Source organism: Myotis myotis, unplaced genomic scaffold (assembly GCF_014108235.1).
Source record: "Myotis myotis isolate mMyoMyo1 unplaced genomic scaffold, mMyoMyo1.p scaffold_m19_p_3, whole genome shotgun sequence".
Classification (NCBI taxonomy): Eukaryota; Metazoa; Chordata; class Mammalia; order Chiroptera; family Vespertilionidae; genus Myotis; species Myotis myotis.
This window is the reverse complement of record NW_023416335.1, coordinates 100,117,902-100,189,685: the sequence shown is the minus strand read 5'-3', so window position 1 is coordinate 100,189,685 and position 71,784 is coordinate 100,117,902. Positions and strand designations below refer to the sequence as shown.

The window sequence follows — 71,784 nt, the reverse complement described above, 5'->3', positions numbered from 1 at the left end:
ACCTGGATTCCTGGCTGTGAACTGTGCTTCCCCTCAACCTCAGGAGAAAGTGCACTCCTGTTTATCTGACCCATAGAGAACATCTCCAATTTGACTCCTACAATGCAGATGCTCCTAGAAGGCAAGAAAAATGAAGCTTTAGGCGTAATTTCTTCTTGTGAATGGGGCAAGGGAAGTAAGTAAAAGCACTCAAGGAAAACATACCAGAAGGAAGGGAGGGACTGACCCTCTGAACACAATGTGCTTGCATCAAATATTTGGAAGAGGATAGCTAGGGGGGGTGTGGGGGGTGGGGGGGCAGACAAATCTACCAGAATTGGCCCAATTGCTATCAGTTTTATTTTTTTAACTTTCTTTTTTATTTTTTCTTTATTGATTAAGGTATTACATATGTGTCCTTATCCCCCCATCTATCAGTTTCTTGATGTATCTAGGGAAGTGGCAGCTCATGGGAACCTAACACAGCCTCTCACCAGAAAACCCAATAGCACTCAGATTTTTACAGTCAGTCATTCAGTGGGGAGAATACCATCCGAACAGTAAAAAGGGGGTGGGGTAGGGGACCAGCCAGGGGCTCGCACATGGTTCAGATGCGAAGCCCTTTCACAGTCACTGAGATTAGGTAGCAGGAAGCAACAAAGCTGGAGGGAGAATGCAGAAACAGAGGGAGTAGCTATTGGGGCCCACCCAGGGTCTGGGCCCCAGAACTCTGAGCACATGAAATTCAAAGAGAAAGAAGAGGAGTCAATACGGAAAGGAGAAAAGACAGAGGAAAAACCAATTAGCTGCAAAATTCCACCAGTTTATGTTGGACCTGGTAGGGTGAGGGGTTGGAAGCATGATAGTGCATTGAGTGTAAACATTTTTTCTCCATTGTTCCCCACTGTGAGAGTATCTGGTTAATCCATGAGCCCCTCTTGTGTCTCTGTCCACATGGGTGTTTTCTGTCACCAAGCCCCCAAGAAGTTGGGAAAAAGTGATCTCATGTAAAAAAAACTGAGGCCCAGAAAGCAAAAGTGACAGTCAAAACTAAAATCCATGATTTTTCTGATCCTTTGTCCCGGGTTTACTACACCACACAGAACTTCCCGAGCATAAGAAAGTGAAAGTGAAACAAAAATTCTTACAATTTCACCCCTCTATCCTATTGTGGGGTGGAGGAGAGTATTTCCTGGTCTTGCTTCCAATTGCACGCTTACCTCCCCTAAAAATACTTATTCTTACTTATTCTACCTCCAAGATTCCAAGAGTGATGCCCACATTAAGACTATTAGTGGGAAACCCCTGAATGTCCCTTCTCATCAACCTCAACAAGAGGAATACCAGAGAGAAAGACTGGGCAGTGGTGGGTTTGCCTACCCTATTCCATGAAGCCTGCATTTTCCCTGGAGATTCTCTTAACAGAGCAAAGGACAAAAATGACCACCACCATTTCTGGTCTTCACAAAACTTCCTACAGGGAGGACAGGTGGGCCTATGAGAGACCCAACTTCATATCTATCCAGGAACCCCACAAAGGGTGCTGTTCTGAGCCAAGATCTGACTGAGCCAATAACAAACCTTGGGAAAAGAGATATGGATGCATAGGGAGAGAGACAGCCAAGCCAATGGCTGATACTCCACAGACCTTGTAACAACCTTGACATCAAAATCCCACCTGGATCCAGTGACCATGTTGAATGCAACTGCCAAGTATTTTGTCTTTATTTTTTGCAAGCAGCATCAGTGCATGATGCAACAAAAGTCAAAAGCATGGAGGTAGAAATGCCATTCTCCCAAGAAAGGGTGCAGTTTGGTCCTTAGAATATGAATCGTCTGACACTCTCTTTTCCATAAGCTGAGAAGAGAGGAAGATCCTGGGTGAGCTTCTCTCTTGAAGAAGAGAAACTGGGCAGCTCCCAGGAGCCCAGCTCTTTCTGGGAATTTATTGCCACAAGTTTAGGTAGGAACAAGGAGGGTGGTGGTATGTATAGTGGGCTGGGCCCCCCCCCCCAGTTCTCCTACTGATTGCAACCGGCCACAAGGTAGACATAAGAAAATAATACTACACGTACATAGAGACATAGACTTTGCATCTACCATTTGGAAGAAATCCAATAAACACATGAGGGGACAGTGGATTCTGAGTCAATTTCAAGGCATGGGAAATGGTCATTAACCACAGCCTAAGAGAAGCTGGCACTTCTAAGTAAGACAGAAGGCCTAAGGCCCAGCACCCTGTGCCTGGGCACCTCCTTTCCTCCATTCCTCCCTCCTCCACACAATGGCTAGGAATTAGGTTAGAGGTGGCAAAAGCAAGAAGAAGAGGTATCCAGACTCTTAGAAGTGAGAATTAGGGTCAGGCATGGAGAAGGGAGAATAGAGTGAGTGGACCCTCCTCCCTCACTATTAGCTGCTGGTCTTCCTCCAAGCAGTCTTGACCCAAGGAGTGCAAAAGGACACACTAGCCCTTAACTCTATTAACAGTTACCTGTTCTTTTTAAAATATATATATTGATTTTAGAGAGGAAGGAAGAGGGAGAGAGAGATAGAAACATCAATGATGAGAGAGAATCATTGATCAGCTGCCTTCTGCACACCCCCCTACTGGGTATTGAATCTTCAACCTGGACATGTGCCCCGATGGGGGATCGAACCATGACTCCCTGGTTCATAGGTCCACGCTCAACCACTAGAGCCACTTGGGCTGGACAACAGTTACCTCTTCTAAACAAATCTTGATGTAACCTGGGTGAGAGAAGGTTAGAGGACAAGGGAGCTGAGGTCTCTCAACTGAAAAGCAAGCCCTACCTCCTTTATTCCCCTTAATTCTGTGAGGCCACATCTAGGGTGTTGACATAGCCATGGGCCCCTGCCTCATTGTTCTCTGTGATACAGAGACTCAGCTGAGAGTCTCCCTGAGGTGGTGGTGGAGGTGGCAGTGGAGGCGGGGCAGAGGGTGGAGCGCCGTAGCACCCTCGGGCCCGATTGGAAGAAGCCCGACTGGAAGAAGCTGGACTTCCAGGGTCCCAACAGCCTTCTAGGGCCTCCAGGCCACGGCATCCAAGGAAGAAGAGATTCTTGAGCATGAAAATGGAGAGGGGCTGCTGGTAGCTCACCACCAGGAGGCAGCGCAGCGCCAGCAAGGGCACGTCCACCAGGCAGCCGCCCAGTAGGCGCAGAAGGCGGCTGCAGCTGCCAGGTCCAGGAGTTTGGTCCCAGGACAAAGCTGCGGCTGCGGCTGCGGCTGCGGCTGCTGCCGCGTTGAGTTCATACAGCCAAAGCACGGGCGAGGAGAGGGTGAGGAAGTAAACTATGATGAGCAGGTAACGAAGGTGTGTGGGGAGTGGCACGCGGCCTTCCAACATCAGCTCCACTAGGGTGAAGCTGTCAAGCAGATCCAGACACGTGCCTAGGAAACATCCCGAGGCGCGGTGTTGCTGGGGCTGCAGGATCAAGGGGCCTGTTGAACTCAGGGGAGTGCCCACCTCGCTGATGGCCCGCACCAAGCTGTAGAGCAGAGGCACCGACAGCGCCATAGTAAGGCGGAAGCCTGTGGTGCCCAGGGGTGCGTGCAGCTCAATGAGGTCCAGGATGGACGTGCCCAAGATGAGCACCACCTTCGGCGTGAAGGCGATGGAGTAGATGAGCCAGGCCAGGTAGGCGAAGGCGAACTCGCCCACCGCCTCAGCCGCCCCTAAACCACCCCCTGGACCTCCGGAGCCCCTGCAGCCACCGTGAGCCTTGGTCCCTGCTGCAGCCCCAATGGAAGCAGCGGGCAGGTGCAGAGGCGGCGAGGCATGATTGTGGTGCTGGTGATGGCTCCCAGCACTGCCCCGACGGCCCTGGCTGTTCTTGGCGAAGAAGATGGCCCAGCCCACCACCACCACCAGGTCGGTGGCAATCCAGGAACACCAGTACAGGTCGGTGACTGCGATGAGGTACAGGTCTAGTAGCCCTCCCTGTGCCAAAAGCAGCACCACGGACAGTACCTGGTAGCCCCAACGACACCCCGAACTAGGGGCGCAGCCGCCACTGTGATGCTGACCTCTGTAGTCTGGCGGTGCCAGGGCCTTGTGGCTACACCAGCAGCAGCACGAACAGCAGGAGGCGCCGCTGCTGGTCCCTGCGCCACCGGTGGTAACCCCAGCCAAGCGGGCCCCGGGGCCCCCAACACTCCCGGCAGCACCCCCACTGAAGATGCCCCTGGCAGCACTCCCACTGACGTCCGCTGCTGTCATGCTGCAGGAGTAGGTGGGCGTGGAGGAGGGGGTGGCGGCCGAGGAGGAGAAAGCCACACGCGCTGCTGGGTCAGCGTTTGGGGCTAGGGGTCCCGCGATCCCGGCAGTGGCGGCAGTGGGAACCAGTGGTTTGCGTATACTGACGCTCTGGTTGTGGTTGTCCTCCCGCTCTGCGCCGGTGCTGCTGCTGGGGGAACCGCTGCTCCCGCCGCGGCTTTCCCCCAGGCTGGTACTGGCGCTGGTGCTGGTGTTGCTGTCGCTGGAGCCTCTCCCGCCACGAGGGAAACCCCCCTGGAGGAAAAAGGGCTGCGACCCGGTGGCGGCTGGGAGCGGCAGGACAGAGCTGGACCAGGACAAGACAGAGACCGAGCGGGGATGGCCAAGAGCTGGGTGCATTGTCCTCCGGGAGGCTGCCAGCTGTACCCTGCCCGCCTCCCCAGCTTCTGGAGTCCTACCTGGGTCGGGCAGCAGCGAGATCTGGAGTCGCCCGGACTGGGCCAGCTTGGGTTGATGACCAGCTGACACCACCCCCCCAAGTTGCCACCTGCAGGGCGGAGGGGGGAGGGGCAAAGAGGAAAGGGAGCCTGGCTTCTGGGAAACCAGGACTGGATTTAAGCGGGGAGGGAGTAGGAGGAGAGACCGGAGAAAGCATGGCTGGCTGCATCAGCTGGAAGTAAAGGGGGAGGGAGAGTTGTTGGGGTGGGAAGCACTGTGGACCAGGAGGATGAGAGGGGAGGAGGAGGTAGCTGTCACAAGGAGGAGGGACAAGGAAGTGAGGGATCAGTGCTGGGGGAACCTAAAGGAAGCATAGGATTTCTGGAGAAGATTCTTCAAGGCCCACCAGCAGAACTCCTGGAGCATTAGTGGTTAGTGACCACATAGCCTTGGTCTCAGTACAGACCATGCCTTCCAGCACCAGGCTGAGGTGACAGGTTCAGGCCTCTATTCCCAGTCAGCAGTTTCTTTTGCAGGAATTAGGGCAGCTTTGGCCTCTATGCTGTCTAGTGCCCTTTCCACCACACCAGCCTACCTCTCTTTAAGGCACTTAAAAACTAATAGAGCAGTCAGGTCTTTCTGACTAAAAGGACCAGGAACAGCAGCCACAGACATGTATTTCTACATATTCATGTGTCCTGCATTGGATTCAGAAATTGGGGAGGTCCCAATTTCCAGAGAATGGAGTAGTTCTCTGAATATAACTGCTTGGGAAGAGAGAGCAGGTAAAATAATTATTGAATTGGAAACAATAGGAAGATGTATCTAGCAGAGAGGAAAACAAAGAGGCATTTATAGGTAGGGGTACCTTGATAAAAAAACAAAGTCTCAAAGTGGGTGATGGTAAATGTTACAACCTGCCAGGGTGGACAGAAGGTACAGTGGTTCTGCACCTACAAGCATGGAACTCATACTGACTCACCCCCATGGACTCAGTCAATGACTGAGCTGGAAGGCAGCAGATAGAGTTATACCTTCAGGGAGTTAGGGGAGAAAAAAATGACTAGAGCAGTTGGGGCTTGAAAAAAAAAATAAGAGAGAGAGAGAAAAAAAAAGATGAGGCTCATGTGTAATACAAACATCCCAGCCACATCAAAGCAAGGCTGGAAATTTGCCTACTCCCTCATCTTCCACATACCTCAGACTGCATGTTTCCTGACTTCTTTAAACCTTCTGCTGCTAGGTTCATCTTCCTAGACAACACCATGGAGTCTGAGGGAAGGGATCAGTGGAACCATAGTAGTTGGTTGCGCAGGGCTTGCTACTAAACCTGCCTCTTGAATAAGGGTCAGTTTGAGCCAAACCTTCTTTCTCCAGTCTCTTAGAGGTCAGTCTGTATAACTAATCCATGGGGGTATGGAATTTAGAACTCACAACCTTCATTATTCCCCCCTGCTTCTGGCACATGCAACCTTTGGAAAGTTCTTTGTCCAATCGTCATGTAAGGCAGAACAGATACTAGCATAGTGAGTGGTAAGAGCTTGAGCTCTGGGGTCAGTAGTCTTAGCTCTGCCACTGAGCTTGTGTAATCTTGGACTGGTTACTTCATCTTTTAAGCTTCCAACTATCCAACTGTAAAAAGGTATTAATATCTATCTTAACAGGCTGTTGTATAAAGACAGGACATGAATTCAAAGGGTTTTTAGCCCAGTGCCTGGAGCAGAGTATGTACTCAGTCAAAGGTAGTTGATTATGGTGGTATTATCATCATAATTTCATTTAGCTCATGTCTTAACTTCCCAGGGAACATTTACTCATAGTACAGGCCACTAATGACTGCTTTCTGGGCTGGATCCCTGCCTAAGGCCACATTCAGAGTTCTGCTCCCCCATAGCTTTGCACTTCAGTAACTGCTAGAGAGCAGAGCTGCTTTCATTAGGAGCAGTGGTACTTGGGGCTGGTCTTCACAGGCTTCAGTGTGAGATATTCAACTATGCCAGCTGGTGCCAAAGCCCACCCACATGGGGCAAGGATACAATCTGCACTCATTTGTGAGCATTGCCTCAGGTTCTGCAAATGTTAAGACTGAGCCAGTCCAAGCCAGAAAGCAGATTGGGGAGATGCCAACTGCTAACTGGAGTGATTATAGGCAGTCTCCTAGCTCTCTCCCAGAGAAAACACCAGCCAACAGCTACCCTGAACGACTTCTGCTCAAGTTAATGAAGCAGTTGAAGAAGCAGAAGCAGCTAATGAAAGCTAAGAACTGGGCTCCTGAGAAAACACTGATGAATCTGTCCCCACTCTTTCACCCCTATGCCCCCTTGTTCTGGGGTCACTCACAGATACTTCCTTTCTGCTCTCACCTGTCAGGTGCCTCCATCAGGACAGGTTTCCTCCCTGATGACTTGTAACAGCCCTTTGATGTTATCCTTTGCATTTCTGGGAAATGTAATCAGTCAGATTAACTTCCTATAAGAGATTCTTTAGCCCACTTTTTTTTTTCAGGTCTGAGGCCTTGAATAAAAAGACCACAGATAAAAATGATGAGAAAACAGGGTACACCATAGAATAAGCTGGTAGTCTGAGTATTAGACGGATTTCCTCTTTCATTGGATTTTTTCTAATCGTCTGTGTATACACACACACACACACACACACACACACACACACACACACACACAGGGTTGGGGGAGGTGGGGTGGGGGGAGAGGCTTTGTTTCAGCCAGGAAAGGGGTTGACAAAGATGTGACGATGATGAGAAGGAGGACAAAAAGATATTCTGATATATAAAGTGAGTACATACATTCCAGAAGGGTCTAGAAAAGGGAAGACATAGTCACTGAGTACCTCATAAGCACCTTGGGTCCATGTTAGATATCTTATATACAATAACTGAAAATTGAGAGACAGAGAGGTAAAGCAACTTACTCCAAGTCACACAGCTACTTAAGGGTAGAGTTAGGGTTACAGCTAGACTTCTGACTCTCAATCCAGTACTCTTACCCACCTATTCCTTCTCATATATCTAGGATGGCAGCAGCTCACAGGCATCCTGGGTTAAAGAGACAAATCAAGCCGGTTTCACCCCCCCCCCCAAATATTTCCCTAAACACCAGTTAAGTGCTAGGCACTGGATAAGGCTCATTTGGAAACCTAATATTCTTCTTCTTTTTTTTTAATCCTCACTGAGGTTATGTTGAGAGAGAGAGAGAGAGAGAGAGAGAGAGAGAGAGAGAGAGAGAGAGATCGGTATGAGAGAAGTAGCAGGGATTGCAACTGAGTTAGACTGAAGGCTCTTGGAGACCAAGGCATCCATCCTCTTGAGGGGTCTGAGCACAGACTTACTCACTCACAAACTCACTCATTCTGGGCTCCACCACAGGGGCAGCAGCTCGAAAACCACCAGTGACATCTGGGGAGGAGCTGAATTGCCAAGCTTCAGGGTGAGGGCTGGAAGGTCAGGGGTCAGGACAGCTCTCTGTTGGAATGGAAGTGCTGGCAAACACCATTGTTCCCCCCAAAAGCCAGCAGGCACTTGTTAACTTGGTTAACATCATTCACCCTATCCTGGTGATTCCCTGAGACCCCACCCTACCCAACTCGAGTGCACAGACCAAACCTCGTTTGAAGGCTTTCCCACACAAATAACCTGTCTGACCTCATGCTGTGGACTTTCCTGAAACATCTCAAAGGCCCAGTAATCCCAAACAGTCAGCAGCTGTACTTGGTATATCCTTTACCTCTTGCTAAACAGCTCCAAGCCTGGCACTAGTGGCAGCCAGCCTCAGTTCAGAGCTTACCTTTTTCCAGCACCCTCCAAGCCCAGCACAGGTGACAGTCAACTACAGATCACTTTGCAGCTCCTACCAGGTGGCCCTGAATCAGGCACAGGCAGTGGCTGAACTTGGCCTATGCCAAAGTTCCTCCCCAGAGGTCCCAGAACCAACACACCTGGTGCCTGGCTTTAGAACATACCAGAGCACCACCCAATCAGCTCCACAAATGACATACCCAAAAGGATGGACTTAGTAGGCACCAGGGCCCAGCTGAAGCAAATCCCACTCAGTGGGGTCAGACCCCCAACAAATAGGTCATTTGCTACAGTCATACTCACTTCTCATAGCCAGTCAGCTTAAGAATCAATTCCTCCCAGTGATGTCACAGCAGCAATCAAGGCTCCACTATAACAGGAGGACACATACAATCCACAAAAAGGATACCAATGGAGTACCCAGCTCAGATGACCAAGGAAAAGGACACATACTACCTACAGCCACTCTACCAAGACTGAGAGATACAGCAGTTCTACCTATAAACAAACACAGGGAGGCAGTCAAAATGAGGAGACAAAGAAACATGAAAAACAGGATAAAATTTCAGAAAAAGAACTAAACAAAATGGAGACAAGCAATCTATCTGATGCAGAGTTCAAACACTGGTTTTAAGGATGTTCAATGACCTTAGGGCAATAGTAGATGAACTCAGTGAGAACTTTAACAAAGAGATAGGAAACAAAAAATAACCAGTCAGAAATGAATACAATAATTGAAGGATACATTAGAGGAAATCAATAGTTTATTAGATGATGCAGAGGATAAAATTAGTGATTTAGAAGAGAAGATAGAGGAAAACACCCTATCAGAACAGCAAAAAACAAAAACAGAAACTGAGGAGAGTTTAAAGACTTCTAGCTCACATCAACCATACCAACATTCACATCATAGGGATGCCAGAAGGAGAAGAGAATTCATTTTTCAGTGCCAATAGTTTTTTCTTTTTATTGTTTAAAGTATTACAAATAGTACTACATATGTCTCCTTTTTCACCCATTGACCTTCCCCTGGCCTCCTCTATCCCCCGACACATGCCCTCACCCCCCAGTGTCTGTGTCCATTGGCTATACTTATATGCATGCATACAAGTCCTTTGGTTGATCTCTTATCACCTGACCCCAACCTTCCTCTGCCTTCCCGCTGCAGTTTGACAGTCTGTTCCATGTTTCTCTGTCTCTGTATCTATTTTTGTTCATCAGTTTATGATGTTCTTTATATTCCACAAATGAGTGAGATCATGTGATATTTATCTCTCTCTGACTGGTTTATTTCACTTAGGATAATGCTCCCCAGTTCCATCCATACTGTTGCAAATGGTAAGAATTCCTTCTTCTTTTTTTTTACAGAAGCATAGTATTCCAGTGTGTAAATGGACCACAGTTATCTAATACACTTATCTGCTGATGGGCACTTAGGCTGTTTCCAAATTTTAGCTATTGTAAATTGTGCTGCTATGAACACAGGGGTGCAAATATCCTTTCTGTTTGGTGTTTCTGTTTTCTTGGGATATATTCCTAGAAGTGGGATTACTGGGTCAAATGGAGGTTCCATTTTTAATTTTTTGAGGAACTCCATACTGTTTTCAACAGTGGCTGCACCAGTCTGCATTCCCACCAGCAGTGCAAGAGGGTTCCTTTTTCTCTGCAACATCTCCTGCACTTGTCGTATGTTGATTTGTTGACAATAGCCATTCTGACAGGTGTGAGATGGTACCTCATTGTTGTTTTGATTTGCATCTCTCAGATGATCAGTGACTTTGAGCATGTTTTCATATGTCTCTTCACCTTCCTTATGTCCTCTTTCTAAAAGTATCTATTTAGGTCTGTTGCCCATTTTTTGATTGGATTGTTTATCTTCCTTTTGTTAAGTTGTATGAGTTCCCTATAAATGTTGGAGATTAAACCCTTATTGGTGATAACATTGGCAAATATGTTTTCCCACGCAGTGGTCTTTCTTGTTGTTTTGTTGATGGTTTCTTTTTCTGTGCAAAAGCTTTTTATTTTGATGTAGTCCCATTTGTTTATTTTCTCTTTAGTTTCCATTGCCCTAGGAGTGGTATCTGTAAAGATATTGTTGCGACAAATGTCTGTTATTTTGCTGACTATAGCTTCTTCTAAGACTTTTATGGTTTCCCATCTTATGTTTAAGTCCTTTATCCATTTTGAGTTTATTTTTGTGTATGGTATAAGTTGGTGGTGTAGTTTCATTTTATTGCATGTATCTGTCCAATTTTTCCAACACCATTTATTGAAGAGACTGTCTTGACTCCATTGTATGGTCTTGCCTCCTTTGTCAAATATTTTTCGTTTGTTTGTTTTCTTTATTTTTTAAATATATTTCTTTATTGGTTTTAGAGAGAAAGGGAGAAGGAGAGAGAGATAGAAACATCAATGATGAGAGAGAATCATCGATCGGCTGCCTCCTTCACACCCCCCACTGGGTATTGAGCCCGCAACCCAGGCATGTGCTCTTGGCCGGAATCGAACCTGGGACCCCTCAGTCCACAGGCTGATGCTCTATCCACTGAGCCAAGCCAGCCAGGGCTTGTTTTCTTTATTGATTAAGGTATTACGTATGTGTTTTCATTGCCCCTATTGCCCCCAACCCCCCCCCCCCAACTCATGCCCTCACCCCCCCCTGGTGTCTGTGTCCATTGTTTAGGCTTATGTGCATGCATACAAGTCCTTTGGTTGATCTCTCCTCTTTACCCCCACCCTACCCTACCTTCCCTCTAAGTTATGACAGTCTGATCAATGCTTCTCTGTCTCTGGATCTGTTTTTGTTCATCAGTTTATGTTGTTCATTACATTCCAAAAATGAATGTGATCATGTGATATTTATCTTTCTCTGACTGGTTTATTTTGCTTAGCATAATGCTCTTCAGTTACATCCATGCTGTTGCAAATGGTAAGAATTCCTTCTTTTTCACTGCAGTGTAGTATTCCATTGTGTAGATGTACCACCGTTTTTTAATCCACTCATCTGCTGATGGGCACTTAGGCTGTTTCCAAATCTTAGCTATTGTAAATTGCTCTGCTATGAACATAGGGGTGCATATATCCTTTCTGATTGGTGTTTCTAGTTTCTTGGGATATATTCTTAGAAGTGGGATCACTGGGTCAAATCGGAGTTCCATTTTTAGTTTTTTGAGGAAACTGCATACTGTTCTCCACAGTGGCTGCACCAGTCTGAATTCCCACCAGCAGTGCACGAGGGTTCCTTTTTTTCTGCATCTTCACCAGCACTTTTCGTTTGTTGATTTGTTGATGATAGCCATTCTGATAGGTGTGAGATGGTACCTCATTGTTATTTTGATTTGCCTCTCTCAGTTGATCAGTGACTTTGAGCATGTTTTCATATGTCTCTTCACCTTCCTTATGTCCTCTTTCTAAAAGTATCTATTTAGGTCTGTTGCCCATTTTTTGATTGGATTGTTTATCTTCCTTTTGTTAAGTTGTATGAGTTCCCTATAAATGTTGGAGATTAAACCCTTATTGGTGATAACATTGGCAAATATGTTCTCCCATGAAGTGGGCTTTCTTGTTGTTTTGTGGATGGTTTCTTTTTCTGTGCAGAAGATTTTTATTTTGATGTAGTCCCATTTGTTTATTTTCTCTTTAGTTTCCATTGCCCTAGGAGCTGTATTGGTGAAGATATTGCCTCATCATATGTCTGAGATTTTGCTGCCTGTGGATTCCTCTAATATTTTTATGGTTTCCCATCTTATGTTTAAGTCCTTTATCCATTTTGAGTTTATTTTTTGTGTATGGTGTAAGTTTGTGGTCTAGTTTCATTTTATTGCATGTATCTGTCCAATTTTCCCAACACCATTTATTGAAGAGACTGTCTTGACTCCATTATATGTTTTTGCCTCCTTTGTCAAATATTAATTGAGTATAGTGGTTTGTGTTGATTTCTGTGTTCTCTCTTCTATTCCATTGGTCTATATGTCTGTTCTTGTGCCAGTAGCAGGCAGTTTTGAGAAACGTGGCTTTGTAGTATAGCTTGATACCCAGTGTTTTGATCCCTCCAACTTTGTTCTTCTTTCTCAAGATTGCTGCAGCTGTTTGGGGTCTTTTTTTAATTCCAGATGAATTTTTGGAGAGTTTGTTCTAGGTCTTTGAAGTATGCCATTGGTATTTTATTGAGAATTGCATTGAATTTATAGATTGCTTTGGGAAGTATGGACATTTTAATGATGTTGATTTTACCAATCCAAGAGCATGGTATTATTCTTCCATTTGTTTATATCTTCCTCTCTGTTCTCAGTGTCCTATAATTTTCTGAGTACAAGTGCTTTAAGTCCATGGTTAAATTTATTTGTAGGTATCTTAAAATTTTTTGTTATAATGGTAAATGGGATTGTTTTTATAGTTTCTCTTTCTGTGAGTTCATTGTTGGTGTGTACTGGTAAAAAAAGCCATAGACTTCTGAGTGTTAATTTTGTATCCTGCTACATTGCTGAATTCATTTATTAAGTCTGGTAGTTTTTTTTGGAGTCTTTAGGGTTTTCTATGTACAATATCATGTCATCTACAAATAATGACAATTTTACTTCTTCTTCTTATTTTTCAATTTGGATGCCTTTTATTTCTTCTTGTCTGATCGCCATGGCTAGTACTTCCAAAATTATGTGGAATGGGATTGTGAGAGTGGGTATCCTGTCTTGTTCCTGTTCTTAGGGGAAATGGTTTTAGTGTTTGCCCATTGAGTATGATGTTGGCTGTAGGTTTGTCATATATGGCTTTTATTATGTTGAGGTATGATCCTTCTATTTCCACCTTGCTGAGAGTTTTTATCAAGAAAGGGTGTTGGATTTTGTCAAATGCTTTTTCTGCATCAATGGATTTGATTAAATGGTTTTTATGTCTCAATTTGTTTATGTGGTGTATCACATTTATTGATTTGTGGATATTGTACCATCCTTGTATGATCTTTTTAATGTAATGCTGGATTTAATTTCCTAGAATTTTGGCATCTATGTTCAAGCAGGACATTGGCCTGTAATTTTCTTGGTATCATCTTTTTCTGGTTTTGCGATTAGGGTAATGCTGGCTTCATAAAAAGAGCTTGGAAGTGTTCCTTCCTCTTGAGTTTTTTGGAATAGTCTGAGGAGGATAGGTTTAATTCTTCTTTGGATGTTTGATAAAACTCCCCTGTGAAGCCATCTGATCCAGGGTTTCTGGTTCATGGAAGTTTTTTTTTTTTTTTTAATTACTGCTTCAATTTCCTTCATAGTTTTCAGCCTATTCAGATTTTTTATTGTTTCTGGTTGAGTTTGGAATGTCGTATTTTTCTAGAAATATGTCCATTTCTTCTAGGTTGTCCAGTTTGTTGGAATAGATTTGCTCATAGTATTTTTTTATGATTCTTTGTATTCCTGTGGGTTCTGTTGGTATTTTGCCTCTTTCATTTCTGATTTGTTTATTTGTGTCTTCTCTCTTTGCTTCTTGGTGAGCCTGGCTAGAGGTTCATCAATCTTGTTTGCCCTTTCAAAGAACCAGCTCTTGGTTTCATTTATCTTCATATTTTTTTTGTCTCTATGTCATTTATTTCTGTTCTGATCTTTATTATTTCCTCCCTTCTGCTCACTCTGGGCTTTTCTTGTTGCTCTCTTTCTAATTCTTCAAGTTGCAGTGTTAGATAATTTATTACCAGTTTTCCTTGTTTTTTTTGTTTTGTTTATTTTTGGGGGGTTTTTGTTTGTTTGTTTGTTTGTTTTTTTAGAGGTAGGCCTGTAATGCTATGAACTTCCCTCTCAGGTCTGCTTTAACTGTGTCCCATAGATTTTGGATTGGAGTGTTTTTATGGTCATTTTTTTCCCAGAAAGTTTTCTATTTCTTCTTTGATCTCTTTGGTAACCCAATCATTGTTTAATAGCATGCTAATCAGCCTCAAAGTGTTTGAATTTTTTTGGATTTTTTTTATTGTAGTTTATTTCTAATATTATGCCATTGTGATCATAGAAGATGCTTGATATGATTTCCATCTTCTTGAATTTGGAGAGACTTTGCCTGTGTCCCAATATGTGGTATATGTTTGAAAATGTCCTATTGCGCTTGAGAAGAATGTATATTCTGTAGCTTTAGGGTAGAATGTTCTGAAGATGTCAATTAAGTTCAACTGATCTAGTGATTCATTTAGGATTGCTATGTCTTTGCTTTTTTTTTTTTCTAGAGGATTTATCCAGTGATGTTAATGGGGTATTAAAGTCTCCTAGTATGATTTTATTGCTGTCAATCTCTCCCCTGATATCTTCCAGAAGTTTTTTTTATGTATTTGGGTGCTCCTTCATTGGGTGCATGTATGTTTACCAGAGTTATAACCTCTTGTTGTATTGATACCTTTAGAATTATGAAGTGGCCTTCCTTGTCTCTTGTGATTGTTTTCACATTGAGTTCTATTTTGTCAGATATAAGTATTGCTACCCCAGCTTTTTTTTTCATTTCCATCTACCTGAAAGATATTTTTCCTTCCCTTCCCTCTCACTCTGTGTGAGTCCCTTGTTCTGAGGTTGGTCTCTCATAGATAGCATATATATGGGTCATGTTTTCTTATCCATTCAGTCACTCAATGTCTTTTAATTGGAGCATTTAATCCATTTATATTTAATGGATTATTGATAGGTACTTGTTTGTAGCCATTTCTATTCTTTATGCCTCTGTTCCTTCCTCCATTTCTATTTCTTCTTTTTACAGCATTTCCTTTAACATTTCTTGCATTGCTGGCTTGGTAGTGATAAACTCCCTTAGCCTTTTTTTTTTCTCTGTGAAGCTCCTTATTTCCCCTTCAATTTTTATTGATAGGCTTGCTGGGTAGAGTATTATTGGATTCAGTCCTTTGCTTTGCATCACTTTGTATACTTCATTCCATTCCCTTCTCACCTGATGTGTTTCTGTTGAGAAATCATTTGATAATATGATGGGGGATCCTTTGTAGGTAACTTTCTGTCTGTCTCTTGCAGTCTTTAAGATTCTCTCTTTATCATTAATATTTGCCAATGTAATTATGATGTGGTATGGGTCTGTTGGGATTCATCTTGCTTGGGACTCTCTTGTACTTGTTTGAATTTTTTCTTCCCCACATCAGGGAAGTTTTCTGTCATTATTTCTTCAAATAGATTCTCTAATCCTTCCTTCTTTTCTTGTCCTTCTTGCACCCCTATTATAACATACTAGAGGCCTAGTGCACAAAATTTGTGCATGGTGGTGGGGGTGGTCCCTCAGCCTGTCCTGCACCTCTCCAATCTGGGACTCCTTGGACATCCTCTCGCAATCTGGGACTGCTGGCTCCTAACCACTCACCAACCTGCCTGCCTGACTGCCCATAACCATTCTTCCTGCCTTTCTGATGTCCCTAACTGCTCCCCTGCCTGCCTGATCGTCCCTAGCCACCTCTGCCTGTCTGTCTGATCGCCCCTAGCCACCTCTGCCTGCCTGTCTGATTGCCCCTAACTGCCTCTGCCTCAGCTCCGCCACCGTGGCTTTGTCTGGAAGGATGCCCAGAGGGTCGTCTGGAAGATGTCCAGTCTATTTAGCATATTTCCCTTTTATTAGTATAGATGTTAGTTTGTTTCATGTTGTCTCAAACCTCCCTTAGGCTCTCCTCCTGCTTTTTTTTTTTTTTTCTACAATTGCTCTTTTGATTGGGCTTTTTTCTCTACATCATCTTCTAACTCACTAATTCTGTCCTTAACTTCTCCTAGTCTACTGTTGAAACCTTCCATCTCATTTTAATTTTTTATTTATTTATTTATTTTTTAATATATTTTATTGATTTTTTACAGAGAGGAAGGGAGAGAGATAGAGAGTTAGAAACATCGATCAGCTGCCTCCTGCACATCTACTGGGGATGTGCCCGCAACCCAGGCACATGCCCTTGACCGGAATCGAACCTGGGACCCTTCAGTCCACAGGCCGACGCTCTATCCACTGAGCCAAACCGGTTTCGGCTCCATCTCATTTTTAATTGTAGCTATATCACTTGTGATTTCTTCCTGATTTTTGCATAGGTTGTTGATTTTCTTGTACATCCAATTTATGAACTGTACAACCATTACTGTGAATTCTTTTCCTGACATATTGCATGTCTCTGTTTCATTTACTTCCTTTCTTGGTGATTTCTCTTTTTCTTTCCTTTGGGGGCTGTTTCGTTGTCTCCCCATTCTTGCTATCACCAGAAGGTCCAAGTGCCAAGTTGCAGGTGCCTGAGCCATGCACAGCAGGAGCATCTCATCATCAGAGCATCACTGAAGAGCTCAGACACTGCAATGTGTGCCTGCTGTGGGTCAGTGGGAGCCTCATGTGTCAAGAATCAGAGTCATGGGCACTCAGTGCAGCCTTGCGCATGCACCAAGAATCAGGGTCCCCATGTGTGTGCCAAGAATTGGAGTCACTGGCACTCTGTGCAGCTTCATGCACGCACCTAGAATCAGGTTCCCCGCATGCGTGCACTGAGAAACAGAGTCCCTACATGCGTGTGCTGAAAATCAGAGTCTCCAAGAGTGTGCCAGGAATCAGAGTCTCCATGTGTGCGTGCCAAGAATCGAGACTCAAAGTCTTTGGTGCTCGGTGCAGCCTTGCATGTGCACCAATAATCGGAGTCCCCCTACATACACACGACAAGAAACAGTGTTCCTGCATGCATGCGGGGAGAATCAAAGTCAGTGTTGCTTAGTGCGGCCTCTTGCTCATGCCGAGATTCAGTCCATGCACATGTGCATTGATAACCAGAGTTTCCATGTGTTGGTGGGAGGCCCGCTCATGTGCCATGGGTCACACAGGCCCTATCTTACTGTGGAGGGACAGCAGGGAGGGGGATGCACTCTGTGACTCACAGAAATCTGCGACCAGGATGTCTGGAGTCTTGGTGTCCCTGGATCTGAAGCTGTGGCAGCAGGTCTTTGTCCAGAGTGGCCGTAGTATCCCAGTTTGCATCCGAGGCCAGTTTGGGTGGTGGTTAGGCTAGAATCCTAGTCACAGCAGTTCTGTCCTTCAAGATGGCAGTGGTTTATGTGCCAGCACCAGCCACTTGGGGGTGTTTGCAGTAGCAGCAGAAGCAGGGTCTTGCAGTCTAAGACTGCCTGGTCCACCAGCCCCTGAAAGTCCTGCAGGATCTAACTGTCCCTAGCTCACACACACACTCACTACACACATGCACACACTCCCCTTTCACTCACTCACTCACTCTCGCTCTCCCTGCCATCTTTCCAGTCACTATCTTCCTTCCACTTGCCAATAATTTTTTTTTGTGTGTGTGTATTCTTTAGGGTTCTCCACAGTATCATGTCATCTGAAAATAACAGCAGTTTTTCTTTTTTCTTTCCAATTTGGATGCCTTTTATTTACTTATTTTTTCTGTCTGGTTGCTGTGGCTAGGACTCCAAGTACTGTGTTGAATAAGAGTGATGAAAGCAGAAAGCAGATGTCCCTGTCTTGTTCCTGATCTTAAGAGAAACACTTTGTTTTTCCCTATTGAGTATGATGTTGGCTGTCGTTTTTCATATATAGCTGTTGAGGTATGACCCCTCTATTCCCATTTTTCTGAGAGTTTTCATCATAAATGGATGCGGGATTTTGTCCAATGCTTTCTCTGCATCTATTGATAAGATCATATGATTTTTAATCCTTCATTTTATTTATGTGGCTTATCACATTAATAGATTTGCAGATATAGACTCAACCTGGAATACCAGGAATACATTCCTCTGATCATGGTGTATAATCTTTTAATGTCTTGCTGCATTTGGTTTGCTGATATTTTATTGTGGATGTTTGCATATGTGTTAGTAGATATTGGCCTATAATCTTCTTCTTTTGAAATGTTTTTGTCTGGTTTTAGAATCAGAGTAATGTTTGCTTCATAAAATGAGCTTTGAAGCCTTCTTTTCTTGTCTACTTTTTAGAATAGTGTGAGAAAAATAGTCATTTTTCCTTTGAATGTGTGATAAAATTCACCTGTGAAGTCATCTGGTCCAAGACTTGGTTTGTTGTAAATTTCTGGATTATAGATTCAATATCATTAGTAGTTATCATTCTGTCCAGATCTTTGCTTTCTTCTTGTCTCATCTTGGAAAATAGTTTCTTTCCAGGAATTTAAACATTTCTTCTTTGTCATACAACTTTTTGGCATATAATTGTTTATAGTATTTTCTTATACTCCTTTGTATTTCTGTGGTGTAAGTTGTTACTTCTTTTTCATTTCTGATTTTATTTATTTGGGTACTCTCTTTTTTATTGTTTCCCCCATCAACCCCTATGTCTTTTGATAGGAGCATTTAATCCATTTACTTTTAAGTACTTGTTTGTTGCCATTTTTATTCTTTATGCCTTTGTTTCCATTTCCTTTTCTATTCCTTCTTTTTACAGCAGTCTCTTTAGCATTTCTTGCATTGCTGTCTCGGTGGTAATAAACTCCTTAGCCCTTTTTTTGTCTGTGAAGCTCCTGATTTCCCCTTCAAATATGAATGATAGCCTTGCTGGATAGAGTATTCTTAGATTCAGTCCCTTGCTTTGCATCACTTTGTATATTTCATTCCATTTCCTCTGGCCTAATGTGTTTCTGTTGAAAAATCAGTTGATATTCTAATGGGATATTCCTTCTAGGTAAGTTTCTGTTTTTCTCTGGCAGCTTTTAAGATTCTTAATTTGTCGTTGATATTTGCCAATTTAATTATGATGTGTCTTGGTGTGGGTCATTTTAGGTTCATCTTGTTTAGGACTCTATGTGCTTTTTGGACTTATGTGGCTTTTTTCTTCCCCAAATCAAGGAAGTTTTCTGACATTATTTCTTCAAACAGGTTTTCTATTCCTTGCTCCACCTCCTCTCCTTCTGGCACCCCTATTATGCAGATGTTGTTTTGTTTCATGTTGTCCCAAAGCTCCCTTAGGCTCTCCTCCTGCTTTTTAAGTTTTTTTTTCCAATTGCTGCAGTGTGCGGGTGGTTTTTTTTCTACCTTGTCTTTTAACTCACTGATGTGGTCTCAGGTTCTTCTAGTGTACTGCTGAAACTGTCCTTTGTGTTCTTAAGTATGCTATGCCATTCTTTTTTTCCTTTTGATTCTTCTTGATTTCCTCTTGATTCTTACACATGTTGAATTTGACTTCCATCCTTTTCAGTGTCCTTATAACCATTACTCTGAATTCTTTCTCTGACAAATTGCTTGCCTCCATTTTGTTTATTTTCTTTTCTGGTGATTTCTCCTTTTCTTTCAACTGGGGGTTGTTTCTTTGTCTCCCCATATTTGCTGTTCCTTTGTGATTGTTTCTACATATTTGATCAAACTGCTATGCCACCATATTTTTTGAGTTTGTATTATACAGTAGATGTTTTTGGGACCCAGTGGTGCAATCTCTCCAGTGTTCTTGGCTGGGCAATCTAGGGATGCCTCTTATTTGGGTATTTGTGTTCTCTTGGTGTATTTGGGTCTTGAGTGTTATTGTCCCGTTCGTGGATGGAGTCTCCTCTCAATGTGTCTGGTTATGTGCCTCACTCTCTACCACATTGACCAAACATCACAAAATACAACTTGACATGACACAACACAAAGGGAACAAAACACGAATGTATTCACAACACTGATAACCCCAATATAAGTGACCACCACAGAAATTAGTGGACAGAAAAAAGAGCAAAAATGATATTGAGGAGGTAAAAAATGGTAAAAGAGAAAAGAAAAAGAAGAAAAAGAAAAAAAAATATATGTATATATGGGGAGAAAATACCATAGAACAAACAGATAAACAAAAAAAATGCAAACAACAAACACCCATAAAAGAGGGTGGGGCAGAATCTGTAGAGGCAGAGCTTATATACAGAAAATAAGGTTAAGGAATTGAATGAATATAGGGAGGACCTCAGTTCAGTATAGAGGAGGTAGAAAGAGGATGAGTGGATGAGAAGAAAAGAAAGAAAAAGAAAAAAGTTTTTAATAAAAAATAAAAATAAGATAATATAACAATTAAAAAATTAAAAATAGAATGAATAAAAATATTACAAAAAATAAAAAACAAGAAAATCAAAGTTAATAAAGAAAAAATTTAAATAAAAGATTAAAAACAAAATAAAATAAAAGTAAAAATAAAAAATTAAAGATTAAAAAAAATAAATAAAGTAAAAATAAAAAAGTGAAGTGTCATTCATTTCAGTTGAGTGTTAATGCCCCATACAGGCTGGTTTAAGATCCCACTCTTCTGTACTGCCTGTCACTTTTGTTTCCTATTAGATAGCCAGTACTTTGTTGAAGTTCCAAGCTCCTCTGTTTGTGTCTGTCTCTACCACCTTGACTGTCAGCAGGCAGGACCAACCTGACCAGTTAGCCTGTCTGCCTGCTTTCAATATTAATCTCTTAAGCGGCTGTTTCTGACAGGGCTATAGTTAGGGAGGCTGCTGTAGTGCTCTCTGGGACTGAACAACCTCTCTTCAATCCAGTCCCTGAGGGCTCTTAAGGGCTATTCAGATTTTTTTTTTTTAGTCCTTTGTACCCTTCAGGATGTAGTCTGGGCGTGGCTGTATTGGTTGCCTGGAGACTGAAGAGAGGGGCTAGCTCTACAGGAAAAAATGGCTGCTTCGGTCCGGAGTATGAGGAATGTCCCAGTGCCGGTTGCCCGGTCACCTTTTCCTGACCTGCTCTTCTCCACAGCCTCTCCCTGAACTCTACAAGTCCGCACTTCCACCTGCACCTCAGCCACGGGTGAGTGTTTGTATTTGAAAGGTCCTATGTACTGGGTTTAGCAAATAAAATCAAAGACCAAAAAGAAGGGAAACAATCGCATGACTGAATTCCTCTCCCCAGCCTTCCCCTCCCCCTGGTACCATGCCGTTTGGGCAGTTATTCAGGCCCAAACCTGAATGGGGGTCTGGGCTCAGCCTTTAACGGCTGTGGACTTAGATCTAGAATGCCCTGCCACCAGCAGCCCTGTGAACTTCCTTTCCACAGTCAGATGTTATGCTTGTTTCCAAGGGGCGCGGACTTGGTGCCGTGCAGCTTCCTTCCAATCCTCTTGGCTCAGAGGTCTCGCAACTCTCTCCAGCCCAGATCCCCGATCCTACCATTCTCCAGGTGTCCTCTGCCCTTCCTGGCTGCGAATTGTCTCACCAGCTGTGTCCACTTTGCTAATTCTGGGTGGATGTTATTCGATTTAGATGCTCTTTCTATCTGGTCTGGGATAAGGCTCAGGACATGTCTGCCTATTCGGCTGCCATTTTGTCATATTCTGAGTTCTTAGTGTCCAGCACTAAGCATGACCAAGGTAGACATCCAGGAAATGGCAAGTCTGGCTAAGCCCCATGAGCTCTTCAGGTCTGACTTGGGCACCTCCTTGAGAAGTCTTCTTCCCTGGCACACTGTTGTTTCCATGCCATCCACCATGAATCCCCACAGCTCTGAACTGTAGACTTAAAAATATTTGCGGAGTCTGGCCAGTGTGTCTCAGTTGGCTAAGCATGGTTCTGTGCACCAAAAAATTGCTGGTTTGATTCCCAGTCAGGGCACATACCCAAGGTTGTGGGGCCAATCCCTTGTTGAGGAGCATACATCTTTATGATCTTCCCCTTTAGGTGCTCCTCCTCTCCATGGTTACTGCACCTAGGTGGACCTCTTAGGCCCTAGACCAAATGGTTCCTGTACCACAGGAACCAGTCTTGATCCATCTCACTGTGGAATCACCTGGCAGTGCTTGCCATTAGAGTAGGAACAGGCAACATCTATAGAAGGCATCATAGCTAAGAGATGTACCCCTGGAGAAGACAAATCCTGCTTGGGATCCCAGCTCTGCTACTTGAGAGTACACTTGAGACCTTGGGTAAATTTCTTTCTATTAGTTTGCTGGTCAGAAAAATGCTGGCTGAGAAGTCCAGAAATGAGGTTTGAAGTACCTGGTTGAGTTGTCAGGATAGCCATTTATACACTCAACCCAAGGGGAGGAGCAGAACAGGCCATTTAATACAAGGTATCTGGTACCTGAGCTCTGTAAGGAGAAGGTGAAGTTACAGTGGGTTTGTCCTTCTCTGCCCCATTCTAATGTCCTCCACCCCTAAGTCACCTAGAAAACAGAGCCTAACACAAGAATGACATACCAATATTATATTTGGTGGTGTAAACCCAAGGCAGTGAGAGGGAGAAAAGAAAAGCAAGGCAGGGAGAATGGGAGGCAATGCAAGGTAATATCAGGTGGGATCCTGCTTCATGACAAATCTTGAAGCACAGCAGGTGTGTTCACTGGCTACTTGGGACATCTCCCCATTGGGTGTATTATTTGGAGAAACAGTGTCTTGCAGCAATTCAAGGAAGGGAGGAAAGAAGAGGGAATTTATATGCCCTGGTCTTTCCCAACTCTCATTAGTCAAATGTTGCCCAAGAGGATTAACTCCCCCATGCTTCTGTGTTGCTAGTGCCTACTCAAAATGCCAGATCCCATGCCCTGCAGTGGGCCATTCCATCCAAGTCTGAAAGTGGTGGGAGGAGACAAACTTTGGGCATGTGGCTGGTGACTTCTGGACAGAATCTGATTCAATACATAAGATGTGTCCCAAACAGTCTAATAGTATTTTTTTCACTTACCAGAAGACCTTTGCCAAGGTCTTATGGCCAGTAAGTGGTATGTTCAGGATTTGAACATAGCCTGGCTCTGGAAACTGTGGAAGACCAAAATAAAGATCTTGGATTTTTTGTAGCAGGCAAGGAGAGTCACTGAAGAGTTTCAAGTTGGAGAGTGACATAAAGAGCTTTTTAATAAAGCTCACAATCTTTACTTTGCTTCATCTTTCCATGTAGATAAACTCAGCAACAGTAAGTGGCCCCAAAGAGGTGATGACATCTATTTTTTGAAGAGTTCCTGATGGGGTCCAGCTAATATGGGCTTCATTCAACACTGCCTCATAATCTTTCTCAGTCTGCAAATAAGCTTATACCTACTAAAGAAACTAGCTGGTCAGAGTCAAGCAGGATCTGGGTAGAGAAGCCAAAATGAAGGGAAGAATAGACTGACTAAAGACCAGGAGCAGGAAGACCAGACATCTTTTCATCATTGGCCTGTGGATTGGGAGATCCTGGAATCCACAGATGAGTCTTTTGGTGTTGCCTGAGATGGTCAGATCTCATGAATTCTTGGCCGCATTGATCACATCTATGTGGCCTGTATCTGGCGTGTATCCACATATGTTGTCCAAGCTCATCAGAATGGAAGAAAGACCACGTAAAACCTTCCCACTCACATTTATAGGGCCTCTCAACTGTGTGTTTGCGTTGGTGACTCAGGAGGTGGGAGCGCTTGGTGTAAGCTTTTCTAAAGTTCTCATACTGGCAGCAGTAAGGCCTTGCAACTGGAGATCTGCTCCTGTGAGCCTTTCTGGGACCCTGCAATTCTGCTCTGCTCTTTGTGGAGAAGATATGGGCTGCTCAGATAGGAACGGGTCTTCCTGGGAGGCTGGCTGGCTAACAAGAGTTCAGGGATTTTAAAGTCAGCAATGATGAGGACCCATCTGAGGGCATTCCACAGTTGTGGGGATCTCTAGGTGGCAACATCTGAGCCAAAGAGGAGAGCCCTGCCTGGACCCCAGCAGATGGCAATAACATTTTAGGTGTCAAAGGGTTTCTATTAGAATAGCCAGAATAATGCATTGTTGGTGTCCTAATGTGGAACGCTGTGACTGGTGGCCCATGGGGGGCATGCTTAGATTCCCACTGAAGGTCATGACCACCCTTGGAATATTGGGCTCTCCAAAGGACATCATTTGGGACCCCTTGAAAATCATCATTCCTGTTTGAGAGGGTGACATTCTCTGACAGTAAATCATTTGGGAAGTGTTACAGGGTGTGGGACTGAGCCATGGAAGGGTTACAGAATGTTACAGAATGTGCTAAGGGGAGGAAATGAAACATGAGAAACTGAATGTGCTGGGAGGGGGGACTGACGTATGTAGAGGGATTGTGTCAGGATATGGAGAAGGATTGTGTCAGGGTTAGGAATCATGAAAGAAAAATTGCTAGATTGTCTTAGAAAAACAATATGTTATGATATGCTCCAGCCAGGTGTGACTCCATTTACCTCCCCTTTGTGCTTATGAACTTTCTGTGAACTTCTAAGGTAACACTGTTTTGCTATAAAGGATCATACTGCACCCTTGATCTCTGCCACATGCTCCGAAGCTCCCAGATGGGGAGATAGGTGCTGTGGTCAGCTGGCCAGCTTAATAAAGGCTCTTAAACTTAAATTCTGAGTCGGTGGTCTATCTCGCTGAGCCAACCCATAACAGAAGGAGGGAAAGTCACTTGGGATCAAAAGTTCACATTATGCTCAAGGCAGTAACACACTAAACTGTGGCCCCATTTCATTTGCGTTCTGCCTGGGCTCCTGAGCAGAAACCTAGGGGATCTTCTCCAACTGTGGACCCTGAAGGATGTGTTGAATGCCTGATGTACCATGGTTCTAAGAGGTGTGCACTCCACTGCTTTTGGGAGATGGAGACATGTCCAAGATGCACATTGACTTCTCAATATTCCCTGCCATCTGGTGTGGAGCTGCCTGCCACTGGTTCAGCACCTCCTCCTCTTGCTCCATCTCAGCCTGGGATCCATGCACCATGGAACTATGTGCGAGTCCAGACCACGTCCGGACAGAGCTGAGCCCCGCTGCCTCAGCATCACAGGTTGAATGTTGATCTGTTTATTTATTCCTTTTTTTTAAAAAAAAAGATTATGTTTTTATTGATTGTAGAGAGAGAGGAAGGGAGAGGGAGAAACACATAGATGAGAGAAACATCAGTTGACTGTCTCCTGCATGCCCCCTACTGGGAATTGAGCCCACAACCCAGGTATGTGCCCTGACCAGGAATTGAACCAGCATCCTCTTGGTGCATGAGATAATGCTCAACCAACTGAGCCACACTGGCTAGGGCTCTTCTGTTTCTTGAGGTAGACCTGTATTTCTATGAATTTCCCTCTTAGAACTGCTTTGGCTGTGTCCCATAGATTTTTGGGGTGTTGTATTTTCATTATTTGTCTAAATGTATCTTTTGGTTTCTTTCTTGATTTCATTGTTAACACATTATTTTTTAGTAGCAATTTATTTAGCCTCATGTATTTTCTTGTATTTTTCATTTTTCTTCTTGTAATTGATTTCTAGCTTCATACCATTGTGGTCAGAGTAGATACTTGATAGGATTTCAGTCTTTTTAAGTTTGTTGAGAATTACCTCCTTGGTTATGCTTATTCCTAGGTATTGTATCTTATTTATTTATCTAATCCTTACCCGAGTATACCTTTTCTCCCATTGATCTTTAGAGAGAGTGGAAGGGAGGGGAAGAGACACACAGAGAGAAACATCAATGTGAAAGAGACACATCAATTGGTTGCCTACCATTTGCACCTCAGCTGGCCAGGGCCAGTGATCAAGCCTCAATCAAGGTACGTGCCCTTGACTGGAATTGAACCTAGGACCCTTCAATCCACAGGCTGACACTGTCCACTGAGCCAAACTGGCTAGGGCATCAATGGTGCTTTTAAAGTCCCCTACTATAACTGTATTACTGTTGATCCCTCCCTTTATGTCCATCAATATTTGCTTTATATCTTTAGGTGCTCCTGCATTGGTTGTGTAAATGTTTACAAGGTTATGTCCTCTTCTTGGATCGATACCTTTTTCATTATAAAATGTCCTTCTCTATTACTTTTATAGCCTCCTTTTAAAGTCTATTTTGTCTGATATAAGTATTGCTACCCTAGCTTTCTTTTTTGCATCTCCATTTACATGAAAATTCTTTTCCGGTCCCTTTACTTTCAGTCCCTTTACTTTCAGTGTGTATCTTTTGATTTGTAGTGGGTCTCTTGGTAGGCAGCATATGTATGGGTCTTGTTCTATTAGCCATTTAGCCAACCCATTTCTTTTTATTGTAGCATTTAATTCATTTAATCCAAATGAAATTGTCATTCTTTCTTTTTTTTTAAATGTAATTTTTTGTTTTTCAATTACAGTTGATGTACAATACTATATTCATTTCAGGTGCACAACCCAGTGATTAGACATATAGCTTTTTTTTTTTAATCCTCACCTGAGTATAGATTTTTATTGCTTTTTACAGAGAGGAAAAGAGAGAGAGAGAGAGAGAGAGAGGGAGAGAGAGAGAGAGAGAAGGAGAAACATTGATTAGTTGCCTTCTGTATGTGCCTGATCAAACATGCAACCTAGGTATATGCCAGGCATGGGAATCAAACCCACAATCTTTTGGTGTATAGGATAATGCTCCAACCAACTGAATCATCTGTCCAAGGCCTAATTTGTAGAAATAATTTATTTTTTAAAATTTATTTTTATTGTTGAGAGTATTACAGATGTCCCATATTTATCCCACCTTTCCCCCCTCCACCCGGCTCCCATCCCCCCCCAGGCCTCCACTGCTCTATTGTCTGTATCCATGGGCTATGCATATATGCATATAAATTCTTTGGTTAATCTCTTCCTACCCTCCTTTGTCCCCCACCCCCCTTCTCTCTGAGGTCTGTCAGTCTGTTCCATGTTTCTATATCTCTAGACCTATTTTGCTCATCTAAAATAAGTGAGATCATGTTATATTTTTCATTCTCTGACTGGCTTATTTCACTTAGCATAATAATAACAGAGCATCCATGCTGTCTCAAAGGGTAAGAGATTTTTCTTTTTTACAGCTGCAAGGTATTCCACTGTGTAAATGTACCACAGCTTTTTTACCCACTCATCTACTGATAGGCACTTGGGCTGTTTCCAGATCTTAGCTATTGTAAAAAATATTGCTATGAATACAGGGTGCATAAATTATTTCTGATTGGTGTTTCAGGCTTCTTAGGATATATTTCCAGAAGTGGGGGTTGCTGGGTCAAATAGCAGTTCCATTTTTAATATCTTGAGAAATTTCCATACTGTTTTCCACAGTGGCTGCACCAGTATGCATTACCATCAACAGTGCATGAGGTTTCCCTTTTTCCCACATCCTCACTTGTTGTTTGTTGATTTATTGAAGATAGCCATTCTGGCAGGTGTGAAGTGGTACCTCACTGTAGTTTTAATTTGAATCTCTCTAATGATTAGTGACATTGAGCATTTTTTCATATGTCTATTGGCCATCTGTATGTCCTCTTTGGAGCAGTGTCTATTCAGGTCCTTTGCCCATTTTTTTATTGGATTGTTTGTCTTCCTTTTGTTGAGTTGTATGATTTCTTTATATATTTTAGAAATTAGCCCCTTATCAGATGTATCATTGGTGAATATGTTCTCCCATACAGTGGGTTCCCTTTTCATTTTGAAGATGGTTTCTTCTGCTGTACAGAAGCTTTGTAGTTTATTTTTTTCTTTGTTTCTCCTGCCCTAGGAGATGTATTGGTGAATATTATACTTTGTGAGATGTCTGAGATTTTACTGCCTATGTTTTCTTCTAGGATTTTTATGGTTTTTGTAACTTACATTTATGTCTTTTATCTATTTTGAGTACATTCTTGTGTATGGTGAAAGTTGGTGGTCTAGTTTAATTTTTTTTTGCATGTATCTTTATAATTTTCCCTACACCATTTAATTGAAGAGACTGCCTTTACTCCATTGTATTCTCTTACCTTCTTTATCAAATACTAGAGCAGTGATGGCGAACCTATGACACGCGAGTCAGAGGTGACACGTGAACTCATTTTTTTGGTTGATTTTTCTTTGTTAAGTGGCATTTAAATATATAAAATAAATATCAAAAATATAAATATTTGTTTTACTATGGTTGCAAATATCAAAACATTTGTATATGTGACACGGCACCAGAGCTAAGTTAGGGTTTTTCAAAATGCTGACACACTGAGCTCAAAAGCTTCGCCATCACTGTACCAGAGGCCTGGTGTACAAAATTCGTGCACTGAGGGGTGTCCCTCAGACCAGCCTACACCCTCTCCAATCTGGGACCCATAGGGGGATGTCAGAATGCCTATTGGCAGTCAGGATAGGGCCTAAACCAGCGGTCAGACATGCTTCTCACAATCCGGGACTGCTGGCTCCTAACCACTTGCCTGCTTGCCTGATTGCCCCTAACAGCTTCTGCCTGCCAGCCTGATCGCTCCCTAACTGCTCCCCTGCAGGCCTGATTATGCCTAACTGCCCCCCTGCAGGCCTGGTTGCCCCCAACTGCCCTCCCCTGCCATACATCTTTTGGCAGCCATCTTTGTTGAGGCCCTCTTGTGGTGACCATCTTGTGATGACATGGGGGTGGCCATCTTGTGATGATGTGAGGGTGTGAAGGTGCAAGGGCCACCTAGGCTTTTATTAGCAGATTAATTGACTATACTGATATGGGTCATGACAAGAGAAAAGGCCAATTCACAATACTAAAACAAATGATTCAACAAGAAACTATAACCCTTGTAATCACATATGGACCCAATATAGGAGCATACAAGTACATGAAAAACTCTTGATGGACTTTAAGGGAGAGATTAACAGCAATACATTCACAGTAGGGGACTTTAACACCCCACTGACATCACGGGATAGATCTTCTAGACAAAAAATTAACAAGGAAACATAGGCCTTAAATGGATCACTTAGATCATATGGATCTAACTGATATTTACAGGACATTTCACACCAAAGCAACAGAATATTCATTCTTCTCAAGTGCACATGGACCATTCTCAAAGATAGACCACATGTAGGGTACAAAATAAGTCTATGCAAAATCAAGAAGACTGATATAATACCAAGCATCTTCTTGTATCACAATGGCATGAAGTTAGAAATCAATGACAATAATAAAAAATTCCTCAAAAACATGGAGGCTAAATAGCATGTTATTAAACAATGATAGGTGGTCAATGAGATCAAGCAAAAAAATAAATAAATAAAAATAAAAACATCCTGGAAACAAATGAATTGAACATACAACCACATAAAATCTATGGGACATGGCAAAAGCAGTCCTGAGAGGGAAGGTAATAGCACTACAGGCCTATTTCAAGAAACAAGAAAAATAACTAGTAACCTATCTATCCCTACAACTAGATAAATTATAAAGAGAACAGCAAGAAAAGCCCAGAGGAAGTAGAAGGAAGGACATAATAAAGATCAGAGTGGAAATAAATTTCATAGAAACTAAAAAAAAAAAGACAAGAAAAAGTACAAAAGATCAATAAATCCAAAATCTGGTTCTTGATCAATAAATCCAAAAGCTGGTTCTTTGAAAAGATAAATAAGATTGATGAACCCCTAGCCAGACTCATCAAGAAAGAAAGAGGACCCAAATAAGTAAAATCAGAAATGAAAGAGGCAATATAACAAAATGGACACCACAGAAATACAAAGGATTGTAAGCAAATACTATGAATGAATAATTGCCAACAAACTGGACAACCTGGGCAAAATTCCTAGAAAAATACAATCTTCCAACACTCAATCATGAAGAATCAGAAATCTGAGTAGGCTAATAACTATTGATGAAATTGAAGCAGTAATTAAAAAATTTCTAGCAAGCAAAAGTCCTGGACCATATGGACTTACAGGTGAATATTATCAAACATTCAAAAAAGAACTAACACCTACCTTCCTCAAACTATTATAAAAAATACAATAGGAAGGAACACCTCCAAGATCTTTTTATGAAGCCAGCATTATCATAATTCCAAAACCAGGTAAAGACAGAAAATTACAAGCTAATATCCTTGATAAACACAGGTGCTAAAATTCTCAACAAAATATTAGCAAATCAAATCCAGCAATATTTTAAAAAGATCATACACCATGATCAAGTGGGTTTTATTCCAGGGATGCAAGGCTGGTACAATAGTCACAAATCAATAAATGAGATACATCACATAAAGAAATTCTATATATATAAAAGGCTAATATGCAAAGTGTCCCCCCAGGAGTTTGACTGGGAGACTGGGAGCGCAGAACATGGTGGGTGACCAGTGGTAGTGGCAGGGCACTGAGGGAGTGAGGGAAGGAGGAGGCGGGGAGGTGGGGAGGCAGGGGAAACTGCGATGGCAGTGCACAGGTGGCAAGGGAAGGAGGTTGGGGGTGGGGACTGTGCAGTGGTGGTACACAGGCGGGCAGCAAGGGAAGGAGAAGGTGGAGAGGTGGGAAGGTGGGGAGGCGGGGAATCTGATCAGCCCTGATTGCTGGCCAGGCCTAGGATCCCTACCCGTGCACGAATTTCATGCACGGGCCTCTAGTGAAAGATAAAAACCACATGATCATATCAATAGATGCAGAAAAAGCATTCGATAAAATTCAGCACTTTTTTTTTTTATAAAAACTCAGTAAAGTTGGAAAAGAGGGATCATACCACAATATAAGAAAGGCCATATATGACAAATCTACAGCCAACATAATACTCAAAGGGTCAAAACTAAAAGGGTTTCCCTTAAGAACAAGAACAAGAACAAGACAAAAATGTCTGCTTTCACCACTTTTATTCAACATAGTACTGGAAGTCCTAGCCAGAGCAATCAGACAAGAAGAGATAAAAGGTACCCAAATTGGAAAGGAGGAAGTAAAACTGTCATGATTTGCAGATCACATGACATTGTACATAGAAAACCCTAGATTCCACTAGGAAACTACTAGACTTAGTAAATGTATGCGGCAAGGTAGCAGGATACAAAATTGATGGCATTTTTATACACCAATAATGAACTCTCGGAAAGAGAAACTAAAAAAGCAATTCCATTTACCACTGCAACAACAACAACAAATAAGATAACTAGGAATAAACTTAACCAAGGAGGTAAAAGACCTGTACTTGGAAAACTATAGAACATTGAAAAAAGAAATAGAGGAAGATGCAAACATATGTAAGTATATACCATGTTCATGGATTGGAAGAATGAACATTATTGAAAGGTCTATACTACCCAAAGCAATCTATAGATTCAACACAATCCCTATTAAAATATCAACAACATACTTCACAGTACTAGAACAAATACTCCAAAACTTTATATGGATAGCTACAGACATACTGAGAAAGAAGAAGGAAGCTGGAGGGATCACAATACCAGATATCAAACTATACTACAAAGCCATTATAACCAAAACAGCCTGGCACTGGCACAAGAAAAGACATATAGACCAATGGATCAGAACAGAGACCCTTAGAAATTGACCCATATCATTACAGTCAATTAACATTTGACGGAGAACCAAGATGGAGGCATAGGTTAACGCCGGACTTTGCTGCCTTGAACAACTACTTCAAAAGTGAAACTAAAAGACGGAAGGGACATCACCCAGAACCACAGGAACGCTGGCTGAGTGGAAGTCCTACAACTAGGAGGAAAGAGAAACGCATACGGACACTCAGAGGAGGCGCAGTGCTGAAGTCAAATTCTGAGGTGTGGAGTGCGCGGAGCGGGCTGGCGGCGGAGGGCGCGGTTGGCGTTTTCAATCGGGAGGGAGTCGCAGACTCTGAGCTCCAGATCCGGGCGAGTCTTTAGCGACCCAGACTCAAACGGGAGAAGCGGGACTGTCTGGCTTTGGTCAGAGCGAGTGCAGCTTTCTCTCCGAGCTTTGCAGTGGGTGCTGGGACTCAGAGAGGCAGAGCCCCTGGGGACAGGACTGAGAGCCGCCATAACTGCTCTCTCCGGCCCACCCTGTTGATCCTGTGCAACCCGCCCCGCCCAAGCCCTGCACAGAGGCACTTGCCAGATAGCCTCAGTCAAAGGCTAGATTAGCACCTCCCTAGAGGACAGAAGTTCTCTCACTGCAGACACAGCTGATTCTCACAGCCACTTGGCCTGGAGGTCAAACCCTCCCTGGTATTAGCTACAACAATCAAGGCTTAACTACAATACTGCGCACAAAGACCACTAGGGGGTGCACCAAGAAAGCATAACAAAATGCGGAGACAAAGAAACAGGACAAAATTGTCAATGGAAGATATAGAGTTCAGAACCACACTTTTAAGGTCTCTCAAGAACTGTTTAGAAGCCGCCGATAAACTTAATGAGATCTACAAGAAAACGAATGAGACCCTCGATGTTATGATGGGGAACCAACTAGAAATTAAGCATACACGGACTGAAATAACGAATATTATACAGCCTCCCGACAGCAGACCAGAGGAGCGCAAGAATCAAGTCAATGATTTGAAATGCAAGGAAGCAAAAAACACCCAACTGGAGGGGCGGAATGAAAAAAGAATCCAAAAATGCGAGGATAGTGTAAGGAGCCTCTGGGACAGCTTCAAGCATACCAACATCAGAATTATAGGGGTGCCAGAAGATGAGAGAGAGCATGATATTGAAAACCTATTTGAAGAAATAATGACAGAAAACTTCCCCCACCTGGTGAAAGAAATGGACTTACAGGTCCAAGAAGCGCAGAGAACCCCAATCAAAAGGAATCCAAAGAGGACCACACCAAGACACATCATAATTAAAATGCCAAGAGCAAAAGACAAAGAGAGAATCTTAAAAGCAGCAAGAGAAAGACAGTCAGTTACCTACAAGAGAGTACCCATACGACTGTCAGCTGATTTCTCAACAGAAACTTTGCAGGCCAGAAGGGAGTGGCAAGAAATATTCAAAGTGATGAATACCAAAACCTACAACCAAGATTACTTTATCCAGAAAAGCTATCATTCAGAATTGAAGGTCAGATAAAGAGCTTCACAGATAAGAAAAAGCTAAAGGATTTCATCACCACCAAACCAGTATTATATGAAATGCTGAAAGGTATCCTTTAAGAAGAGGAAGAGGAAGAAAAAGGTAAAGATACAAATTATGAACAACAAATATGCATCTATCAACAAGTGAATCTAAGAATCAAGTGAATAAATAATCTGATGAACAGAATGAACTGGTGATTATAATAGAATCAGGGACATAGAAAGGGAATGGACTGACTATTCTTGATGGGGAAAGGGGTGTGGGAGATGCGGGAAGAGACTGGACAAAAATCGTGCACCTATGGATGAGGACAGTGGGTGGGGAGTGAGGGCGGAGGGTGGGGTGGGAACTGGGAGGAGGGGAGTTATGGGGGGAAAAAAAGGAACAAATGTAATAATCTGAACAATAAAGATTTAATTAAAAAAACATTTGACAAAGGAGGCAAGAACATACAATGGAATAAAGACACTCTCTTCAACAAATGGTGATGGGAAAACTAAACAGACACCTGCAAAAAGATGAAACTAGACCACCAACTTACCAACTTACACCATAAACAAAAATAAACTCAAGATAGATAAAATACTTAAATTTAAGGTATGTCACCATAGAAATCTTAGAGAAGAACATAGGCAGTAAAAATGTCAGACATCTCACATAGCAATGTTTATGGATGCATCTCCTAGGGCAGTGGTAGGCAAACTGTGGCTCGCGAGCCACATGCAGCTCTTTGGCCCCTTGAGTGTGGCTCTTCCACAAAATACCACATGTGGGCGCACATGTACAGTGCGATTGAAACTTCGTGGCCCATGCACAGAAGTCGATATTTTGTGGAAGAGCCACACTCAAGGGACCAAAGAGCCGCATGTGGCTCACGAGCCACAGTTTGCCAACCACTGTCCTAGGGCAAAGGAAACTAAAGAAGAAAATAAACAAATAGGACTACATCAAAATAAAAAGCTTCTGCAGCATCAGAATGAAAAGGGAACCAACATTTTTGCCAATGATACTTCTGATAAGGAGTTAATATCCAAAATATATAAAGTACTCATATCACTTAACAAAAGGAAGACAAACAATGTAATTAAAAAATGGGCAGAAGACCTAAATAGACATTTATCCAAAGAGGACATACAAATGGCAAGAGACATATGAAAAAATACTCAAGCTCCCTAATCATCAGAGAGGCAAATTAAAACCACAAGGAGATATCACCTCACACCTGTCAGAATGACTATTATTAAAATATCAACAAACAAGTGCTGGCGAGGATGTGGAGACAAGGGAACTCTAGTTCACTGCTGGTGGGAATGCAGATTGGTACAGTCACTGTGGAAAACAGTATGGAATTTCCTCAAAATATTAAAAATGGAACTTCCTTTTGACCCAGAATTCCCAATTCTGGAAATATATCCTAAAAACCCAAAACTCCAATCAGAAACAATATATACACCCCTATGCTCATAGCAGCATTATTTACAATAGCTAAGATTTGGAAATAGCTCAATTGTCTATCAGTAGATGAATGGATAAAAAAGCGGTGGGACATTTAAGCTTTAAAATACTAGGCAGCTGTAAAAATGAGGAATCTCTTACTCTTTGGGACAGCATGGATGGACCTGGAAAATATTATGTGCAGTGAAATAAGCCAATGTGAGAAAGACAAATATAACATGATCTCACTTATTTGTACAATCTAATGAACAGAATGAATTGACCAACAAAATAAGACCCGAAACATGGAGGCATGGAACAGACTTAACAACCTCAATGTGGGATTGGGGGGATGAGAAGAAGTAAACCAAGTAACAGATATACTTATAAGCATAGCCCATGGACATGAAAAACAGGGTAATGAAGACCTGGGGTGGGGAGGTTTAGGGGCTGGGAGGAGGGGTGTGAAGTGGGGAAAATGGGAGATATCTGTAATATTATCAAAAATCCTATCTAATAAAAGAGAAACATGGTAATTAGCGTACAACCACTACCCTTCCCATTGGCTAATCAGGGCGATATGCAAATTAACTGCCAGCCAAGATGGCGGTTAATTTGCATACATAGCAGCAATGCTGGGAGGCGAAAGGGATGGGAAACCCAGCTGGCAGTCAAGAGGTGGGGGGCAGGCAAAGACAGCCGGTGATGAGTGATTGCATTGTGGATTGGAGGCAGAGAGAGCTGCTTCCCTGTGATTGCCATGGTGATCAGGGGCAGAGAGAGCCCCAGCCAGGCCAGCCGGCACCTCCCAACCCCCGGGGCTGTGGGTGCCAGCTGGCCTGCTACCCAGTGATCGCCATGGCGATCAGGGGCAGAGAGAGCCCTGGCCTGCTACCCGGTGATTGCCATGGCGATCGGGGGCAGAGAGAGCCCCGGTGCAGGCCAGCCGGCACCCCTGGACCCTCCCAGGCGTGGGTGCCGGCTGGCCTGCTACCCCGTGATCGCTGTGGAAAAAAGACCTTCAAGGCCTGTCCAAGGCAGGTTTGCATTTAAAACTAAGTGGAGTGGTCTGGAACTGCGCGGCACTGACAACCAGGGCAGTCTCTGCGTCAGTGGCACATCTGCAGCTTGAAGTGTGGGAGGTGAGGGCCATGCAAGCCAGAGGCATTGGCTGCAATGGTCAGATAATTTCAGCTCCAAGGCAGGCGCAATCAGGGAAGCCATGGGGACCTTCACAAAAAAGGAGAAGGCTGAAGAGGAAGGATACTTCCCAGAGCGGATTAAAGAACAGCTGGCAGCCTTGAAGAAACAACATGAAGAAGAGATCACTCATCATAAAAAGGAGCTTGAGCGTCTGCAGAAAGAAATTGAGCAGCACAAGCAGAACATCAAGAAACTGAAAGATCATGATACTGCGGCAGTGTCAGGGTGAGGGGACAGCCATATTTTTCAGTGCGCCGGAGCTGTCAACAACAAAAAGTGTGCGGGAGCTGGGCAGGCGCACAGACAGGCACACAGACCCCAGGCCCACCTCGCCACCGCCTGGCCTCACCACCACCACTGTGATGCCGTCTCATGGGGCCTGCGCCCCACAGCGGGAGGCGGGGGGCTGGGGGGGGGATGTCTTACAAACCAAACTTGACCATGCACATGCCCGCCACCTCCATCAAGGCCTCTGGGAGCGTTCACCCGCCTTCCACCAGCATGGCAACGTCTTCCCAGTACCGCCAGCTGCTGAGTGACTAGGACCACCATCTCTAACACGCAGGGAACAGAGAACAGCCAGGTGCCCCAGAGCAAATATGCTGAGCTGCTGGTCATCATTGAAGAACTAGGGAAGGAGATCTGACTCACATAAGCGGGCAGCAAGAGCGCGATGGAGAGACTGAAACGAGGCATCATCCACACGACAAGGCTGGTTCGGGAGTGCTTGGACAAGATGGAACGGAACACCAGGTCCTAGACCCTAAGTCAGCATGAAAGGCTTTCCCTCTTCTTCCAAGAAGTGACAGCTCATGCTTGCACCCCCTTCAGATGAAACTTGGTTTCAAAATGGTAACAGCTTGCTTTTTCCTCCCCGTGCCCCTCCCATGGTTCATCAGGCTCTGAACCTCCCATCGCTGAGATGGAGAAGAGATTTTTGCAGTTATTAGATTTACATATTAGTTAGGAACTACCCAGGGCATTTTGTTTTTTTAAGCATTGATTTACATGATGCATGTCAGTTACCTATCACAGCAAACTGTAGTTGGCCCCCCAGATACGTGTTTCTCTTCTGGATACATTTCTGTTACTCACATGGTTCTTTATGTTTCTCTTCTGAGCTGATCCAACTCTGAGGGTTTGTTTCAGTGAGTCCTGAGGCAGCGCTTTAGTAGCCAGTGCCCATTCACCACACAGTATAAATTCTTTTCAATGTAAATTCTTTTCTTTTTTTTTTTTTTGCTTAAGCATTTGCATGACTATTAGTACTCTGAAGTCAATCTTTAAAATGCACAAGTTATAAATACAGAAGAAAGAGCAATTTATTGAACCTCGTCTGACAAGGACCCCTGAAATTTCCCCTAAGGATGTATGTACATTTCAGTTCCACCTTTCCCATCAGTGGATGCAAACATCTGGAAGACAGTGACTAATAGTGTTTGCATCTTTGTATGTATTTATTACTTGATGTAATAAAGCTTATTTTCATTAACAACAAAAAAAAGAAACTGAAAGGTCATGCTGATGCTTAAGTGCACACAGTTCCCCATAGAATGGCTACATACTGTCCACTTCTATGAAGACATAGTTCTGGTAACTAATATCTATCTATGCTGCCAACAGATTATAATAAATTATGATCAGTGGGGAAAAAAACCAAAAAACCAAGTGGGGTGACATCAGAATTACCCAAGCGTACCCCCAACCCCTTCACCTGCCCAGACGCCTAGGGTCACTTTATAGCTGGGCTGAGCCCAGTGCCGCCAAGTGGCCTGGACACCAGACCTGACCACCTCTCTGGTTTGGCCCAAACATCTGAAGTTCGCATTAGTTGCCAACTTAAGAAATTGGAGCATTCACGTAAAATCAGGATTCCCCACTTCTTTCCAAAGTGGCCGATTGGGCTACTAACCAAGGGTGGTCGGTGTCACTTCAACCCTAAGAGGAACCCCCAGCTTGGGGGTGTGGTGAGGAGGAAGCTATCCGTGCAGACAGTTCAGTTGTGTAAACTCCCACTGACAGTAACACAGCCCAACAGTGTGGCCATTCAACTGCGAGGCAGCACAGCCATGAAACAGTCTGGCTGTTAAACAAGGCCCCTCTCCAGCTTTCAGGGGGCTTCACCTACTCCAACCCACTGCACCCCACTCTGCCCCAGTGAGACAGCTTCAGTGTTTCAGCTCCAGCAAAACGTCCCAGTGGAATACGTCCCAGTGGAAAGGGAAAGTGTATCCATGGCCAGTGTTGCTCAATGGATAGAGCCTCTGCCTGAGGACTGAAGGGCCCAGAGTTCAATTCCTGGTCAGGGCACATGCCTGGGTTATGGGTTTGATAACCAGTGTGGGGCGTGCAGGAGGCAGTCAGTCAATGATTCTCATCATTGATGTTTCTATCTCCCTCCCTCTCTGAAATCAATCTATACTAATAAAAGGGTAATGTGCTAATTAGAACAAACAGCTTCCAGACAACTTTCTGGATGTCCTTTTGGACAAAGCCATGGTGGCGGGGCCGAGGCAGAGGTGGTTAGGGGTGATCAGGCCGGCAGGGGAGAGCAGTTAGGGGGATCAAGCTGGCAGGGGAGAGCAGTTAGGACAATCAGGCTGGCAGGGGAGAGCAGTTAGAGGGGTCAGGCCAGCAGGGAGAGCAGTTAGGGAGATCAGGTCGGCAGGCAGGTGAGCAGTTACGAGCCAGTGGTCCCAGATTGCAAGAGGGATGTCCGGCTGCCAGTTAGGGGGATCCCAGGGATGGAGCCTAAACCAGCAGTTGGACATCCCCCAAGGGTTCCCCGTCCTCCCCCCTCCACCGTGCATAAATTTCATGCACTGGGCCACTAGTAAAAATACATTTAAGAAAGAAACTGTAGTTGATTTCTAGTTTCATGCCACTGTGATCTGAAAAGATGCTTATATGACTTGTATTCTTAACTTGTAGAGACTTGTTTTGTGTTCTAACATGTGGTCTATCATTGAGAATATTTCTTTTTTTTTTTAATTAAATATTTATTGTTCAGATTATTACATTTGTTCCTCTTTTTCCCCCCCATAACTCCCTTCCTCCCAGTTCCCACCCCACCCTCCGCCCTCACTCCCCACCCACTGTCCTCATCCATAGGTGCACGATTTTTGTCCAGTCTCTTCCCGCATCTCCCACACCCCTTTCCCCATCAAGAATAGTCAGTCCATTCCCTTTCTATGTCCCTGATTCTATTATAATCACCAGTTCATTCTGTTCATCAGATTATTTATTCACTTGATTCTTAGATTCACTTGTTGATAGATGCATATTTGTTGTTCATAATTTGTATCTTTACCTTTTTCTTCCTCTTCCTCTTCTTAAAGGATACCTTTCAGCATTTCATATAATCTGGTCTGGTGGTGATGAACTCCTTTAGCTTTTCCTTATCTGTGAAGCTCTTTATCTGACCTTCAATTCTGAATGATAGCTTTGCTGGATAAAGTAATCTTGGTTGTAGGTTCTTGGTATTCATCACTTTGAATATTTCTTGCCACTCCCTTCTGGCTTGCAAAGTTTCTGTTGAGAAATCAGCTGACAGTCATAAGGGTATTCCCTTGTAGGTAACTGAGTTTCTTTCTCTTGCTGCTTTTAAGATTCTCTCTTTGTCTTTTGCTCTTGGCATTTTAATTATGATGTGTCTTGGTGTGGTCCTCTTTGGATTCCTTTTTTTGGGGGGTTCTCTGTGCTTCCTGGACTTGTAAGTCTATTTCTTTCACCAGGTAGGGGAAGTTTTCTGTCATTATTTCTTCAAATAGGTTTTCAATATCTTGCTCTCTCTCATCTTCTGGCACCCCTATAATTCTGATGTTGGTACGCTTGAAGCTGTCCCAGAGGCTCCTTACACTATCTTCGTATTTTTGGATTCTTTTTTCATTTTGCTTTACCGGTTGGGTGTTTTTTGCTCTTCGTATTTCAAATCGTTGACTTGATTCTTGCGCTCCTCTGGTCTGCTGTTGGGAGTCTGTATAATATTCTTTATTTCAGTAAGTGTATGCTTAATTTCTAGTTGGTTCTTTATCACAACATCGAGGGTCTCATTAGATTTCTTGAGGATCTCACTATATTTATCAGTGGTCTCACCAGACTTTTCGAGGGCCTTACTAAGTTTATCGGCGGCTTCTAGACAGTTCTTGAGAGACCTTAAAAGTGTGGTTTTGAACTCTATATCCTCCATTTCTGTCAGTTGTGTCCTGTTTCTTTGTCTCTGCATTTGTTATGCTTTCTTGGTGCACCCCCTTGTGGTCTTTGTGCCCAGTCTTGTTGTAGTTAAGCCTTGATTGTTGTAGGTAATACTGGGGGGAGATTTGACCTCCAGGCCAACTGGCTGTGAGAATCAGCTGTGTCTGAAGTGGGAGAACTTCTGTCCTCTAGGGAGGTGCTAATCTAGCCTTTGCCTGAGGCTATCCCACAAATGCCTCTGTGCAAGGCTCAGGCAGGGCGGGTCCCAGGGGATCAACAGGGTGGGTGGAGCGAGTAGTTATGGCTGCTCTCAGTCCTGTCCCCAGAGGCTCTGCCTCTCAGAGTCCCAGCAACTGCTGCAAACCTCAGAGAGAAAGCTGCCCTCGAGTTCTGACCAATGCCAGACAGTCCCGCTTCTCCTGTATGAGTCTGGGTCCCCAGAGATTCGCCCGGAACTGGAGCTCAGAGCCCGAGACTCCCTCCTGATTGAAACAGACAACTGCGCCCTCAGCTGCCAGCCCGCTCTGCACGCACCTCCGCACCTTTGTATTTTCTGCACTGCACCTCCTCTGAGTCTCGGTATGCTTTTCTCTTTCCTTCTAGTTGTAGAATTTCCACTCAGCCAGCCTTCCTGTGGTTCTGAGTGATGTCTGTTCCGTCTTTTAGTTCTATTTTTGAAGTGGTTGTGCGAGGCAGCAATCTCCGGTGTTTACCTATGCTGCCATCTTAGTTCCAGCTTGTTGAGAATATTTCATGTGCACTTGAGAAGGATGTATATTTTGTAGTTTTGGGATGAAATGTTTTGTAAATATCAATTAAATTTACCTCATCTAGTGTGTTTGTCTGAAAGATCTATCCAGTGATGTAAGTTCAGTATTAAAGTCTCCTACTGTGATTGTATTGCTGATGATCTCTCCTTTAATGTCCTCCATGAGTTTTTATAATATACTAGAGGCCCGGTGCACAGAATTCATGCACTTGGGGAAGAGGGTGTCCTCAGCCCGGCCTGTGCCCTCTCTCAGTCCAGGAGCCCTCGGTGGATGTCTGACTGATGGCTTAGGCCCGGTCCCCATGGGAGAGGCTCCTGCCACCACTGCTGCACTTGCCAGCAGTGAGCCTGGCTCAGGGCTTCTGGCTGAGTGGCATTCCCCTTGTGGAAGTGCACTGACCAGCAGGGGCAGCTCTGGTGTTGAGAGTCTACCCCCTGGTGGCCAGTGCATGTCATAGTGACCTGTCATTCTGCTGCTTGGTCAAATTGCATATTAGCCTTTTATTATATAGGATTACATATTACTTTAATGTCTCATTTCCCAATATATGACAGTCACTTTTTAAAGTATGTTTAGGCTGCCTTGCTGGTGTTTCTCAGTGGTTGAGCATCAACCTATGAACCAGGAAGTCACAGTTCAATTCCTGGTCAGGGCACATGCCCGAGTTGCAAGCTAGATCCCCAGTGTGGGTTATGCAGGAGAAAGCTGATCAATGATTCTCTCTCTGTCGAATAAGACTCCCTCCATGTTCTGCGTGGAGTAGGATTCAGTATCTGAAAGAGGAGCCGCACAACAAATAAGAGAAAAAGACAAGAGATAATTTTGCAATATTGGGGGACCAGGCGGACAAGTCCCAAAGGACTTCTACCCATGCTCAGGCTGCTCCAATCTTTTATTGATCTGGAGTAGCCCTTAGGGTAAGGAGGTTTCAATGACACACAGATCAGTAGACAATTTCCAGGAATAGACAAAGTATCTGATTAGCTCATCAATAGATTTCCAGGAATAGGCAGAGTATCTGATTAACAATAATCAACAAGGATCTACATAAATATCTAAGGAATTAAGTGAACTAAGGTAGGGATGCTTCAACTATTATTACCTAAATTAACTGGGTGATTCCTAGATTAACTGGGTGGTGCACAGTTCTGACCTTTGCTAGGACTTCAAAGGTTACTAGCTTTTGGGGGTCTCTGTCTAAACTCAGCTAGTGAAGACAATGAATGGACTCTGGCATCTCTCATCATTGATGTTTCTATCTTTCTCTCCCTCTCCCTTCCTCTCTAAAATTAACAATAAAATATATTAAAGTATGTTTAGGCTAAAAATGTACAGTCTTTCGGGATTACCCAAACAATTTAAATATTTGTAGAAAAAGTAAGCACCTACTTTTTCAATAGTTTATCAGTATTACTACTGAGTCCACAAACTATGAGAATAACAAAAGACCTACTCTTTTACTTCCTCTTAAATTCCAATTATTGAATCATAAATGGTACTCCAATTGAGATGATTTTTTTGCATAATATTTGGTGAATTATATTGAATTGTTAGTATGATTTCTTCAGAGTTCTTTTTTTTAATATATTTTTTATTGATTAAGATATTACATATGTGTCCTTGTCCCCACGTTACCCTCTACCCCCCCCCCATGCCCTCACCCCCCCTGTTGTCCGTGTCCATTGGTTAGGCCTATATGCTTGCATGTAAGTCCTTTGGTTGATCTTTCCCCCTTACCCCCACCCTCCCCTACCTTCCCTCCAAGGCCCGACAGTCCAATCAATGCCTCTCCGTCTCTGGATCAGTCCTTGTTCATCAGTTTATGTTGTTCATTATATTCCACAAATGAGTGAGATCATGTGGTATTTATCCGCTCTCCAGTTCCATCCCTGCTGTGGCAAATGGTAAGAGTTCCTTTTTCTTCTTCCTCTTCTTAAAGAATACCTTTCAGCATTTCATATAATGCTGGTTTGGTGGTGATGAACTCCTTTAGCTTTTTCTTATCTGTGAAGCTCTTTATCTGACCTTCTATTCTGAATGATAGCTTTGCTGGATAAAGTAATCTTGGTTGCAGGTTCTTGCTATTCAGCACTTTGAATATTTCTTGCCACTCTCTTCGGGCCTGCATGGTTTCTGTTGAGAAATCAGCTGACAGTCGTATGGGTACTCCCTTGTAGGTAACTGACTGTCTTTCTCTTGCTGCTTTTAAGATTCTCTCTTTGTCTTTTGCTCTTGGCATTTTAATTATGATGTGTCTTGGTGTGGTCCTCTTTGGATTCCTTTTGTTTGGGGTTCTCTGCGCTTCCTGGACTTGGAAGTCTATTTCTTTCACCAGGTAAGGGAAGTTTTCTGCCATTATTTCTTCAAATAGGTTTTCAATATCTTGCCCTCTCTCTTCTTCTGGTACCCCTATAATTCTGATGTTGGTACGCTTGAAGTTGTCCCAGAGGCTCCTTACACTATCTTCATATTTTTGGAATCTCTTTTCTTTTTTCTTTTTCGGTTGGGTATTTTTGTTTCTTTGTATTTCAAATCTTTGACTTGATTCTTGGGATCCTCTTGTCTGCTGTTGGATCTCTGTAAATTATTCTTTATTTCAGTCAGTGTATGCTTAATTTCTAGTTGGTCCTTTTTCATGTCCTCCAGGGTCTCACTATACTTATTGAGGGACTCACTAAATTTATCGGCGGTTTCCATAAAATTCTTGAAAAACCTTATAAACGTGGCCTTGAACTCTATATCCAGTCATTTACTTTCCTCCATTTCTGCCATTTGTGACCTCTTCTTTGTCTCCGCATTTTGGCTGCTTCCCTGTGTTGATAGAGTGGCTTTATGTGCTAGGTGTCCTGTAGGGCCCAGTGTCTCAGCCTCCCCAGTTACCTTAGGTGGACACTCTTGGTGCACCCCCTTGTGGGCTTTATGCACAGTCTTGTTGTAGTTATGCCTTGGTTGTTGTAGGATCACTGGGAGGAATTGACCTCCAGGCCAATTGACTGTGAGAATCAGCTGTGTCTGCAGTGGGAGAACTTCTGTGCTGGAGACACCCTTCTGGGGCAAGACTTGCTTCAGTGGGGTTTTGGTGCTCACTGAGTCTGCACCCTGAGTGTGTCCCTTATGGATCTGAGGAGTTGTAATCTGGATGGTCCCCCTCTGACCACTGGGTACACTGGCTCTTGGATCTAAGGAGGTGCTAATTTAGCCTCTGCCTGAGGTTACACAGCAGGAGCTACGAAGAGAACTGCAGATTCCCCTTCCTTTTTTGGAGTTTGGAGGTACCCTGATGAGGCTCAGCTGTGAAGCAATGCAAGCCGCTGTGGGGCCTTGGGCCTTCTCTTGGAAGTTCTGGGTCTGTCTGGCCCGGCTGAAGTTAGGTAATTATCAGGTTGCAAAGGGCCGGGGCATTCATATGCAAAAGCCTCTGCCGCAGCCTGGGTGGGGCGGGGTCTCAAGGAATCAAAGGACGGACCAAGCAGCTATGGCAGATCCTTAGCCCTGCCCTAAGGAGTCGCGCGTCTCAGTGTCCCGGTAATGGCTGCAAGCACCTCTGAGGGAAAGCCGCCCTCAAGTTCGCCCGCTGCCAGACAGTCCAGTTTCTCCCCGTATGAATCCTGGGTCCCCAGAGACTTCCCAGAACCGGAGTTCAGAGCCGTCGGGAGCTTGTGACTCCCTCCGGGTTCAAAAAGACAGCCGCGTCCTCAGGTGCCAGCCCCTTTCCGCGCGCGCGAGCCCCCGTACCTCTGCACTTTACTTCCGCAGCTCCTCTGGCTTTCAGTGTGCTTTTCTTTCCTTCTAGTTGTAGAATTTATACTCAGCCAGCCTTCTTGTAGTTCTGGATGATGTCCGTTTTGTGTTCCTTCAAGGTATGTCTCTCTTCAGAGTTCTTAATCAGGATAAATCCTCTTTCATTTTTCAGGGTTAGTGAGCTGTAGAATTAGATCTTGATGGCACTATTTATCTTCAATGGTAATATGACATAATGGAGATTAGCATGGACTCTGAAAGTTGAGGAACCCAAGCTTAAATAATAAGCGACTTTCAGTGCTAGAAAACACCTATATTTAACTCCACCTGTGCATGAAACGTAAATGTAGAGATCAAACTTGTTTACATATGTAACACCCAATATAAGATGCAGAATCTTTTTAAAGATTTTAGAAGTTTCTTTCATCCCCCTTTCTGACTACTACCCTCAGAATTTCTTAATTTTGTGACCTTTATAATCACTGATAGTACCATCAGTTCATGAAACTCATATCAGTGGATTTATATGATGTATTCTCATTTGTGTCTCACTTCTTTTGCTCAAGATAAAATCTATGAAATTAAATTAACCCATATTATTCTTCATATCAGGATTTTATTCCTTTTTTTTAGGTGTGTAGTATTCTATTATTTGAATTTACTACCATTCTTCCATTTTCCTGTAGGCAGATTTGTAAGTTGTTTCTAATTTAAAAATATTATGAATTAAGGTACGCTAAACATACTTTCACATATGATTTTGAGGACCTATCTGCTCATGTCTTTTGGATATATAAAAGCAGTAAATTTAATGAGTCACGCTGTAGGCATATGTTTAGTTTTAGTAGATACAGTTTAGCATCCTTTTATTTAAGTTATACAACCACCTGCAGTGAATGAGAGATCCAGATCCTGCAGATACTTGCCAATAATTAATATTATCAGTCTATTTAATTTTAGCTATCCTGGTAAGTAAGTAATGGAGGAATAAATTTGAGTTTACCTGGATAGACTATATTAAATATATTTCATCTATTTTTTGAGATTTGGATATTATTCTTTATCAATTCTTGTTTACATTTATGTTTTCTCATTTCTGAGGTGCCTTGATTTTCCCCATATTGCTGAAGGATATTTTCATTGGAAACAGTACTCTGTTGACAGTTCTTTTATTTTTAGACTTTATGGTTTCTAATGGAAAACCTATTGTCATGAGAATTACTTTTTCCTTATAGATAAAGTGTTATTTGTCATTCAGAACTTTCAAGATTTTTTTCTTTGTTTTTATTTTTCAGAAGTTTGAATATGATGTGGGTATTGATATCTTTGGGTTTCTCTCATTTTGTATTTGGTCACCTTCTTAAAGTTGAGGGTTTCTGTCTTTTGACCAATTAGAAGAGTCTTCAAGTACTCTTTCAGCTCCATCTCCTTTAATTTCTTCCTAAACGCCAAATGTTACAGTTTTATTTATTTATTTATCAATTTATTTATTTATTTATTTTTGTTGTTGTTATGACTCCACTGGTTCCTGTGGTTCTGATCTTTTTCTGTTGTTTTCAATCCCATGTTCTCCCTATTCTCATTGGATATTTTTATTGTTATATTTTCTAGTTCCCTGAGTGTTTCCTCTGTTCCATCCATTCTGCTTTGAGCCTATTCACTGAGTTATTTATTTCAGTTATTATATTCTACTGAACTATAATTTTCATTTGGTTTTTCTTTATAGCTTCATTTTCTTTGCTGAGACTTTCTATTTACTTGCCATAACTTTCTTTTTTTCCCATTTAAGGATGTTCAAAATCACTCATGTAAAGATTGTTTTGATGGTTGCTTTAAACTTATTATCAAATAACTCTGTCATCTCTACTATCTCAGTGTTAGTATCTATTATCTTTTTTATTCAGTTTTAGCTCTTTCTGCTTCTTTGTATGAATAATTTGATAATTGAAACCTAGAAATTTTGAGCATTATGAAACTCTGGATCTTTTTCAACACTGTTTCATCTGGCTTTGCTTTGATATTGCTCTGGTAAGGGAAGGGTGAGATGTCACCTCATTATTTCAAGAAGACAGTAGAAATCCAGGTTCTCCACTTGGCCCAAGGTTTGTAGGTGTGTGTGTCAGGGGAGGGGGATGGGTATTCATTATTGTTATGAGATGGTGGGAGTTCTGGCTCCATGCTATTCTTCTGCCAATATCTCCCCATGTGGAGGGATAGGTCTGCCTTGTTTCTATTTCTTACAGTTTCCACTTACATGACCCAGGACTGACTTCCACCCGGACTGGCTCCCACCCAGGACTGGCTCCCACCTGGGACTGACTTCCGCCTGGCGTGGCCAGGACCGGGACTGACTCCCACCTAGGACCGACCCGCAGGCACGGCAACCCAGCACTGACTTCCGGTCTGGTCGAGCCTTAGGTCATAACGGTCATTACACCCTGGCTCTTTATTATATAGGATTTAGGTGCTTCTATATTGGGTGCATATATGTTTACCAGGGTTATTTCTTCTGGTTGGAACAATCCTGTTAATATTATGTAGTGACCATTTTTGTCTATTTTATGGCCTTATTTTGTGTGTGTGTGTTTTTGTTAATCCTCACCCAGGGATATTTTCCCATTGATTTTTAGAGAGAGTGGAAGGAAGGGGAGACAGATACAGAAAGAAGCATGAATACAGTGACACATTGATTGGTTTCCTCCCGCACATGCCCTGATCAGGGCCATGGATCGAGCCTGCAACTGAGGTACATGCTTTTGACTGGAATTGAACCCCCAACCCTTCAGTCATGGACTGATGTTCTATCCACTGAGCCAAACCAGCTAGGGCTTATGGCCTTTGTTTGGAAATCTATTTTGTCAGACATAAGTATTGCTAACCCTGCTTTTTTTTTCCTTTTCCATTTGCTTGGAATTTTTTTCCCATCCCTTCATTTGCATGTCTGGCTTTTGCTCACTGCAGACATCTGGAAGCCATGGCAAGGTAGTGTGCCACTCACTGCAGGATTGCAACAGTGATCCCTTGAGAGTTATGGCTGGCCAGTTTGGGGTGGTGTCTGAGGCCAGTCTGGGTGTCGGTGTGGCTGCACTCCTGGCCTCTGCTGTGTCCCTCTTCAATATGGCATGGGCTCTGTGCTAGAGCCGTGCCAGGCCTGGGACTTCCTATGGAGGTAGCAGGTGGTCCCTATCCAGGAGAGCCTGATCCACCAGTCCCTGAGGCTCCTGAAAGAGCTAACTGTCTCTCGCTCACCCCCCCACCCCACCCCCCCACACACACCACATGTCCACACCCTCCCCTCTCACTCCTTTACTCACTCAAACTCTCTTCCTCACTGCTGGCCTGCTGGCTGCTATTTTTGGACCTCATCATTGATGTTTCTATCTCTCCATCTCCCTTCCTCTCTGAAATCAATTTAAAAATATTTAAAAAACTAGCCAGAAGCAAAGAATAATATACCTGACATTGAGAATTCACTGGAAGGAATTGCAAGCAATATTGATGAAGCGACTTGGAAGACAAGGTAGAAAAAAACAACAGGCCTATCTTAAAAAAGAAGAAAAAGTGGTAATTATCTAACCCTACAACTTAAAGAAATAGAGAGCAAGAAGAAAAGCCCAGAGTAAGTAGAGGGAAGGAAATAATAAAGATCAAAGCAGAAAGAAATTACATAGACCTCACCTCCTCATAAAAAGTACAAAAGATCAATAGAATCAAGAGCTGGTGCTTTGAAAGGATAAACAAGATTGATGAACCTCTAGCCAAGCTCACCAAGAAACAGAGAGAGGACCCAAATAAAATCAGAAATGAAAGAGGTGAAGTAACAACTGACATCACAGAAATACAAAAGATTGTAAAAAAAAAAAAATGCTACAAACAACTTTATTCCAACAAAGTGGACAACCTAGATGAAGCAGACATATTCCTAGAAAAATACAATCTTCCAAAATTCAATCAGGAAGTATCAGAAAACCTAAATAGGCCAATAACTACTGAAGAAATTGAAGCAGTAATAAAAACAACTTCCAGCAAACTAAAGCCCTGGTGCAGATAGCTTCACAAGAGAGTTTTACCAAACATTCACAGAAGAACTAAAGCCTACCCTCCTCAGGCTATTCCAAAAAATTCGAGAGGAAGGAACACTTCTAAGCTCTTTCTATGAAGCCAGCATTACCCTAATCCCAAAACCAGATAAAGATACTACAAAGGAAGAGAATTACAGGACAATATCCCGGATGAACTTAAATGCTAAAATTCTCAACAAAATATTAGCAAATTGGATCCAGCAAAATATTAAAAAGACCATACACCATGACCAAGTGGGATTTATTCTTGGGATGCAAGGCTGGTACAATATCTGCAAATCAATAAACATAATATGTCACATAAACAAACTGAAACACAAAAAAACACATGATCATATCAACTGATGCAGAAAAGCATTTGATAAAATCCAATAACCTTTTTTGATAAAAAAGAAAAACACTCAGCAAAGTGGGAATAGAGGAATCATACCTCAAAATAATAAAAGCCTTATATGACAAACCTATAGCCAACATCATACTCAATGGGAAAATACTAAAACCATTTTCCCTAAGAACAGGAACAAGACAGGGATGCCCACTTTCACCACTCCTGTTTGATATAGGATTGGAATTGCTAGCCATAGTGATCAGACAAGAAGAAATAAAAGGCATCCAAATTGAAAAAGAAGTAAAATTGTCATTATTTGCAGATGACATAATATTGTACATAGGAAACCCTAAAGACTCCATAAAAAACTACTATATTTAATAAATGAATTTGGCAACATAGCAGAATACAAAATTAACATGCAGAAATCTATGGCTTTTTTATAACCAATAATGAACTCACAGAAAGAGAAACTAAAAAAATCCCATTTACCCTTGCAACAAAAAAAGTAAGAATACCAAGAATAAACTTAATTAAGCAGGTAAACTGTGATGACTCACATCCTGCGTGGTTCAGGGTTTGGGATCTAGAGAAGGGCCACGTGCAAATGACAGAGACAAGACAAGAAATAATAATTTGGAAATATTGGGGGCCAGGCAGGAAGCCCAATGCAAGGGGAAGGACTTCCACTCGTGCCAAGGCCTTGCCAACCTTTTATTCAATTTTGGATACACATCTAGCCCTTATTCAGGCAGGTAATTGTGGTAACAGACTATCTTAAAGGTCAGTAAATATTAGAAAGATTTACTCTGAGACTATTTGGTCAGGAAATTGCTTGAGCCACCATTGTCTGGACTAAACAATTGGTGCATAGCTCTGGCCCTTGCCAAGACTCAAGGTTCACCAGTGTTCCGGGCTCCTTGTTTACACTTCTCTGATAGTGAAGACAATGGGTGGCTTCCTACATCTTTCTTTTTCTTAGTAAAATTTGAAAAGTGAATGCCGCCTGAAGGATTCGAGTCCTTTTAAAACTCTTCATTCTGCATCTGCAGACTAGACATAAACATATGAGAACAAAAATGAGACAAGCAATAGTGGTTATGTTGAGAGGCAAATGTAATGAGATCCAGGGGAAGGGGTTAAATTCTTTCATGTCCTTTTTAAATTGTTGCCAGGCATCTAAGGAATTAGTTTGTAAGTTTGCCTGGGATAATTGTCCAATATGCTGTTGTAATTCTAAAATATCAAGGGTTGTATTACCTTTACCTCAAGCACCAAGAATGTGATTTTTTATTGATTCCCAAGGGTGTAAGGTACTATTATAGGGAACGGGGGGTAACACAAATCTGGGAAAAATTATAATGACACTGCAAGGATATTCTTTGCTCTAGGCTGTGGATTTTATCACCCATCCACAAGACTGTAGGCTTTAGTGCCCACAATTCAATCTCAAACTGGCTGTCAATTCTTTTTTGTATAGACAACGTCTTAGTTACATTTTCCTTAACTTGTACAAACTGAGAAGTTTGAACACTTTGTATCATGGATGAAGCAGCAATGCCCACAGAAGTAAGTAACATTACCAGGGCAAAGATTCCTGTAGTTAACATTCCAAGAAATATTTTTTGTCTTTTTAAGATTTTTACCAGATCATGTAACAGTTTGTAGGTTTGATGAGATTCCCAAGGCTCGGTTAGGTTAGTAGGAACCCAAGAGAAAGCCGGTTGTTTCAAAATCATGAGGGAATCCTTTTGGAATGTAGAATTAATACAATGGTATAATGTGCAGCCTGTGCATGACACCTCATACAGATGGTTTGTAACATTAAGGTGCATCTGGATGGGGCCTGAGAGGAGTAAAAATGGATCAAACACACAGGTGGTGGCAAATACTGTCTTATTGGGAGTTCTCCATAGGGTATGAATAGAATTAGCTGAGCTATAATTAAAACTATACCATTTAATAGGTGCAAGTGCAACAGCTAATTTCCATTGCGTATTCTGTAGTGGCCAATTGTCATGTTGTAATTGAGATACAACAAATCCTCCTCCATTCCATGAAATGGAATGATTAGCTTCAACATATAGATAGGGTGTGTTCCCCTTCCATTTTAGGGTGCGATTGTTACTATATGCAGACCCGTAGGGGCTCCAATCCACAAAGGAAAAACTGTTATTAAGTTTTCTGGTGGTAGAGTAATCACTATAACAGTCTTGTCAATTAATTTCTTCTTCAGTGGGGTGCCATTCATAAGACTTTTTACATAATGGCTTGGTGGGGTGGGGGTGGGGGAGTGTCTTAGTACAGTTACATTTTCTGCACTTCTCCCCGGAGCAAGTAGTGATAGTAGACATATTTGGGCTTTTTCTTCCCCTACCTTTGGTGTCCATGCTAGCCAGAAGCCTCTCTTTAATTTTACATACAAAGGAGCAGTGGTTTGGTTCTGTGTCATACAAAAGGGAAGCTGGGTGGCGACACCTGTGTAATTATACTTTGCCCATATACTTCCTTGCCCCACCGTGGTTCCCCTGGGTGACCAAGGTGTTTGGTATTATTGGTGACTACATTAGACAGGGGATCAGCCCACGTAAGGGGTCTTACCCATGGTGGGTCAGGAACATAAGTCCAAAATACTTACCCATTTGCCACCGGTATTATTACCGCACAGCTGATTACTGCAAGCACAGCAAGAAAGACATTCCCAGGCATTCTTGGGGTTCTGGTCTCCTCACAAATTTGCTCAGCTTTCTAGACTGTCTTCTTCACCATGCCCCAGGTGACCTCTGGGCTGTTCGCCATCCTCCTCCTCGTCCTCCTCCCACTCCTTATCTTCAATGGATTGTTCGAAGCTGCTGGTGTCTGCGGCTGGGGTAGTTGATTGTCTGCAGCTGTAAGGCATGGCTCCAGGTGCAAGGTCCTCATTAACCTGGCCAGTTCCTCCCTCAGATCTATGTTGAAGTTTAATATTTCTTGCCGGAATCCACACAGGCTTGGGGAAATTTTCTGAAAATATATAAGCATATTCTTGACCAAATGTTAAGAGGGGATCGGAGCCCTCCCATATCCCAGACTCAGGATCCTCCCATTTAACGAGACCTTTATCCTTTGGCTTATTCTGACACCAGTGTATTTCCATGGGTGTCTTGCCATTGGCATCACAAGTGAAAAAATTTAAAGTAATTAAGGCTTGGTGTAGTCTACTTACAGGCGATTTCTCCATATTCCCCCTTTTTTTGTTTTAAATAATATTAAGCGGCTTTGAAAATTCTGCAGTGTGCTGAATTTTCAACTTTTTACAAAATTGCTAGAAATGATAGCTTGTGTCACTGAGTTATTTTAACTGAGTAACAAATTTGTCATTTCTTCCATAGAGATTTTTAGATAAGATCTTAACCAAATTAATGTCCCCTAATAATTTCTGAAAATCATTTAAGGTTTTAAGACAATTCTTTTTGTATTTTTACTTTTTAAGGCCTAATATATTGACTTTTAATTACAGTTTCTAAATATCTGAAGGGAATTTCCCTTTATTTCCTCCCAGAGTGATCTTTGAGCTACATTTAGGGAGTTTCTTTTAAAAACTTTTTCTTTATTTTAAACCGAGCAACAAAATTTGTTGCTTTTTGGATGCTGGCCAATGCTGCCATGCATACATTCCAAGCAAAAGTAACTTTCTTTTTATTTATGGTGTCTCATTAATGGTGAGATTTAATGCTTGAACAATAATTTTTAGTTTACTTCGTAGCTGAAGAGATTTTAAAAATTATCCTTGTTCTTTTTTCATTATATACATAACCTTCATAAATTTTATACTTTTAGATTAATCTTCAAACCTTCCATTTATGTCCTTTAAAAATGTATTTTTACTTTAATTTTTTTTCTGTTATTAACTTGTAAATACCTTCAGTTATTAAAAATACTAGAGGCTGGGTGCACAAAAATTTGTGCACTCGGGAGGGTCCCTCAGCCCAACCTGTGCCCTCTTGCAGTCTGGGACCCCTTGGGGAATGACCACCTGCTGGCTTAGGCCCACTCCCTGAGGGGATTGGGCCTAAGCTGGCAGTTAGACATCCCTCTGGCAGTCTGGGAGGCCTCGGGGGATGTCCACTTGCCAGCGAGGAGCAGGCCTAGCTGCAGTCGGACATCCTTAACGCTGCTGAGGAGGCAAGAGAGGCTCCCACCACCACCACTGTACTGGCATCCGTCAGCCTGGCTTGTGGCTGAGCAGAGCAAACTTAACCCCCTGTGGGAGCAAACTGACCACCAGGGGGCAGCTCCTGCATTGAGCATCTGCCCCCCGGTGGTCAGTGTGTGTAATAGTGACCAGTCATTCCCATTTGCTCTGCTGTTAGGGTCAATTTGCATATTACCCTTTTATTATATAGGATAGAGCAGTGATGGCGAACCTATGACATGCATGTCAGAGGTGACATGCGAACTCATTTTTTTGGTTGATTTTTCTTTGTTAAATGGCATTTAAATATATAAAAGAAATATCAAAAATATAAGTCTTTGTTTTACTATGGTTGCAAATATCAAAAAATTTCTATATGTGACACAGCACCAGAGTTAAATTAGGATTTTTCAAAATGCTGACATGCCGAGCTCAAAAGGTTTGCCATCACTGGGATAGAGGCCTGGTGCAAGGGTGGGGCCGGCTGGTTTACCCTGAAGGGTGTTCTGGATCAGGGTGGGGGTCCCCCGTGGGGTGCCTGGCCAGCCTGGGTAAGGGGCTGATGGCTGTTTGCAGGCTGGCCATAGCCCCTTCAGGGTAGGGGTCCCTGTTGGGGTGCCTGGCCAGCCTGGGTGAGGGGCTGATGGCTGTTTGCAGGCTGGCCAAGCCCCACAGCGAGGACTCTCACCCCTTGAGGGTGTGGCCAGCCTGGGTGAGGGGCTGATGGCTGTTTGCAGGCTGGCCACAGTCCCCAGCCACCCAAGCTTCCAGTGGAGGCTGGCTGGAAGCAGGTATCTGGGATTTATTTAGCTTCTATAATTGAAACTTTGTTGCCTTTTGCAGAGGCCACAGCTGGCCAGGGCTGGCGGGAAGCTTGGCTTCCTCCATTGCCGTGGCAACCAAGCCTCCTGCTTGCCCTAGCTCCGTGGCTGCCAGCTGCCATCTTGGTTGGGTTAATTTGCATACAGTCGCTCTGATTGGCTGGTGGGTGTGGCTTGGGCATAGCGAAGATACTGTCAAGTAGCATCTTTGTCTTTTATTAGTGTGGATACAATATTTAAACTTTAATTTTTCAATGATAATTATAAGTAAACAGCATTTATTTATTTATTTATTTATTTATTTATTTATTTATTTATTTTTTTTTTTTGTTTATAAAAATTTATTAAAATTCAAAGTTGATCTTCTATCCCATGAGTATCCATCCAGCTGCCTCTCAAAGGTCAGCCAGTTGCCATGACCGCTATCATAAATGCCTGAAAGCAAAGAATGCACATTAATCATGGTAAAAAGAACTTGTGTGATGTTTGTCAGTAACGTAACCTCAGAATAAAAATGGAACGGTTTTATGAGTGATATCATCCTATTTCATTTGGCAGAATCACTACATCACTGGTTACATTCTAACTTATCATATATAACAAGTATCATATATTACCTGGAAATCTCCAGGGTTTCAGGTCTGCCTGTTTAAAGATTGAAAAAAAAGGACATTTATTAGAAATATACCCTACCAACATTTTTAACTTCTGGAAAAATAACATTTAGGGCAGTGAGCACCTTCTGTATAGCTCAATGGTGAATGTTCCACCACGAATGAACCCTAAGGTAAACCATGGACTTTGGGTGGCAATTATGTATGTGTACTTGTGTTAAGTCCGTAAGTTTAACAAAAGGCTAATTCTGGTGGCTGGATGTTGATCATGAGGTGTGCAATTACAAGGTATATGGGAACTGTACTTCAGTTCTGCTGTGAATCTCAGTACAAAATTAAATTTAATGAATTAAAATATGACAGCTAAATAATTCAGGTATCATCTACAGATTTATATGCCATAAAAATTTGTTCACCAAGTGTTATTAACCTGCACTTCTCCAAATGTGTTATTCATCCTCCATTACCGCATAGAATGTTTGGTGTAGCACGTTCCCAGAATGTTTTGTGGGAACATGGCCAATTCCCTTTTTGAGGTTATGATTGTTGTAGCCAGATAAACATTTTTTAGATTGACATTTATCAACACACCTTTTGTAATTATTTTAAAAGAGATTAATTAAATTTAAACCAGTTTTTATATAAAAAATTTTGTTCAGACCATAGAATTAATCCTTTTTTTAATTAGACCATATTAAATATTATATTTTAGGTTGAAATTTTATCACACAGACTACAATATATTTTGAACTATTAATTTCTTCAGGGAAAATATCAGAATTATTTTTCTCAAAAATGAATTTTTAAACTTAATGTATTTTGTTAACACAACTATATAATTTCTCCCAATTTAATTTAAATTCTTAGAAGCTTTAATTGTTTTAGGTGGCAAGTTAAATACTTAGTATTTCTTAAATTAGTAATACTTTTACATTTTTAAGGATATATTCAAATAAAATACAAGGCATATTTAATTAATAGATTCAATTCTATCCTCTAGATTTTTCATATGAGGCAAATTTAGATTAATATTTTAGTATCTTGTTATTTTAAAATACCTAGGTATCTAATAATTTTTATTATTTAATTCAGCAATGTTCTAAAGTCTTAAGTTACAGAACGCTTTAGAAAACTATGTTTCTGGCAAAAAGGCAAGGGGAGGGGAAATTTTTAAACCACCACATTTTTCTTTAGAGATAACATGTAAGGTTTCTGTTGCCGCCACCGACTTCTCCACTTTTATGGGGAGAAGAGTGACTGACCCTTTACCATTAATATATTATTACTGAAAAGCTTTACTTTATTTTAGTTATTTTTATTATTTATGTTCTAACAACTTTAAGATCTCAAAGCCAATTACAATCCAATTGCATTTTCTTTTGGCAAATTTTATAACAGAGCTAACTTATTGACTTTTATTTTTATGTTATTTTATAAAAACAGGAGTGCCTCCAAGATTTGGGAGTCGACCTTGGAATGCGGTACATTATTATTCAAGAACTATCTGCCGGAGCTCCAGTGGCGCAATCGGTTAGCGCGCGGTACTTATAAGAACTATCATTATTATGGAAACATTAATCCTATTGTCCAAATACAGCCTGTATATTTTCTTTGTGTCATTTTTTGCTATCTTTTTAAAGAAAAAAGTCTTGTTTATTCTGTAGCATCCGTGAAAAGAGTGGGGCTCAAGAAGTCACCCAAAATCAGGCAGAGCATGCGCGTTTTCTTAAGCTTGCTTTTCTATTCATGGTGCATCCCTAAATTCTGGGAAATGTTTCATTTGTCTAAATTTTAAATGAAGGACTGTGAAATAAAAACATGGCAAAAATGAGACTTTTAATAACACTCGTGAGTGGGCGCCTATTTTACAGGATCGCCAAAAGACCTAGTAATTTTTTAATTATTTCCCTTTGTCTAGGGAATTTTCCTAGAACCTGTATTATTGGCCATGTGTACCACTCATATTCTCTCTCTCCCCATTCCCGCATTCTGTTTGTTCTGGGGAAACTCAGCAATTGCCTGGCCACCTATCATTTCTTTCTTATTAAATTAAAGTTATGCTTAATAAACTAACAATAAACAACAAAGACAGATAATAATTAATAGATAAGTACCCAATAATTTCCTTTTTAATATCTAGGACATAAAAGAGGTTGAAGCTGCATTGATTGAATCTGGAGGCAGAATGCTCGTGCCTTTCCCTGGAGCACCACCTTGTGTCCTTCTTGGTTGCCTACATACTTTTTTAACATGTCCTGGTTTTCCACAATTATAACACCTTTTATTCCCCACTGTTACAGCAGCAGCGAGTAAATTTGCTTGAAAAGTGCTTGACCCCATGTCCTGACATGCTCGAATCATTTCTGTAATGGTACTATTTTTTTCTCAGAGGTGTCAGGCATTTCTTACAATCAGCATTGGCATTTTCATAAGCTAATTGGTAAATTAAAATATCTCCTGCTGCTGAGCTTTTTTCAAGTTCTGACCCACTCTTTCCCAACATTCAAGATCTAATGTACCTTCTTCAGGAAACCAAGGGTTATGTTCTACAATACCATGCAAAAACTGTAAGAGAATACCTTCTGACACTTTAATTCCCTTATTCTTAAGCATGCAAGCCAAAAGTCTACAATAAATTTTTTACTTTTTAACCAAATTCTGCCCCATTAGCCTGGCTGAAAAAAGACGTTCCCACCCTACTTACAGATCATGATTTCTGCAGCTGACTGTGGGCTTTGCTTGCAGTGAATTTTCATCACCTTTACGGTGAATTTTCCCCACCTTGCTGGTGAAACTTGGTTTTTCGCTCTAGGTGATATCTTCTACTCCAGATGTCCCTTGTTGAGGTGCCAGATATGTGAGCCATGTCCTGCGTGGTTCAGGGTTTGGGATCTGGAGAAGGGCCGCGCACAAATGACAGAGATGAGACAAGAAATAATAATTTGGAAATATTGGGGGCCAGCCGGGAAGCAAGGGGAAGGACTTCCACTTGTGCCCAGGCCTTGCCAACCTTTTATTCAATTTTAGATACACATCTAGCCCTTAGTCAGGTAGGTAATTGTGGTAACAGACAGAATGGCTATCATCAACAAATCGACAGATGACAAGTCCTGGTGAGGATGTGGAGAAAAGGGAACCATCATACACTGCTGGTGGGAATGCAGACTTGTGCAGCCACTGTGAAAAACTGTATGGAGTTCCCTCAAAGAAATTATAAATGGAATTCCCACTTGACCCAGTACTCCCACTTCAAGGAATATATCCTAAGAAATCAGAAATGCCAATCAGAAAGTATATATGCACTCCTATGTTCATAGCAGCACAATTTACAATAGCTAAGATTTGGAAATAGCCTAAGTGCCCATCAGCAGATAAGTGGATTAAAAAACTGTGGTGCATCTACACAATGGAATACTACGCTGCTGTAAAAAAGAAAGAACTTTTACCCCTTGCAAAAACATGAATGGGCATTGAGAGCATTATGCTCAGCAAAATAAGCCAGCCAGAGAAAGATAAGTATCACATGATCTCACTCATTTGTGAAATATAATGAACAACATAAACTGATGAACAAAAATAGATCCAGAGACACAGAAGCATTGAACAGACCATCAAACCTCAGAGGGGAGGCAGGGGAGGGTATGAAGGTGTGGTAAGAAATCAACCAAAAGTCTTGTATGCATGCATATGCATGCATATGGTCACAGACAATATGGGTGTGAAGGCCTGTGCTGGGGGACAGGGGCAGGCTGGGAGAGATCACTCGGGGAAAGGGAAACATATGTAATACTTTCAACAATAAAGAATTTTTTAAAAATCGATGAGAGGCCGAGACTGGTTTGGCTCAGTGGATAGAGCCTTGGCCTGCGGACAGAAGGGTCCCAGGTTCGATTCCGGTCAAGGGCATGTACCTGGGTTGCGGGCACGTCCCCGTTGGGGGGTGTGCAGGAGGCGGCTGATCGATGTTTCTCTCTCATCAATGTTTCTGACTCTCTGTCTCTCTCCCTTCCTCTCTGTGGAAAATCAATAAAATATATTAAAAAAAAAATCGATGAGAGAGAATCATTGATTGGCTGCCTCCTGCACACCCCACACTCGGGATCAAGCTTGAAACCCGGGCATATGCCCTATCCCAGAATTGAACCATGACCTCTGTGTTAATAGGTCGATGCTCACCCACTGAGCCATGCTGGACAGGCTCTGGCTAGTTTTTATTTATGGTTTCTATGTCTTTTTTCATGCTCATGTAGTTACTATTAAGTTCCTTGTAGTTACCAGTAGTTCTCCAAGAGTTCCTTGAGCATTTCTATAATCATTACAGTGAACTTAGTGTTTGATAAATTGCTTATGTCCACCTTATTTAGGTCGATTTTTGTTTTTTCCTCCTTTTTTTTTTAATTGGATGTTTTTCTTCGTCTCCCCATTTTATTTGTCTCTTTGTGTTTGTTTCTATGTATTAGATATATCTGTCTCACAGTCTTCATGGGGTGGTCTTTTGTAGTAAAAGTCCTGTGGTACCCATTGGTGTGTTCTCAAACTCCTGAGCTGGGTACTCTAGGAGTGACCAATTTGAGGCTTATTTGGGCTTTCCTGTTGTAATTGGGTCTTGACTGTTGTTGCATTCTTAAGTGAGATCTATTCTCAGGCTGGCTAACTGTGAGGCTCAACCCAGATCACATCATGTGAGTTGTTGTACTGGTGCTGATAGGACAAAACAAAACCAACCAAGGGAAAAAAAAAAAAAAAAACTAACAAAAATATACTAAAGAAACTGACAACAGCAAAAACAACCACAAGAGGAAAGAGACTTAGGAAAGGGAAAAGAGAACAAGAATAATACATGATAAAGAAAGACAGAAAATAATAATAATAAACATACTAGAAGAGAAAAGGGAAAGAAAGAAGATTCTTTTTTTTTTTTTTTAAAGACCTTTTGTACGTTTATTTGAGCCAAACTGTTGACAATTGCCAGGAAGCAGAATCTCAAGGATTGGCAGTGTTTCACCTTGTTTTATTTTTATTTTTTTAAAAATTAAATCTTTATCGTTCAGATTATTACAGTTGTTCCTCTTTTTCCCCTCCATAGCTCCCCTCCACCCGGTTCCCACCCCACCCTCTGCCCTCACCTTCCCCCCCCAGCCTCCCCATCCTCATCCATAGGTGCATGATTTTTGTCCAGTCTCTTCCCGCATCCCCCACACCCCTTCCCCACCCCAAGAATAGTCAGTCCACTCCCTTTCTATAGCCCTGATTCTATTACAATCATCAATTTATTCTGTTCATCAGATTATGTATTCACTTGATTTTTAGATTCACTTGTTGATAGATGTGTATTTGTTGTTCATAATTTGTATCTTTACCTTTTTCTTCTTCTTCCTCTTCTTAAAGGATACCTTAAGATCTATTAAATTTAACTGTGTATATATAATTATTTTCCCACAACTAAAATGCGCATTATTTTATCCAAAGTTTTATCATTGCTATATGACAGATTTTATATTCTATGTGACAGATATGTAATTAAACATACATACAAAAAAAGAACATGTATTGAATGTTCAGAAAAAGTAAAAATAAATAGCAATTATATGAAGGATACCTTTCCTCATTTCATATAATACTGGTTTGGTGGTGATGAACTCCTTTAGCTTTTCCTTATCTGTGAAGCTCTTTATCTGACCTTCAGTTCTGAATGATAGCTTTGCTGGATAAAGTAATCTTGGTTGTAGGTTCTTGGCATTCATCACTTTGAATATTTCTTGCCACTCCCTTCTGGCCTGCAAAGTTTCTGTTAAGAAATCAGCTGACAGTCGTATGGGTACTCCCTTGTAGGTAACTGACTGTCTTTCTCTTGCTGCTTTTAAGATTCTCTCTTTGTCTTTTGCTCTTGGCATTTTAATTATGATGTGTCTTGGTGTGGTCCTCTTTGGATTCCTTTTGTTTGGGGTTCTCTGCGCTTCCTGGACCTGTAAGTCTATTTCTTTCACCAGGTAGGGGAAGTTTTCTGTCATTATTTCTTCAAATGGGTTTTCAATATCTTGCTCTCTCTCTTCTTCTGGCACCCCTATAATTCGGATGTTGGTATGCTTGAAGTTGTCCCAGAGGCTCCTTACACTATCTTCGTATTTTTGGATTCTTTTTTCATTTTGCTTTTCCGGTTGGGTGTTTTTTGCTTCTTCATATTTCAAATTGTTGACTTGATTCTTGAGATCCTCTAGCCTGCTGTTGGAACTCTGCATAATATCCTTTATTTCAGTCAGTGTATGCTTAATTTCTAGTTGGTCCTTTTTCATAACCTCGAGGGTCTCACTAGATTTCTTGAGGATCTCACTACATTAATCGGCGGTCTCACCAGACTTTTTGAGGGTCTTACTAAATTTATCGGCAGTTTCTAGGAAGTTCTTGAAAAATCTTAAAAGTGTGGTTTTGAACTCTATATCCAGTAGTTTGCTTTCCTCCATTTCTGTCATTTGTGTCCTTTTTCTTTGTCTCTGCATTTTTTATGCTTCCCTGTGTTGATAGAGTGGCTTTCTGTACTAGGTGTCCTATAGGGCCCAGTGGCTCAGCCTCCCCAATTACCTGAGGTGGACACTCTTGTTGCACCCCCTTGTGGGCTTTGTGCACAGTCTTGTTGTAGTTAATCCTTGATTGTTGTAGGTATCACTGGGAGGAATTGACCTCCAGACCAATTGGCTATGAGAATCAGCTATGTCTGCAGTGGGAGAACTTCTGTGCTGGAAACACCCCTCCGGGGCAAGACTTGTTTCAATGGGGCTTTGGTGCTCACTGATTCTGCCCCCTGAGTGTGTCCTTTATGGACCGAGGAGCTGCAATCTGGATGGGCCCACTCTGACAACTGGGCACACTGGATCCTGGATCTCTAAGGAGGTGCTAATCTAGCCTCTGCCTGAGGCTACCCAGCAGGAGCTCAGTTGTTAAGCAATGCAAGTTGCTGTGGGGCCTTGGGCCAGCTGCAAGTTTGTTACGTAATTTTCAGATTGCAAAGGGCCAGGCCTTTCATATGCAGAAGCCAGTGCACGGCTTGGGCGGGGCGGGGTCCCAGGGGATCAACAGGGCGGAGCAAGCAGCTATGGCTGCCCTCAGAGGCCCTGCTTCTCAGTGTCCCAGCAACCGCTGCAAGCACCTCCGAGAGAAAGCTGCCCTCGAGTTCTGACCAATGCCAGACAGTCCAGTTTCTCCCATAGTAGTCTGTGTCCCCAGAGACTCACCCAGAACTTGAGCTCAGAGCTTGAGACTCCCTACTGATTGAAAAAGACAACCATGTCCTCAGCTGCCAGCCCTTTCCGCGTGCGCCTCCATACCTCTGTACTTTACTTCTGCACCGCAGCTCCTCTGAGTCTCAGTATGCTTTTCTCTTTCCTTCTAGTTGTAGAATTTCCACTCAGCCAGCCTTCCTGTGGTTCTGGATGATGTCCGTTCTGTCTTTTAGTTGTATTCTTGAAGTGGTTGTGCTAAGCAGCAATCTCTGGCATTTACCTATGCCGCCATCTTGGTTTTCTCCTCACCAGTTCCGCAGATTCACCGGCCTACAAGAAAGAAGATTCTGAAAGGAAAGAAGAGAGAGAAGAAAAATGAGTAAAGAGTAGGAACAGGAAAATGGTAACAAGAAAAGATGAAAGAGAAAAAAATTATGAAAAGGTAAAAATAAGAAAGGGAAAGCAAAAGAAAGAAAAGAAAAAAGGGGAAAAATAGAGTTAGAAAAGGAAGGAATCAAATAAGAGATATGAAAGAAACAAAAGATAATAGAAAAAATAACAATAATAATACCTAAGCAATAACAAATAAAAAAATAAAAAAAATGGAGCCCAGGTGGTGTGGCTCTGTGGTTGCACATCAACCTATGGACCAGGAGATCATAGTTTGATTCCTGGTCAGAGTATATGTCCAGGTTGCAGGCTTGATCCCCAGTGTGAGGCATGCAGGAGGCAGTGGATCAATGATTCTCTCTCATCACCCATGTTTGTCTTTCCATCTCCCTTAGTCTCTCAAATACATAAATATATATTTCCATCTCCCTTAGTCTCTCAAATACATAAATATATATATATATAAATATATATATATATAAATATATATATATTTATATACACACACATATATATACACACACACATATATATATGGTCTGGTGCACGAAATTTGTGCACTGGAGAGGGGGTGTACCTCAGCCCAGCCTGCACCCTCTCCAATCTGGAATCCCTCAGGGGATGTCTGACTGCCGGTTTAGGCTCACAGGGATCGGGCCTAAACCGGCAGTCAGACATCCCTCTCACAATCTGGGATTGCTGGCTCCCAACCACTCACCTGCTTGCCTGATTGCCCCTAACTGCTTCTGCCTGCCAGCCTGATCTCCCTTTAACCACTCCCCTGCCAGCCTGATCGATGTCTAACTGCTCAGCTGCCAGCCCGATCGCCCCCAACTGTCCTCCCCTGCCAGCCCGATCGACCCCAGCTGCCCTCCCTGCCAGCCTGGTTGCCCCTAACTGCCCTCCCCTGAAGGCCTGGTCGCCTCCAACTGCCCTCCCCTGCTGGCCTGGTCACCCCCATCTGCCCTCCCTGGTGGCCATCTTGTGACAACATGGGGGCAGCCATCATGACCACATGGGTGTGGCCATCTTGTGACCACATGTGGGTAGCCATCTTGTGATGACATGGGCGTGGCCATCTTGTGACCACATGTAGGCAGCCATCTTGTGACCACATGGGGGCCATCTTGTGCATGGGCATGATGGTCAATTTGCATGTTACCTCTTTATTATATAGGATATATACTAGAGGCTCACACGAAATGTGTGCAAGGATAGCCCTTCCTTTGGCTGCCAGCACTGGCTTTCCTCTGGCACCTGGGACCCGGGCTTTCCTCACAGCCCCTGCTCATTCCCACTCCTTCAATAAAAATATATTTTTAAAAAATAATGGAGGAGAAAACCAAGATGGCGGCATAGGTTAACGCCGGAGATTGCTGCCTTGAACAACTAATTCAAGGGTACACCTAAAAGACGGAACGGGCATTATCCAGAACCACAGGAAGGCTGGCTGAGTGGAAATTCTACAACTAGGAGGAAAGAGAATATCATACCCAGACTCAGAGGAGGCGCAGTGCTGAAGTGAAATACTCAGGTTCGGAGTGCGCACGGAGCGGGCTGGCGGCGGAGGGCGTGGTTGTTGTTTTCAACTGGGAGGGAGTTTCAGACTCTGAGCTCCAGATCCGGGCGAGTCTCTAGGACCCAGACTCAAACGGGAGAAGCGGGACTGTCTGGCTTCGGTCGGAACTCGAAGGCAGCTTTCTCTCCGAGGTTTGCAGGGTTGCTGGGACTCTGTGAGGCAGAGCCCCTAGGGACGGAACTGAGAGCAGCCATAACTGCTCCCTCCGTCCTGCCCTGTAGATCCCCGGGGATCCGCCCCACCCAAGCCCTGCGTAGAGCCATTTGCCGGATAGCCTCAGGCAAACGCTAGATTAGCACCACCCTAGAGATCCAGCACAGAAGCTCTCCCACTGCAGACACAGCTGACTCTCATAGCCAGTTAGCCTGGAGGTCAAATCACCCCCACTATTGCCGACAACAATCAAGGCTTAACTACAACAAGACTTCGCACAAAGACCACTAGGGGATGCACCAAGAAAAGATAAAAAAATGCAGAGACAAAGAAACAGGACGCAAATGTCAGAAATGGAAGATATAGAGCTCAAAACCACACTTTTAAGGTCTCTCAAGAACTGTCTAGAAGCTGCCGATAAACTTAGGCCCTCGAAAAGACTGGTGAGACCGCTGATAAGTGTAGTGAGATCCTCAAGAAATCTAATGAGACCCTTGATATTGTGATAAAGAACCAACTAGAAATTAAGCACACACTGACTGAAATAAAGAATATTGTACAGACACCCAACAGCAGACCAGAGGAGCGCAAGAATCAAGTCAAAGATTCGAAATGCGAAGAAGCAAAAAACACCCAACCGGAAAAGCAAAATGAAAAAAGAATCCAAAAATACGAAGATAGTGTAAGGAGCCTCTGGGACAGCTTCAAGCGTACCAACATCAGAAGTATAGGGGTGCCAGAAGATGAGAGAGAGCAAGATATTGAAAACCTATTTGAAGAAATAATGACAGAAAGCTTCCCCCACCTGGTGAAAGAAATAGACTTACAGGTCCAGGAAGTGCAGAGAACCCCAAACAAAAGGAATCCAAAGAGGACCACACCAAGACACATCATAATTAAAATGCCAAGAGCAAAAGACAAAGAGAAAATCTTAAAAGCAGCAAGAGAAAGAAACTCAGTTACCTACAAGGGAATACCCATACGACTGTCAGCTGATTTCTCAACAGAAACTTTGCAGGCCAGAAGGGAATGGCAAGAAATATTCAAAGTGATGAATAGCAAGAACCTACAACCAAGATTACTTTATCCAGCAAAGCTATCATTCAGAATTGAAGGTCAGATAAAGAGCTTCACAGATAAGGAAAAGCTAAAGGAGCTCATCACCACCAAACCAGTATTATATGAAATGCTGAAAGGTATCCTTTAAGAAGAGGAAGAAGAAGAAAAAGGTAAAGATACAAATTATGAACAACAAACATGCATCTATCAACAAGTGAATCTAAGAATCAAGTGAACAAATAATCTGGTGATCATAATAGAACCAGGGACGTAGAAAGGGCATGGACTGACTATTCTTGGGGGGGAAAGGGGTGTGGGAGATGCGGGAAGAGACTGGACAAAAATCGTGCACCTATGGATGAGGACAGTGGGTGGGGAGTGAGGGCGGAGGGTGGGGCGGTAACTGGGAGGAGGGGAGTTATGGGGGGAAAAAAAGAGGAACAAATGTAATAATCTGAACAATAAAGATTTAATTAAAAAAAATAAAAAATAATGGAAAAAAAACCCACACTAAGTGAAGTTTGTCTCAGATCCTGTTCTTATGTTGTCTGAGGCTATTTTGTGCGCTGGTTTCAGGTCTCCTGGTAGGTCCTCTTGTGCTAGCCAATGTCAGAAGCTGACCAAGTTTGGCCCTTGGCACCCTGTTTGAAGCTTCAAGGTATCCACAGATTGTGGCTGCCTTCATTGGGCTTGGCTGCCTAGGAGATGGGCTAACCTAAGCTCCTAGGCCAGCTTTTTAGCAGCATGGGGCCCTTAGGCAAGGCAGCAAACTTCAGGAAAGATGATGGGTGTGTTCCTGGACTATTTCCTTGTCCTTGGTCAAGCGGAGTCCCTCTTAGACCAGCCAGTGGGGGGTCTATCTGAAGCCTGGAATTTCTACTAGCTCTCCTTTGAGAGGGAAGTGCCAGCCAAGTTCCTGGGAATGTGAGGGGAATGTCCCTGCCCCAAAACCAGACACTTTTTCTCCCTGAGACTGCTGCTCCTTGTGACTACTGCCTCCTTAGTCTGGGTCAAGATGCAAGGTGTGGCACAATGGATTCCAGAGAGGGAGGGTTAGGTGTATTGCTGTTGGGAGGAGCTTCTGTCTCTCAGGAGAAATGGCTGCTGCAATATTTCATGAATAACTCAGCACTGGCATCTCAGCAGCTGCCCTCCCCATGACTCTCAACTTCTTCCACCACTATCTTTTCTTAGGTGACTCCAGTCCATACCGCCTTCCCTTAGCCAAAACCTAGGGTGAGTGTCTGTCTGCAAATGAAAATACTGTGCACCAGCCCTTTAAAAAAAAGTGGCTTTTCTGCAGAGGGCTCAACTTCCTGGCTGCTAGAAGCCCTGCTGCTTTTTGCTGCATGGGCGGTTATTGCTGTCTGACTTGTCCCGGCTAGGGTGTCCTGCCTGGGGTCCTGGCCTATATATTCTCTGGTTGAACCCCCCCTCCCCCCGCACCTCCTTGGCCCACCACTCATGAGAGCTGGGCCAGCTCCTCACCACACCCCTCTTCCTACTAGTCTCAAGGGTTTCTGTCCTTCCTTGTATAAAAGTCTCCTTTTTAGACAGTCTTCAGATGGTATTTAAGGGTGAATATTCCCAATTTAGTTCTAATTCAAGTTAGATTCTGGGTGTTGATGGGAGAAAGATCCATCTACTCTGCCACCATCTTCTAATCTAGACCTAATTTGTATTTTTAATCCTTTCACCTTTTCACCTAACCCCCAAATTTCCTCCGAACTGGCAACTGACAAAATGTTCTTTGTATCTATGAGTCTGTTTATATTCTGCTTGCTCATGTATTTTGATTTTTAGATTCCACATACAGGTGAAATAATATGGTATTTGTCTTTCTTTGGCTTATGTAATTCAGCATAATACCTTTTAGGTCCACCCTTGTTGATGCAAATAGCAAGATTCATTCGTGTTTTTCTTTTTATGGCTGAGTCATATTCAATTGTGCATATGCATCACTTTCTTCTCCATTCATCTGTTAATGAACACTTAAGTTGCTTCCATATCTTGGCTATTGTAATTATGCTGCAATAAACATAGGGATGCATATATTAATTTTTGATTTAGTGTTTTGGGTTTCTTTGGAGAAATACCCAGAAGTAGAAATTCTGGGTACTTTTATGTCTCTTGATATAGCCTTTGTTTTAAATTTATTTTGTCTGGTGTAAGTATTACTACTCCAGTTTTCATTTTTTTGTTTCCATTTTCATGAAATATCTTTCTCATCCATTTACTTTTAATCAGTGTATGTCTTTCCATCTAAAGTGATTTCTTATAGACAGCATGTGTAAGGATCCTGTTTTCTTATCCATTCAGCCATCCTATGTCTTTTTTTTTGTTTGTTTCTTTTTTTTTCTTCTTGTTTTTTTTTTAAATTAAATCTTTATTGTTCAGATTATTACATTTGTTCCTCTTTTTCCCCCCCATAACTCCCCTCCTCCCAGTTACCGCCCCACCCTCCGCCCTCACTCCCCACCCACTGTCCTCATCCATAGGTGCACGATTTTTGTCCAGTCTCTTCCCGCATCTCCCACACCCCTTTCGCCCCCAAGAATAGTCAGTCCATTCCCTTTCTATGTCCCTAATTCTATTATAATCAACAGTTCATTCTGTTCATCAGATTATTTCTTCACTTGATTCTTAGATTCACTTGTTGATAGATGCATGTTTGTTGTTCATAATTTGTATCTTTACCTTTTTCTTCCTCTTCCTCTTCTTAAAGGATACCTTTCAGCATTTCATATAATCCTGGTTTGGTGGTGATGAACTCCTTTAGCTTTTCCTTATCTGTGAAGCTCTTTATCTGACCTTCAATTCTGAATGATAGCTTTGCTGGATAAAGTAATCTTGGTTGTAGCTTCATGGTATTCATCACTTTGAATATTTCTTGCCACTCCCTTCTGGCCTGCAAAGTTTCTGTTGAGAAATCAGCTGACAGTCGTATGGGTATTCCCTTGTAGGTAACTGAGTTTCTTTCTCTTGCTGTTTTTAAGATTCTCTCTTTATCTTTTGCTCTTGGCATTTTAATTATGATGTGTCTTGGTGTGGTCCTCTTTGGATTCCTTTTGTTTGGGGTTCTCCGCGCTTCTTGGACCTGTAAGTCCATTTCTTTCACCAGGTGGGGGAAGTTTTCTGTCATTATTTCTTCAAATAGGTTTTCAATATCTTGCTCTCTCTCATCTTCTGGCACCCCTATAATTCTGATGTTGGTACGCTTGAAGCTGTCCCAGAGGCTCCTTACACTATCCTCGCATTTTTGGATTCTTTTTTCATTTTGCTTTTCCGGTTGGGTGTTTTTTGCTTCCTCGCATTTCAAATCATTGACTTGATTCTTGCGCTCCTCTGGTCTGCTGTCGGGAGGCTGTATAATATTCGTTATTTCAGTCCGTGTATGCTTAATTTCTAGTTGGTTCCCCAATATAAGATCGAGGGTCTCATTAGTTTTCTTGTAGATCTCATTAAGTTTATCGGCGGCTTCTAAACAGTTCTTGAGAGACCTTAAAAGTGTGGTTCTGAACTCTATATCTTCCATTGACAATTTTGTCCTGTTTCTTTGTCTCCGCATTTTGTTATGCTTCCTTGGTGCACCCCCTAGTGGTCTTTGTTCGCAGTCTTATAATTAAACTTTGATTGTTGTAGCTAATACCAGGGAGGGTTTGACTTCCAGGCCAGGTGGCTATGAGAATCAGCTGTGTCAGCAGTGAGAGAACTTCTGTCCTCTAGGGAGGTGCTAATCTAGCCTTTGCCTGAGGCTATCCAGCAAAAGCCTCTGTGCAGGGCTTGGGCGGGGCGGGTCGCACAGGATCAACAGGGTGGGCCGGAGAGAGCAGTTATGGCGGCTCTCAGTCCTGTCCCCAGGGGCTCTGCCTCTCTGAGTCCCAGCACCCGCTGCAAAGCTCAGAGAGAAAGCTGCACTCGCTCTGACCGAAGCCAGACAGTCCCGCTTCTCCCGTTTGAGTCTGGGTCGCTAAAGACTCGCCCGGATCTGGAGCTCAGAGTCTGCGACTCCCTCCCGATTGAAAACTCCAACCGCGCCCTCCGCCGCCAGCCCGCTCCGCGCACTCCGCACCTCAGAATTTGACTTCAGCACTGCGCCTCCTCTGAGTGTCCGTATGCGTTTCTCTTTCCTCCTAGTTGTAGGACTTCCACTCAGCCAGCTTTCCTGTGGTTCTGGGTGATGTCCCTTCCGTCTTTTAGTTTCACTTTTGAAGTAGTTGTTCAAAGCAGCAAACTCCGGCGTTAACCTATGCCGCCATCTTGGTTCTCCCCATCCTATGTCTTTTGATTGGAACATTTAACTCATTTGCATTTAAAGTAATTGTTGATAGATATGTATTTATTGCCATTTTATTATTCATATATTTTCTTTTTAAGGAAGACCCTTTAATATTTCTTGCAATACTGTTTTGGTGGTGATCTACTCCTTTAGTTTTTCTTGTTTAGGAAGCTCTATTTCATGTTCAATTTTAAGTGATAGCCTTGCTAGGTAGAATTATCTTGGTTATAGGTTCTTGCTTTTCATTTCTTTGTGTATTTTGTGCCAGTCCCTTCTAGCCTGAAAGTTTCTGTTTGGAAATCACGTGACAGTCTTGTAAGTGCTCCCTTGGCAGTAATTAACTCCTTTTACGTTGCTGCTTTAAAGATGCTCTGTCTTTAACCTTTGGCGTTTTAATTATTATGTGTCTTGTGCACCTCTTTGGTTTCATCTTGTTTGGGATTCTCTGCTCTTCATGGACTTGTATGTCTATTTTTTTTCACCAGGTTAGGGAAGTTTTTAGAGATTCTTTTTTGCTCTCTCTCTTCTTCTGGTACACCTATGATACAGATGTTGTTACACTTGAAGAGGAAGGAAGGAATGCTTCCAAATTCATTCTATGAAGTCAGAATTACCCTGATACCAAAACCAAAGGCATTAAAAAAAATACTAGTGGCCAATATCCTTGATGAATATAGGTGCAAAAATTCTTAACATTGGCCCAGCAGCTTGCTCTGCCTGGTCAGTGCCCTAGGCCTTCAGTGTCACCATGGACACAGTGCCACTTACACCATGGCTTGGGTCCTGACTTCACCATAGCCTCTAGGAAGTCTTAGGTCCTCAAAGCCTCTTTTAGTGCTGGAGATAGGGCTTTAGGCAGCATTTCAGTGGTGACAGACCCTCTGGAATGGACAGACTCTTCCTGAGCAATTTTGCCTTGTCTGTCAGCATAATCATCACATTTCATTCTGGTGGCAGGGACTCAGTTCTGAAATCCATATAGAAAAAGCACCTAGATCCCAGTCTTTCAATGGCTTCATGATAAATCAGAAGCCTCCTCTTGAACTTAATGGGCCTCTAGGCAAGATGCCCCGACCACTGAGATGTACCACCAGGCATTCAGCTATGATAATGCTCTGGACCCAATGCCCGTGATTCCACCATCAGACATGGGCAGCATCCCCTAGAAGTCAGTGATTCCACAGCACAAGTATCAGCACGTTGTCAGGGTGGAGAAAAAAGAGGCAGTATATTCTCTCCTGTCATGATTGTATCACCGTCATTGACAATATGAACAAGGGTCTCATGGTAAAGGCTAAAGCCACCTATGTCATCATGTATTCTCTGATGACAAAAACAGACCCAGGAGAGCATTCAGCATTTTGAACAACAGGCAGGACAGAGGGAGAGAGATGCTGGATAAACACCCAAGGTCCTTACCACTGAGGGGACCAAGTAACTTTGAATGACAGAAAAACTCCAAAAAATAAAACTAGAGTGAAGAGATTATGAGAGAAGAGAAGCTGCTGGCCTCAGCCCAGTCCACCCCTAACTCTTCCCCTAAGCAGAAGCTTAGATGCTGGTTCTCTGCTGGCTCCTCCACAGCCTCACCTGGCCCAAATCTTAGCATCATTAATTCTGGAAGATAAATGGGATCTCTTTGGACCAGTATCTGATTTGGGAGGGTGTTTTGCCACCTAGGCCTACAGAGGAGCCCAGAAACCTTCTCCAATGGAACTGATCCATGTGCAGGCCACTTGACTGGCCAAGGATCCAGCAACCTTTAAGCCTCTCAAGATGGACATCCCAGTGATTGAAGGGAAGAAACTACTGCCAAGGACTCATAATCTCTAACCCCATGACTTGAATGTGCTCACACACACTTGCTTCTAGAGTTTTCTCTTTCAGGGACTCTGCACCCACTTCCTTTTTACTTTGGCTCTGACACAGGCAAGATTTGGGGTGTTTTTTTTTTTAATTTTCACTTTTGTTGTTTGTTGTTTTTTAAAAACCGCTTAAACTGAGGCTACAGCTGGAGACATAATTGGTTTTTGATGAGGAAAAAATAAAAAAACTTGTCCTTGTGGGAGAAGCCTTTGTGTATTGCTTTAATTTAAAGTTAGACTTAGAGGGAGAAACCAAGATGGCAGCATAGGTAAACACCGGAGTTTGCTGCCTCGAACAACCACTTCAAAAATACAACTAAAAGACAGAATGGACATCATCCAGAACCACAGGAAGGCTGGCTGAGTGGAAATTCTACAACTAGAAGGAAAGAGAAAAGCATACCGAGACTCAGAGGAGGCGCAGTACGGAAGTAAAATACTAAGGTGTGGAGGTGCATGCGGAGCGGGTTGGCGGCTGAGGGCGCGGTTGTCGTTTTCAATCAGGAGGGAGTCTCAGGCTCTGAGCTCCAGTTCCGGGCAAGTCTCTAGGGACCCAGACTCATACAGGAAAAGCGGGACTGTCTGGCATTGGTTGGAACTTGAGGGCAGCTTTCTCTCCAAGGGGCTTGCAGTGATTACCGGGACACTGAGAAGCAGAGCCTCTGAAGGCAAGACTGAGAGCAGCCATAATTGCTAGCCCTGCCCTGTTGATCCCGTGGGACCCGCCCCGCCCAAGCCCTGCAGGGAGGCTTTTGCTGGATAGCCTTAGGCAGAGGCTAGATT

At 42.7% G+C, this 71,784-nt stretch overlaps 1 protein-coding gene, 2 long non-coding RNA genes, 1 other non-coding gene and 3 pseudogenes across 4 annotated transcripts; 2 read left to right on the top strand and 5 right to left on the bottom strand.

Annotated features, from left to right (window-relative positions):
• Positions 1 to 928: 928 nt before the first annotated feature.
• TMEM121B (transmembrane protein 121B) lies at positions 929 to 4,755 on the bottom strand. Its single transcript, XM_036296697.1, has one exon. The coding sequence runs from the start codon at positions 4,614 to 4,616 to the stop codon at positions 2,805 to 2,807; it is 1,812 nt and encodes a 603-aa protein (XP_036152590.1). The 5' UTR covers positions 4,617 to 4,755; the 3' UTR covers positions 929 to 2,804.
• An 18,556-nt stretch (positions 4,756 to 23,311) lies between these two features.
• Positions 23,312 to 25,071, bottom strand: LOC118650511 (annotated as a pseudogene).
• A 10,890-nt stretch (positions 25,072 to 35,961) lies between these two features.
• LOC118651567 lies at positions 35,962 to 36,495 on the top strand (annotated as a pseudogene).
• A 12,953-nt stretch (positions 36,496 to 49,448) lies between these two features.
• On the bottom strand, positions 49,449 to 61,841 carry LOC118649773. The gene is made up of 4 exons (XR_004965734.1): positions 61,782 to 61,841; positions 57,164 to 57,351; positions 51,489 to 51,853; positions 49,449 to 49,903 (listed from the first exon to the last, which is right to left on the bottom strand). It is a non-coding gene; the product is annotated as an uncharacterized LOC118649773 (long non-coding RNA).
• On the bottom strand, positions 54,175 to 55,022 carry LOC118649772. Its single transcript, XR_004965733.1, has 2 exons — positions 54,463 to 55,022; positions 54,175 to 54,280 (listed from the first exon to the last, which is right to left on the bottom strand). It is a non-coding gene; the product is annotated as an uncharacterized LOC118649772 (long non-coding RNA).
• Positions 54,345 to 54,422, bottom strand: LOC118652314. Its single transcript, XR_004966565.1, has one exon. It is a non-coding gene; the product is annotated as a small nucleolar RNA SNORD47 (small nucleolar RNA).
• Positions 61,842 to 70,153: 8,312 nt separating the features above from the next.
• On the top strand, positions 70,154 to 71,008 carry LOC118650510 (annotated as a pseudogene).
• Positions 71,009 to 71,784: the final 776 nt, after the last annotated feature.

Coding starts and splice junctions, on each gene's coding strand:
- TMEM121B (XM_036296697.1), bottom strand. CDS start 4,616: ATGCACCCAGCTCTTGGCCATCCCCGCTCGGTCTCTGTCTTGTCCTGG.